Below are 72089 nucleotides of genomic sequence, written 5' to 3'. Positions count from 1 at the left end.
ATATATATATATATATATATATATATATATATATATATATATATATATATATATATATATATATATAAAAATCCCCCCAAATGCTTGCATAACATAACGCACAATGTTGCATGCCTTTCCCAAAGAAGTATGCACCCAACCAATGTTTTGTCCCAGCCGTGTGATGCAAGTCATTGGTCGGAACTGTAAGCACTCATTTCCAGAGTAATAACATCACTACAAACTGATGGAACACTTTTTCATAATCAACTCATTTCACTGATAAATTCATTGTTGATATATACGCTGTTGACTGCATTCATTCTCACATTCACTAGTCTGTAATGGATATCCATTCATATATTAATTGACGATATATATATATATATATATATATATATATATATATATATATATATATATATATATATATATATATATATATATATATATTATTTTTTCATATTGATTCTCTGTATATTTTTTATTTCCTTGAGCTTCCAGGTAGTGGGTATTGTTTTTTACGGATGCTAAATGTCATTGTTATTGTCCTGTATTTGTTGTTAATGGTTGAGCTGTCATTTATTGCCTCTTCTCTTGACCAGTTCACACTCGTAAAAGAGACTCTAGTCTCAATGTGGTTTTTACTGGTTAAATAAAAGTTATATATATATATATATATATATATATATATATATATATATATATATATATATATATATATATATATAGTTGTTTGGGTACCTGTACTAATCTTGCGCTTGCTTATTAACAAAATGAGAACAGGTATAGCCTAGATTTATTGTTCCCTCTCCAAACTTATGTTTTCAAAATGTGCTGTGCGAGTAGCAGTCTGGCAGCCAGTAAACTGCCCGGCTTTGCACTACTGTGCTTATTGATTGGGACGTGTTTGTTCACTGCTGATGTACCTTCTAAATGTGCTGCGCTTGTGTTTTATAGACGGCAAAAAGAGGGGGCTTCCCCACTCTCACCTGGCGCCGTTGTGTTGCATAATGAAACAGATTTTTTTAAATCAGAGAATATATTATGTATTGATTCTACACATTGTACTGGTGACATTGCTTGTAATATCCAAATCCCAGCCAAATGCTTGCATAACATAACGCACAATGTTGCATGCCTTTCCCATAGAAGTATGCACCCAACCAATGTTTTTGTCCCAGCCGTGTTATGCAAGTCATTGGTCGGAACTGTAAGCACTCATTTCCAGAGTTCCTTTTTCATAATCAACTTATTTCACTCATAAATTAATTGTTGATATATACGCTGTTGATAGACTGCATTCATTCTCATATTCACTAGTTTGTAATGTATATCCATTCATATATTAATTGAAGATAGATGTATATCCATTCATATTCACTGGTGATAATGTACATTTCTAATGATAGACTGTACATGTTAACCCATTTATTCAGAGGTCCAGTGCAAATGTCTTGTCAGAAGCCTAACTGATTTATTTTATTTTATTTAATCTATTATAAAAAACATTATTGGCGCTTGACTGTTACCATGTTTCACTCTTACTGCTGTTGTTGCTATGATGCCTGAATTTCCCCTGGCTGGGGATCAATTAATTACTGTCTTTTTTTGTTCACATCATTATCATCAGAGAGTCACTTAACCCATTTAGACCTGAGGCCGATTCTAAAAACGCCTTCTATATCCTGACCTAAGTTTTGTGAACAACTTCAAATATTTATTAAAAAATTACAACAAATGTATGTTGCTATATACTGTACATAGCAACAAGAACCCCGAAAGGGGTTCCCGTCCTGAAAGGTATAGTTACAAATAAGGGTTCCCGCCCAAACTGTTGCTGGACTGGTGGTGCTTTAAAGGGTAAGACCACTTTGGTAGAGGTTTGGGTTGTGTAGTTACCTTGCCATGATGTAACTCCAAAAGTGGGCAAGAAATCAAAAATAATTGCTCCATTGATTAGAAATTGATAATTCAAAAATATGCTCCTCATTGACTTACATTGTATGGTAAAACAGCTCTCAAAGTCACTCTTTTAGCACATAAATGAACACAAACAAACCTGATTCAGACAATATAGAGCATCACCAAACCCAGTACTCTTTGTTTTTTTAATAAAAATGTCAACTTCCTGTTGATTTTACTATTTGAAGATCTGGATCCGGATCCGCGGATCCAGTCCAGGTTTTCTACTTATAAAAAATGGCAAAATCAACAGGAAGTTGACATTTTTATTAAAAAAAAAAAACAGTACTGGGTTTGGTGATGTTCTATATTGTCTGAATCAACTTTGTTTGCGTTCGTTTACGTGCTAAAATAGTGACTGAGAGCTGTTTTACCATACAATGTAAGTCAATGGGGAGCATATTTTGAATTATCAATTTCTAATCAATGGAGCAATTATTTTTTATTTCTTGCCCACCTTTGGAGTTACATCATGGCAAGGTAACTACACAACCCAAACCTCTACCAAAGTGGTCTTGCCCTTTAAGCTGTTACTACATTAAACGTCTGGTCTCTGTTAATTCAGAAACAACTAGAAAACAAGGCAAACGAATGACAAAATGGGAAAAGTGAAGTGTAATGAAGAAAATGGTTTCTACTCTTCCATTTGTGTTATATGCCTGAATTAATTTTGTTCCTTGTTTAGTCCTCAGTAGTTATTAAAAGGTGCTCTAAGTGATTTTCTTTTGTTAAAGTACGTGTTAAATAGCTCTATATTCTGATAGCATTCATTACTATAGAGGGTTTGATCTATATATATATATATATATATATATATATATATATATATATATATATATATATATATATATATATATATATATATATATATATATATATATATATATAAAGAAAAAGGGGACTCCTGCACATCCAAAAAAACCCGTTGGAGGTGCAAGTCTAGTCAGCAGGCATATAAATTGTAAAAAAGGGAATAGACCTTCAAGGAAGGGACTGCACACTCCAGGGAACAGATGGACAACTTACTACTACTGCATTATAGTATTTTATTAGCACGACGCGTTTTGCCGTGAGCTTCGTCAGGTGCTATACAAAAGTGTACCTGCACCTGACGAAGCTCACGGCGAAACGCGTCGTGCTAATAAAATACTATAATGCAGTAGTAAGTTGTCCATCTGTTCCCTGGAGTGTGCAGTCCCTTCCTTGAAGGTCTATTCCCTTTTTTACAATATATATATATACATACACATATATATATATATATATATATACATACACATATATATATATATATATATATATATATACATATATATATATATATATATATATATATATATATATATATATATATATATATATATATATATATATATATATATATATATATATATATATATATATATATGCTAAATAAAGCCTAAAAATGAAGCATTAACTGAGTCTTGAGTCCATCATCATTGGGAGTGTGCGGTTCCTTCCTAAGAGAAGCAGAGGGAAGGTTTATTTCTTTTCATATATATATATATGTATATGTATATGTATGTGTATGTATATATATATATATGTGTGTGTGTGTGTGTGTGTGTGTGTGTGTGTGTGTGTATATGTATAAAATGTACTGCCTGTCGGATAATGTCAATTGAAGTTTTACTGAATTGGTGTTGTGGGGACTGCTTTTGACAGCCCCCACCATTAGAGGGCAGTGTTGCTGTGGCTATGATGATGTCCTGCCTAAGTCAACAGAAGTGAATGAACATCCTAATAAAATGGTCTTGTTGCCAGGTGTCAATGTCTGCTTTCCCCACAATAACAGAAAACAGAAAAGACACTAGTATTGGGCCCTGAGGGACTCTGGTTACCCATATGGGGTTTAAGCGGTTAAGGCAGGGAAAGATGACTCACTTTCACTCTCTCCAGGAACTAATTGTGTTGTGAACTTGTTGTGTTGTGTCGTACAGTACTGAACAAAGCACAGGTTGAAACAAACAGTAAAACGCCTCCTTCTAAAACTGTCTTTTAACATTCTCAGTGTCTGTAGTAAAGTCAAATATCTTGGACATTTTATTACAGAACAGATGACCGATGATGATGATGATATTCACAGACAGTGCCACAGGATGTATGCACAGGCGAACATCCTCGCACGTAAGTTCAGCATGTGCTCAGAAGCAGTTAAGATCACTCTATTTGGAGCTTACTGTACACCACTCTACACTGCCCACTTGTGGTCAAGTTACAAAAAAGCAAGTTTTCAGAAACTTCAAGTAGCCTATAATGATGCTATGAACATTTTACTCAAAAGGCCTAGATGGTAGTGATGCGCGGGTTGACCCGTTACCCGCGGGTCGTGGGGTGAGGCGGGTTGAGGCGGGTTGGGTTCCGTGGCGGGGCGGGGCGGGTCATGAAAAAACCCGACCCGCGCATCACTACTAGATGGTGCAGTGCGAGGGAAATATTTGTGGCTGCAAGAGTCAATACTTTTCAAGCTGTTCTTTGGAACTTAATGCATAGATATACATAAGGTTCATGTGTCGCTTGGATGAGTCTGTAAATAACATAATTTGTCAGTATAAGTAACCCTGTGAAGAGCTGCACTAGATACTCTTCTAGCTTTAGGCGACATTGGCTTAAAAGCCTGTATTTATAACCGTCACAAACGCCCTGTATAACGTGTTCATTTGGACTGTTTTTAATTATGTTTATTGTTTATGTTTATTGTTGTTTTTTGTAATTGTGTTTTTCTATGGACCCTGAGTCTGCAATAAAGACATTCATTCATTCATTCATTAGTCACATCTGTGGCTGAGCTTTGAACCTTTTTTTTTTGCCAGGATTTGACCTCGGCGGCCAGGTGGCCATCGGCATTTCCCACTGGAAGAGCCCATTCCCTGCTAATGGCCAGGCTCTGTCCAGCCCAGACTGCGTTCACTCGGAGGCGTCAGCAGTGCCGGTCGTCGATGAGCACCCAGAGCCAGTGTCATGCCCGGCCTCTCTGTCGATCACCCCTCTGCCCTCCTACTGTGCAAGTCAGGAGACCATCAATGACAACAGCACGAGTATGTACAATTATATACTTCATTTTTGTCGAGCGAATGTGAAGCACAATGATATAGCTTTAACCACTTTAACCCGGGCATATCAATATAGGCAAAATTAAATAACATTTCTTTATTTTAAAAAGCTGACCTACAAGTTAGTTAAAGAGGTGGTGCCATGGTTTTGCACTTTTTCTGTTTTTCATGTGTATGAGGTTGATAGAACTTCATTAAGCCCCCTGGTGGTGTTTTTATGGTGTTTTATGTCTTCTCTGACTATTTTGAGTTTCTACCTGGAGGCTGAAACCTTGAGGGTCAAACGTGCCAATAGAGAAACAGCGCTTTAGTGACACAGTAAAAACATACCCTCCCCCTCATTATCATAACACAACAGGTGTGGGCATGAGGAGGAGGAGGGACTAGGACAGGTGGGTGGTGCTAAGGTGGTGGAGGAGGTGCTAAGGTGAGAACCAGGTATACTTAATGAACTGGAGGCGTGTCCACATAAAAACATAATTTTAACAATTTCTGTACACTTTTTTGAAAAAAATCTTCCTCCTAGTGTAACCATAATACCTGATGATTATGTTTTAGAGGGGTGGGGAATCACTGAAAATCACGGCACCCCGTCTTTAACTTGTCACATTGTAATGCGTCGTGACTGCTATTTAAATATATACTTGTATATATATTTGGGGGTGGGGGTCAATTTGTTTGTTTTTCATTAAAAAAAAAATACATAAAAATAAAAAAGGGTGGCTAAATTAAGCCGAAAAGGCCTGTCTTTGAAACTCAAGTGTCAAGTGTATTTTTGAGTTGAGAGATTTAATCAAGAATGCATAAATGAAAGTCTAACTACAAAAGTCCGTTCCTCAGAGCGCAGATTTCCGCCAGGCCGTGTTTGCTACCCAGGGCCTGCATATTTGGAAGTCAGTCATATAGCCAATTGGAATGGAATATGAAAAATGTGACAAATACATGTTGATCACATGAGTCCAGAGATAATTTGTACCAATTTGTGTGAGTGTTGGCCCAGTTGTCTTATCCAGGGCTGTGTTGCAACCTGTTATAGTGCCACCATGAGGCCAATTTGAACTATTAGGGGTGGCAGATCTTCCTTGTGCTACTGGGAGTGTGCGTGCAAATGTTTCATGCCAATCGGCAATCGACAAAATCTGTAGGAGTAGTAGAAAAAAAGTGCCGATATAACAGGCCGATAAGAAAAATCTGGATATAAAGTGTGTTTGGAAGAAAACACTAGTGTAGCACAAATGGGTGGGGTCCATATGGGGAATTGCATCATGATCCAATTTGTTTTTGACTGTACAACCTACAGTACGGTTCAAGAGTTATAGGCTGGATGGACAGCCTCAAATAGTTGGGTCATTTCCAGAACTTCCGTGACCGTGGAGAGAGGAGGTCCGTTTCTCAGTGGATTTGTCATCTATGAAGGTTAAATAACAAATTGAGCCCCCATGCCCCTCGCAAAAATGTGGGCAAAATGTTTTAGAGCCCCAAAAATATCACTTAAACATAATCTCTGGCCTTTGGACATCTGACAAATTATTTAATTTCATTTATTTATTTATTGAATTGGGACAGCGCACATTGATGAATTGATGTATGTGCCAGAAATTGCTCAATATTGTTTCATTTAATCCGTAGTTAATATTCAGTAGCATTCACAGTGGATATAAAATAACAGAAAGATGCATGGGTTGTATCCAGAGAAGGGCGAACAACTGATAAAGTAACAAAAAAAGGGTTGATCTAAAATCTGAGGCCAAAAAATATATATTGGCAAACACAGAAGGGAGATGCTGATCCCTGGAGGAGGATAGACTTCCCCAGAGTTATCTGAGCTGGACCAGCGCTTTATTGTAGAAACAGCACTCTCCGATGTGCCATCAGCTGAGCATTTGGACATAGACCTGGGCACCGTGTCAATGGTTTAATCTCAGTGTTGCGCTGATACAAATATTTTTACAGCAAAAAAAAAGAAAAAAGTTGATTTATATTGGTCAAATAGAACCGAATTAGACCCGAATTAGACCGAATTAGACCCGAAAAATTTCGTGCGAATTAGACCCGAAAATTTTTCTTTTTCGCAGGGAGGCCCCGCGATTCTGCGTTACGCCACTGCTCCTAGGCCATCTCCTTTCAGAATCAGAAGGTAGACTGGTTTTTCAGAATTCATACAATTTGATGGTACATTTTAGCTCAAAGCTGTACCTGTAACTTTGGAAGTTGGAACATGTGACACATTTACAACAGCAGAGTGATTTGTGCCATTGCCACACACCACCGTGTGTGTAAAATCATGGTGGCGATATAAAACTTAAAGGCAGGTGATTATTTTTGTGAATACTGTGTTTCTTCTTCAACATGTGTTTAAAAAGTGTCCCCTAGTTTGTATTCAACATTTCAACATTTGCTTTTGCAATATAGGCCAAACATTGCTTAATTAAACCCCCTAAAATAAAGGTCACTACAACAGTACAACGGTTTGATTTTCATCATTTATTTACTGATGAACAGCTTAAGGCCCATTTATTTTTGATGTAAGGCCCTTAAGTAAGCATTAGGAACGGAGGGGGAGACAAAACGGGGGTGGGGGGTTTATCCGTCGAATTTGTCATCGTATGTCCAGCAACAATACCCCTCAACTCTAGGGGCTTCCCTCTAGAGGATGAATAGGTATATAGCCTCTTGGCCCGAATATATCACACATAAGAAACGTGTCAAACTATAAATGCACTGACGTAAAGAACATATGCCAGTTCCTCACCTCCGACATACGTCAATCCCCATCTCCGTCTAGTATGTTCTGGCCAAAATAAAACTTTGATGTGAAATAATCATTTCCAGACAGTTTATACCTTTTTTTTAATAGACCATAATGCTTTGTTTGTAAAATAATTAAAACTATTTTACAAAATACTATAAATGATAGAAATATTATAATTTAAATCTATAATAGGGCATAGCAGTTTTGTGGCTCCACAGATAGAAAGCCATTTTTCCGATAGAGATTTCCGAAAATATTTATTTAAATTATTTTAAGCCTGGAACCAAGCCATCCAGGCTCCTGGTAAATCATGACCATAAAACATTTGATTCTGTGTAAAAAAAAAAGAAGTAGTTTTTAAGTGTAAACACATTTTCTGCAATATTGCAATAAATCATTTTAATTTATAATTGCTGAAAGGTTTTCAGCACATCTGCTGATGTGTGACAATGGTCAATTCAGTTGTCCGTTGCTCTGTCTATACTGTACTTTTCTTTCTTTTTTTGTGGGATTTGTACCCCTTTTTCCTCCCCAATTTAGTCGTTATGCCAATTGATTCCTCCCCGCACACACAGTTGTGGGTTGTCACCACTGTATCTTACTGACTCACCTGCCAGTGAGGAGCCCCCACCGGGAGGACGTAGAGCCTTCGTCCTACTCCTCCCGCCCAATAGTCCCTGGTGACAGGTGCCTCCCAGCCCGTAGGTGTGCATGCAGTGACAAATATCACCCTCCCCGCCCGGCTTCCCTCGCCGTAACCAGGCCAATCGCATAGACGCTCGACAAAGCCGGATGCACCACGGTGGATTTTAACCCACAAACCTCCACGGTGGCGGCCGGGCACCTTACCACTGTGCCACCCGAGCACCCCATACTGTACTTTTTTAAGTATGCAAAATCAATTAACACGTCTGGACACAGATATTGTCTACATGGTAGATATCAAGTGTTTCAGATGGTGTGATATTCAATATCTTGTAATGTGTACTGTATGCACAACATACCATTTTTTGCTCAGTGTTGGATCAAACAACCACAATATTTGTCAGTACTGCATACCCAAAAAATAATGCATACCCAAAAAATAAATTTTCCTCCCAAGCAGGCTGGTTTCAAACCATTCACTACATTAAAGCAATGTGACTATTTTGCAGATTTGTAAGGGCTTTGGAAGCCTGAAATAGTTTGGTTGTATTTGTTCTTTCAAGCCTTCTGTCAATTATAATTTAGTGGCAAAGATATTATTTGACATTTTAAGACCAACAAAGAGCTCCAAAATACACCAGCTTTACAAACCATACATTTGTTAATTCACATTTGTAATACGTTCTGCACATGCAGTGATGTTCCCTCACTACGTGTAGGGTTGCGAGATCAAATCTCACTGTGAACCAACAAATAATGTATATTTTTCCCATTTCTTCACCATCTTCATATTCTAAAAGTAATTTTCTTCATCACCTTCCTCTTTGTCATCTTCTCATAATCATCTTCTGAGCTTAGAAGCCGTAAATTGTTGTTTGTGACTATAGTTTAATTGTGTTTACGTTATTTATACTTGCATGCAAGCATGGCGTGTGTGTATGTTTTGTGGATTTACTGCATCAAAGGCATATGACTGTGATCACAACCAATTGTCATTTCTTTGGTCTACACTACAGCAACACCGATACAGCCAGCCCTTTTTCTCATTGGCCGTTGTAGGAGCTGCAAGACCTCTGATTGGCTGCCAGGGAAGACAGCCTGAGAATACTGATGACTATCATCATGCAGCGCTCCTCATTCCCCTCTCCCTCTCCCTCTCCCTCTCCCTCTCATCCTCCCTCTAACTCTAACTCTCTCTCTCGCTCTGCCTCCCTCTCTCTCGCTCTCCCTCCCTCTCTCTCTCTCCCTCCCTCTCTCTCACTCTCCCTCCCTCCCTCCTGCTCTCCCTCTCTCTCTCTCTGTCTCTCTCTCTCTCACTGTAAACATTCTGCTCGTGCTAGTGTTTCTGTTTTCGCTCTGACCAAGATCCTTGTCAGTGTTTGCATATTTTGAGCTCTCCTGTTACCCATAGTCTCAGCTTTTTGAATGTATCTTTATTTTTTCAAAAATCCAGCGGACGTAATGACAGCTGTAGCTTTGTCCGTGTTGAGTGTGTTGGGAGAAGGGTCGACGCGGTGATCTGGAGTAGAAAGGAGCGCAAAGTGGGCATGCGGGTCCCCTCCGCAGGAGGTCGTGCGTTCGTTTTTCCCGCAGCGAGGTGAAATTTTCCACGCTAGGGGGGAAGGTGTCCCGCCGACCTGGCTGTCCTGTCCTGGCATTGCCCCCCCTTCCCCCCCTCCAGCACCACTTACCCTAGTCCCCCCTACCACCTCCCCCCCACCTCTCTCTCTCTGGGTACTCGAGTTTCTGCCTCTGTCCCTTCTGCTGCTGCTGTCCTCTGGGGAGGAGGAGAGAGGGGGGGGGGGGGGGGCGGGTGGTGAAGTGATCTCTATCTCTCTCCACCTTCGCATGGTGAGTGTTGTCAAGTTGTCTTAAAGCACAGGCAGTTTCTGTACTCTGTCCGTAGCGGGTTTTGCTGCAGTGATCGCTCTCTCTCTCTCTCTCTCTCTCACTTTGTCTCTCTTTACGTTCATCCTCTTTTCTTGCTCTGTATCTCTCCTTTGCTCCATACTTTTTTTTTTACTCTGGCATAGTCTCGCCATCATCCATTCCTGCATTCTGCGCGTCCTCACCTACACCCCCCCCCCCTTCATCTTATCTCCTGACAGTGTTTTCATGACCATGCAAACATTTGACCTTCACGCAACCCATCCTGACCCCCAGCCCCATTCACTCCCTTCCTCTTGATTGTAAATGGGAATGTTATCGTATGGTATCGCGCTGTATGCGTGCATGGGTTCTGCAATAGAGGATGCCTCCGGAGGGCTATTACAGCCGGGTTGTCCAGCTACTGCTACATCCCGTCACACACACACACACACACACACACACACACACACACACACACACACACACACACACACACACACACACAGAAACCCTCACAAAGCCGAGTGCACCCAGCTGGAACCCTTTAAATGATGCCTTATAATGAGTGACACCCGATTCCCATATAGCAATAGTACGCACGCACGCACGCACACACACACCATTATTTTCATACAGTTTTTTCTTAGCAGTCTGTGTGAGCTGTCATTCTGAGGCTGTGTTGTGTTACGTGAGGAAGAATTGGCATTGTGGAATGTTTTTTGTGTATTATACATCGGTGACCAGCTGCAAGAGGACACCCGCAACACGTTTTCACTTAAAATCATTATATGTATCTTGCCATTGTGAAATTACTGTTGATGTTAGCAGCATTTGTGCAGCATAAAACAAAATAAGCTCACATGTCGCATCACAAACCATTGCGTTTAACTAATATTCTCAAATATTTTTTCAAAAAAAGTTAATCTACAAGCTTGATCTACGAGCTTATAGATCGGCCATTTTTGAAAATGTTTGAATAGGGCTTTAGAAACGTGAGAGAAAAACACCTGCCATGGATCAATGGAGTGGATTTTTTTTTTTTACTTTCTATACACGTTTGAACCATGGACCTTGGACCATGACAAAGACTTTTAATGTGTGGTAAAACTGAACGTCATGAAACCTTTAAGTGGTTAACCCACCAAAAACCTTCAAGACAGCTATTGACAGGCTTGTTCTACTGTGCCAAACTGGAAAGACATGAGTGTTTTCTTAGTGTTAGTGTTATTTAGGTGAATTATTGTTCACGCACTGAATTTATTGTCAGTGTTTGCATAAACTTGCACCCATGCATTGTATTATTCCCATCCCCATATTCATCTGACACTTATGTAAATAGGGTAAATCCCACCCATAAAAAGGTCTAACGCTGCGTTCACACTGGCAGCTCAACTTTTGTGTAGCTTTGTAGCGGTTGTAGCTTTTGTAGCAGCTACGAAAGTTGGATGTATCTTTGTGTCTTCATGACGCTGGCTTTCATTGAAAATGAATGGTAGCCTGTATCTTTGTAACTGCCAGTTTGAATGCAGCATAATACTATTTGACCAAGAGGAGCATATCCATTCTCGCTTCTCTCTAGTCTACTGTCTAAAAGTAGAGGTTACCTCAGAAGTGGCTGACAGATAATACTACAGGTTTTAGTTTCTCGGCACAGTTTCATGATGAGTAAAAATGATAGTACATACATGTATTTCTCCTCTTTTAGAGCTCCTGTTAGCAGATTTGGAGTGCTATTGGTGCCTAAATGGGGTGAGACAAAATCGTCAGATGGTATGCCACTAGCAGCTGGCTATGCTAACATATTCCCATAGATACTGTATTGAGGGTTATAGCGTAAGATGACAGAGCAATATCAATTATTCTATTAAATGTATGGTGACCGCATGACCTCTTTGAGTTTTACTTGATGTTAATAAACCATTCTTGTTGCCCTTCGCTCAGCCGGGGAAAGAAATTATTCATGCTCCATGAAAACATGCCATTTTTGTCGCTCTACAAAAACACAATTTAATTTGCACTGCAAAAATACGTAATTATTCACCTGACAGTATAAATTTGCCTTCTCGCTTTTCACTTTGTCCCTCTTTCTCAATACCAACAGTACAAGTTTACTTCCTGCTTCCTCCCCTTAATTGGAGCCCTCATTATTTTTGAAGAAGCTTCCCTCTCTACACAGTTTGACCTGCTTTGTTGTGCTTTTAATTATTAATGAGGCGATAAATCTTAAAAGAAAGTCCAACTGGGTCACAGGAGTGGCTTAGCAAATAATGTGGTGATCATTGAAAGCGCAAAGCTCTTTAAGTCCAACTCAAGGACATGTGTTACATTGACCATATTCACACAGTGTTCATTTTGTGCTTACGTCATACCCCGGGGAGTGGGAATCCCCCCCCCTCCGGCCCCACACCTGAGTATGATGCAAGCACAAAATGGCCACCATGTGAATATGGTCAATGTCAACCCTCTGCACTCTCTATCCTATCTAAGTAAAGCATTCTGTAACCTTTAAAAAGCCAAACAAAATCTATACGTCTCCTCTCCTGATTTTCAAGTTATTTTTGGCGAGCAACAAATTAGGCTCCAGTGTGGTATTTGAGAATGGGGTAATGTATGAACATTAATATGGGTTTCATATGTTTCCAGTGACTTCAGTTCCCTCTCAATTTCGTTTGTCTGACCTCATCATCCAATGTAGCACGTACTTGGGTAGTGAAACAACCCACCTCCACCAAAATAGTGTGGTATCAGTTATAGCCAAGGTCATATAAGGCAAAGGCTGAGCATCGATTTTTCCTGAGTACAGAACTCATCGTTGTTTTATTAGTGGTGGCGGCATGCTCCATTTGTACTAACGCTTCACTGGCTGATTTAGGGCCGAGACACTCTCCTATCTCTGTCTCCAGTAGTATGGCTCAGCAGAAAAAAATCAGCTGAGTCGCCTGAGCCTGTCACAAACGGAAATTCAGCATGCAGACCTGTGATACCCCCAACAGTTCTCTGCTGTCTCTCAGGACTGATGGAAGATGGAGTTATAGACCTGTTTGTGTGTAGTTGATTTAACACCTTCAGCTAAGCCTTGAATAATTTCCCTTGCCAGCAGACTAACTGTAGCTGCCAGATGTCTTTTGAAGGTCCTAAAAGGTTGGGCAGTATGAAAATGTACCGAAGTGTTGTCTCCCTCTGTCTGTCTCCCTGTGGCCTGGGGCCTCACGTTTAAATGTCTGTGTAGCATTTTGAAAGATAGCGTACACCAGGGCAGGAATTTCAGGGAGGCCACGAAGGCCATGGCCGTCGTTGCCCCTCAGTTTGGCCTTTTGCCCCTCAAATAAATTGCATGCCCTGAGGCCTCAGTGGCCTTAATGCCCCAGCTGACTGTACCACTTTCTCCTCTGTCTCTTTCTTGTCATGTAGACACCAGTGTCTCTTTCTTGTCAATATGTAGACACCAGTGTCTCTTTCCTGTCATATAGACACCAGTGTCTCTTTCTTGTCAATATGTAGACACCAGTGTCTCTTTCTTGTCATGTAGACACCAGTGTCTGTTGTTGAGATTCTGAATTCTTAACTCCCCTGAGTCCCCATCTTTAAACCAATGCAACCAATTTAGTTTGGTGCAGGGCTGTGCATGGATCCCCCATAAATACCACCATTTATTTATTTCACTGCAGATAGTCTACATATTGCATTTAAAATCTTATCCCCCTTAAAGGAGGAGTTCACCCAAAAAATGACTTATTTTCTATCAATTGCACACCCCATGAAGCCTTCAATTCAGGGATTTATTTTTGTTTTTGTGGGATTCCTAAGCCAATAATTTGATGACCGGGTGTATTTCCGGTAGGAGACACAAAGAATCTACTTTGTGTCTCCTACCGGATACATTAGCCGGTAGGAGACGGGAATCAAATTATTAGCTTAGGAATGCGACAAAAACTAAAAGAAATCCATGGATTCAAGGCTTCATGGGGTGTGTAATTGATAGAAAATAAGTATTTTTTTGGGGTGAACTACTCCTTTAACCCTTAAATTCAATAATTTTTTTCAATGGACTAAAATCTTATTTGATGGCCTTCCTGCCCTGGCATTTGGCCTTTGTGCCCTCAAAAAATGGACAACACCAATGGCCAAGTGGTGGTGCCCCTAAAATGACGAAATTGCAGGCCTGGCGTACACACAACATTTGTCTCATAGAGACCCCTGTATGTCAAACTGTGCACCTTCCCATACACAGTACATTCCAATCAACGTGAAATTGAATGCACGTGCACGTGCCAATAGGCTCTGTAAGGTACTGTTATTATTATATACGTATTTTTCCGGTCCAAATCTGTTGCCGAGCCAATCAAACAAAGGTAAACCAGAACAGGAAATAGCAATATTACCTTCTAGTCCCGCATAAGCGCGCAATGTTTCCATTGAGATCCAAAAACATTACAAACAGAGACAGAATGGGAGAGCAAGCGAGAGAGAGAGATATACTGTTCATTTGTGAGGAGTTGCACAGCGCAAGCACACGTGTGTGTGTGTGTGTGTGTGTGTGTGTGTGTGTGTGTGTGTGTGTGTGTGTGTGTGTGTGTGTGTGTGTGTGTGTGTGTGTGTGTGTGTGTGTGTGTGTGTGTGTGTGTGTGTGTGTGTGTGTGTGTGTGTGTGTGTGTGTGTGTGTGTGTGGAGCTGAGCACAATGTACCATGCAAACACAGCTCCCACACAGAGAGAGAGAAAGAGATACACAGCCATTACAGCACCACAGAGACTCCATGCTGGCACTTACAGCGACACAGTGGGCTCGGCGGAACTTACTGCTTCACAGTAGGTTATTAAATAGATTCATTATACACATACATACGTTCTCCTCTGCATGTAGCCACGAGATTCATATCAAGATAACGTAAAGCACGACCACACATGGTTCTGGCACGCTATATCCAGTCAGTGTGGTATTTGGCCATTCCCGCTCTTGATGCAGGGCTCTACCCTGGGGGCCCCTGACAGTAAGCTGAGTTGTACAATGTGTCCCCTGGTGTGACTATTCCCATGGCAGACCCATGAACAGTGTTTGTGCCAAGTTTGGTGCAGACTGGAGCAACGGTGAACCTTAAAAATCCGGACGGACATCTACCGTCGGTCCACCGTCGGGCCACCCACCCTCTAGGCAATTGTAATATAGGATGTTTTTATTCTGCTTTATATTTGTATTGTACAGTTTTTTTCCTCTTACACCAATCCAAAGTCATGTTCATGTTCTTTTATAGGCCACACATAATTGCCTACACCTTGTTGACTTAATTACATACCCACAGGATTAACTCATTAAGACCGGGAACGAATCTGTGTAATATTTTGATTTGAGCTAAAAAAAAACATTATTTTACACTTTGGCTATTCAAAAATAGCAGATATACAAGCTCATTGCACGGCACCGAGTGCCGCGCTACGAGCTTGTAGATCTGCCATTTTTGATTTTTTTTAAAAATGTGTGCAAATCTGTGACTATATATATTATTTTAATTTGTTAAAACATTTTTAACTCAAATCTTTGCTTCTGGGCGGTCCCTGGAAACTAATATTTTGAGATGGGGGGTCCGTGGCCAAGTACATATATTTTTGGGGGGTCCTTGACAATTATGAAACAGTTTGAGAACCACTATATAGCAAGATACGTTTAAAAAAATAAACTGTTGGGATTTCGAAGACATTGGTAGAATCAGCTTCAGGTCTGAATGGGTTAATTATGTATCACACTTATTCAGAGTGTGTTTTCCCACCCTGAGAGATGGACCTGTGTGCCTCGGCAACTATGGGGCACAATAAATTGGAAATTATGCTGCCAGTTGGGATTTGGCCATTTGATGTAAAACGTTATCCACATAAATCAGTGTTTTTTTCAAAAGGAATTTCATGAATAAAATAATATTAGTCAAAGAATTTCCATAAATATATATATATTAAAGAAGTAGTGAAAATAGCCAATCACAAGCTCAAAACACGTGACGTCGCAATGCAGCGCATTTTGAGCTTGTAGATCGGATATTTTCCCTTGTTTGGCCATCAAATTTCTCTTTTGGGCCTCAAGCTAAAATGTTTGGGAACCACTGAGTAAATGATCAAACGATTAGGACATAATTGTGTTTTTTTTCATGGACTACCTCATAGACTTAGTCGTGTAAATGGAGCAGAAAGTAGGGGCTAAGAACAAAATGGCTGGCATGTGAATATGGTCAATGTAAACCCTCTTTGTGCAATCGAAATAGCATAAAACACACATACCATTTTAAAAACCAAACCAAGTGTCTGTGCCTCCTCTACAGGTGTGAGTTTATCTCTACATGGGTCTGAGCTCCAGTGGCATAGCCCTCGCCGACGTAGAGTTCCATTGCAGCCCTCGGCCTCCGGCTACCAGGCGGCAGAAATAGCTGTTAACTTCCCTTCCCGTGGGACGGCAGACATCATGGTGGAGTCCTCCGAAGGACCTCCAAACTCCACCAGCACTCAGGATAACACTCCTCCCCTCGGTGAGACCCAACCTGGGCTCGAACATATTATGTTATTATGTTATTATATATTATGTGTTTGCCAATAATGAAGTATGGCTAATCTTTCCACTTGTTGAGAGACCTACTGTAGCTGAGAGATAAAGCAGGAACCAACCCCCACTACAAATCGTATAAAATTATGTTGCAGATTAAACCTTTTCATAGATTTCATAGATAGCTTCATAGACTTGTTTGACAGCACTATCATCAGTGTATGTTGGACTCATGTTAATGTGTATTTTCAGATATTTGACCACTTAAACTGTCAAAACTTGACCTTTGGCTCTGTTCTTGGTTTGCTTTTATTTCCCTCTACAAACCTCTTTGCCGAAAATAGGTGATGTACAAGCTCACAACGCCTCGCCTCGCGAGACTTTGTGAGCTTGTACATCTACTGTTTTTGGCTAAAGTTTTCCTCAGAATAGGAATGCTAGGCTTCAAGTGGTTGATGTAAAAACAATTATCCTATCAGACAAAGATTTGGCTGCTCCACTGTACTCTGAGGACCCCCTGGGGGTCCCGGACCCCCTGTTGAAGACCCCTGGCCTAAAGGTTATATTAAAGCCATCAGAAAGTTTTGCAAATAGCCTGCTTCTGATAATCTGGGTTTAATCCTTAGATTGGACTAGAATCAAATTAAATTGAATGGTTCCCTTCATCCCCTGAAAGATGTCCCCATCCTTAGCTGAAATTATAGACTAGATCCAAAATTGAAAATTCTGCATGGTGTATTTAAATGTTTAGCTGTAATGCAGCGTAGAGGCATTTACTCATAGACTACTGCAGAGATTTTCTCATACAATGTACACATTTATAAAATGTCTTCTCTGATCCCCTAATGGTATGAGGGATTTCCTCAAGTTTCACGTAAGACATAATTTGAATCCAGTGAGAGTGTGAGGATGGGGCAGCATCTTTCCATTTGAGCAGAATAGCTCGCAGAGCCAGTATAGAGAGGGAAGGAACGGCTAGCACGTCCTGCTTTGTTTTAGGTAAATGTAATTCATCTTGGACAGCACCAAAGGTAGGCAGATAAAGATAGTTTGAAATAGTTTGAAAGATCAATTTCCTAGAATCAACCAAGGAGGCACACAACCAGTATGTAGGAGTGAACAGCAACGCCTCTGATTGGTGGAGCTTGCTGTTACCATGGAAATGTTTACCCACCTCTGCAAATGTCACTGTAGGCTTGTGAGTTACTGCTACCACTAGATCCCATTGTCCGGAGGGATGTGCATACGATCAATTATTTTACAGATGAGACTGTCCAAAGGAGTGAAAATCTGTACAAGTCAACTACATTATGTTACAACACTGTTATTAACAATAATAATATTTTAATTAATTCAACAAGGTCAGGACCTTCATTTTCAATGACGCAGAGATTACAAAAGGCCTGAATCATGAATCACGATATAGGAATACAAATTTGATAACAACAAAACCCTAACCCTTGTGTACTATAAAACCAATGATAGCAAAGAACAGAGTATAAAAAAAACAATAGGACACTTTAATTAAAACGAGATTAATGAGCAGATTCCTAATTTGTCCCAATGAAATCAACATGCGTTGTAACTCATGCATTGTGTATGGAGCACTAAAACTGCAGGCTGTCCTACCTAATTCAGTATTGACCGTGGGGACAAGTAAGGAGAAAGGTAATCATTGAAGCGGGTTTGACATATATTCAGACTTACTGTGGTGCGTCCGGCTTTGTCGGGCGTCTACGCGAACACAATTGGCCCGTGTTCGTGGGAGGGAATCCGGGCGGGGAGGATAGTGATATCCTGCATGTAATCCTACAGGCTGGGACGGCACCTGTCAGCGGGGAGCGTTGGGCGGGAGGAGTAGGACGAAGGCTGTACGTCCTCCCGGTGGGGGCTCCTCACTGGCAGGTGGGCCAGTAAGATACAACAGCAGTGACAACACAGAAATGTGTGTGGGGAGGAATCAATTGACATAAGGACTAAAATCGTGGAGAATAAGGGGTAAAAAATTACATAAATAATTGAAAGTGATGAAATATATGGTGGTAAATTATTTAAATCCCATAACCCGGTTTGAACTCATTGAGTGCCATTAAGTGCCATTAAGTGTTTCACGTGTTTTTACCGCTAAGGCGCTGGGTGCCAATGACGTTTTTTTTAAAAAACATGTTCAGAACCCAAGATATCATCATCTGAAGATTTGCAGCTCCATCCACTCCTTGTTTAACGTATAACTGAAAAAGGCTGTATCTCGAATTCCTAAGCACTTTTTTTTTACTTTGAAAAAAACTCTGGCACTGGGACAACATATTTCTATATAATTCTGGCAATTCTGGCACTCAATGAGTTAATATAGGAAGAAGATGCGAATGTTGGTCTCGTCTCATAGAGCCAACTTAAGTGTGTTAAGTGCAATGAGTGCAAACAGTGGGTATTGTATGGGTCACCTGTGAGCAGAGTGGTAAATGGGCAATGGTGATACTGTAGCAGCAGTGTGTCTGTATATTTGCTATCCCCATTCCCCATAGTCAACAGCCTCATCAATTATTTTTCTACTAAACAAGGGAAAACGAGATCTGTTTCTATAAATGAGCCAAGTTTTGCTCGAAACCCTCTGATCATGTTCTCAATATGATAATTGAATGAGAATTTGTCATCAACCCATATGGCCGAATATTTGTATTGTTGGACTTTTTCAATAGGTGTACCAGATATAATAAAGTGTTAATTTGGACGTTTTGTAATCAATCAACTTTGCTCTGATGAAAACAATGCACTTTGTTTCCTCTAGATTTATACAAGTTTGAGTTTAAAAAGTGCTTCTTGTAAAACCTTAAAAGCAAGTTGTAAATGATCAAAAGCCAGTTGCATAGAGTGAGCCTCTGTTAATCTTTAACAATGACATTAATATAAATAATAAAAAGGACCGGACCTAAAACGGAACCTTGCAGAACCCTTGTTATAGGTAAAAGTGCAAGTTCCAGCTCTTACACATTGCTGTCTATCAGAGGGATAGCTGTAAAACCATTTAAGACTACTAGAGCCACAGACAATATTTAGCAAAATGTGTAAGAGCAGGGAACGATCTAGTGTCAAAGGCTTTTGATAAATCGATCAAAAAAGCTGCACAACGCATCTTCTTATCCACTGCTGAGTGCCGACACAATGTAATTTAAAACCAAGGATGCTGCAGAGGTAGTACTGTGATTAGCCCTAAACCCAGATTGATGGGGGCTCAACACTGAATGCCTGGATAAATACATTTTGCGTTGATCACATACCAAGGATTCAAATGTTTTTGACAGACATGATATTATATAAATAGGGCAATATTTGTTAATTATCTCCTTTGTACAAAGGAATATCATGAGCTACCTTCTACATTTTTGGAATAGTACCTGATCAAATCGATTAGCTAAAAATATGTGCACTAGGTCCAGAAATGAATGGGACGGATAGCTGGAGAAATCAAGGATCCCAAGATGAGACCAGAAGCTTGGTGGACATGTTTTTTCCCCCATTTATTTTCTTTATGACAAAGTACTGTCCTAGTGATATTAGTGATGTGATTTATAATTACGATCTGCTGCCTCTATAACACCTAGACTAGAGAGACCAAATCAGAATTGAGTATTCAACAAAAGCAGTTTAATTCTGTATTAATAATAATAATAATAAACAACTTTTTATGCTGCCCACTGTAGCTGTGAAGGATGTCAAGGTGCTTATGGAAAATGGGAGGTCCGAGGGAATGAGCAGCCCTGACCAGGACGATGACACCTTGCTGCACCTGGGGACCCACAGTAGCATCCTGGATGACAACACCCGAACCGACTCGGCACTCCCTGAGGTGAGTGACGACAGTAGTTTCCTGGACGGCAACACCCCCAGTAAGGCGAGAAAAGCGCCAAACCTAAACAACATTTGGGCAAAGATGACTCAGCTGGCAGGACTCCAAACAAGGCAATGATTGCGGAGGGACAATGGGAACAGAGGTGATTTTAGATAAAGTGTCAAACTCATATTTCCTGAAGGACAGTTCCAGAACAAAGGAAAGGCCTGCAAGTCGGCCGTCATAAAAATACATATAACGCTCTATATTATAGAGACATTTGGAAAAATGTTTGCTATCTCACATCTTGACCTGAATCCTGTGGGAAAAGGGTTTTTAAAGCGGTCGTAGATTAGTGAATAGAGAGGCCGTCTAGTAATCAGAAAGTTACTGGCTCCGGCCTGCGTGTAAGTGTCCCTGAGCAAGACACTCAACCCCTAACAGCTTTCCTCCGGCTCAGATGGCTGCTCATCATGACCATCTGAGCAGCCATCAGCTGGGTGAAACTGAAACTGAATTTCCCGCGCTGGATTAACAAAGTTCTCCCCTTCCTTCCCTTTTCCAGCCTTCCACCACTTGCTTTAGAGGCACAGAACACTTTGATAAACTGGTTTCACATGCTGTATAATATTCCACATGGTAATAAACAGCTTCTGATGCTTAAATAAGCCAGAAGTTCCCCTTAACACATCAACTGCCAGGTATTAATTAATTAATTCATCCGCCACCCGCAGCGTTTTTACCTTATTTTGACGACCCACAGAACCCACGATGTCGACACGATGTAAACAAAAGCTGTCTGGGGGAGGACGAGGGTCTCTTCTATCTACTGGATAGTAAGATCGATTATAACTGCGATCTTCCGTTCTTTAGTTATCGGCAGTTGAATATAGCTTGTTTTCACCAAAAACGCAATCTGGGAGAATAAAATAAATGGAAATACATGTATTATTATAAATCTGATAACATTGCAGCGGACCGGGTGAATTTATTTTAAATTGTCGTTTCCGGGTCTATTCTTCTCTGGAAGTCAAAGCAGCATTCATACTGTAGGTTGGCGAAGTGTGCCCTCTTGCGTAATCACTGAAAGCACCAGATGACGTAGATTTTCATCCATGGCAGTCAAGCGTTGGATTTGAGACGATGTAGATCTACGTCAGTAGCAGTCAATGTGTTAATAAGCTGGATAAACTGCATCTTGGCAACGTACTTTTAAACTCAAAGTATAACTGTTTATCATAGGAACTATATACTGTATAAAAAATGCATCTTAGATGAGCGTGCATGTTCCATGTGTTTACCTTAATCCTCATCTACTCCCTTGGCTCTCAGGTAAGGAGTAAATCCAGTGGCTTGTGCTTCAGCGATGGCAAGTGTCGCATAGATTACATCCTGGTTTACAGGAAGTCCAACACCCAGACGGAGAAGAGGGAGGTGTTTGAGAGGAACATCCGTGCTGAGGGCTTGCACTTGGAAAAGAAGGCAAGGAGAACATAACTGGTTGTTTCATTATGACTTGCAGTGGTGGACAAAGTACTCAACTCCAGTACTTTAGTCAATGTATAGTTGTTCAAATATTAGTCAACTACACGTGAAAGTTGCTCTGTGCTTGAGTTAAAGTACTGGAGTACTTGCTTTAAAAAATCCATCCAATCCATTAATATCAATGCATTGCTTAACATTTTGACGCAAAAAAAAAAGTATGATTTTCCAGGTTAAAAGATATATATAAATAATAGTGAGAATCTACAAGCTCATAACGCGTCACATTGTAAACTCGTAACAATACGAATACTCAAATTAAGTACAGATACTATTTTTGTTATGTACTGTACCCCAGTAAATGTACTTCATTACTGTCCACCACTGATTATTTGTTTACTGTATGTGCTCCATTTGCTCAGATCATTTGTACACTTACTTTTCAGGTTGACATTGTTTAAACTGAGATTGTATTCACTTTGAAAATTTGTGACAAAAATATACTATCTCATAATTATTTATTTAGTCTACTTATCTGTTTATTTATCTAAGTCTTCCAATTAGTTTAGGATTAGCGTTAAGGGTTGAGATTATGGTCGATCAACAACTTCCATCTTTTGCATCTTGGTATGAAACAATTGGCTTAATTCTGCTCACTTTGTTCTATTTCCCAACCTATTCATATAGTGTGTACAGATGACACATCAAGCTTGTAGTTTTGTTATCCCTTCTGGCTTTTGGAGAGGCTGTTGTAAGTCTATTGCAGGCTGTTGTATGAAATTACAGTAATAATCAGCTTTGCCGTGTGAGCCTTTTGGATAACTGGCAATGCTAAGGCTAATTTATATGCAAGCATAATATTTCAGGGTTTAGTACTGTGACACATGAATATTACACTGCAGCTAAGCTTCAGTTGTAGTTTAGCAAGTTCTGAGAACTTAATTTGTTGTACTGTGCAGTAGCTCCGACTGGAGTGCTGTCATTCATAAAACCAATTGTCATGCGCCATGCTCTTACTCTATCTGCCAAAGAGCTACCGGAAATATGGGAGCAAGCAGTTCAGAGCACTTGTACTCTTTGTGTGTGTGTGTGTGTGTGTGTGTGTGTGTGTGTGTGTGTGTGTGTGTGTGTGTGTGTGTGTGTGTGTGTGTGTGTGTGTGTGTGTGTGTGTGTGTGTGTGTGTGTGTGTGTGTGTGTGTGTGTGTGCTTCCTGCTGATGCAGTAACATCAAGGTTATCATTATCTAGAACGTTCAAAGGGAAGCCGATGATCCTTGTCTCCTTGAATAGCCCAGTTGTACCTGGGTTGCTTGCATGGAGTTACATAGTTATTTTTAGGCTCTTTCTGGGATTGCAGCTTCTTTTCCATGTGCCGTTAGACCGCCTCTTACTCCACAAGGCTGTTAAAAATGGGTCAGGAGGAGAGGAAGAAGTTCACTCTAAGAAGTAACTACTTAAACCCTCTAGACTTAGTAAACCGGACACGAGTTGGCTCTGTAAATTTTGACCCGTCTGCACCAAATCGCGTCCCCAAAAATAGCTCTGACGTGTCATGAGCTTGTAAATCTGCTAGTTTTTGGCTAATGTTCCACCCTGGATATGGGTGCTTGGGTTCAAGTGTTATTAAGCATTGTGTGTGTGTGTGTGTGTGTGTGTGTGTGTGTGTGTGTGTGTGTGTGTGTGTGTGTGTGTGTGTGTGTGTGTGTGTGTGTGTGTGTGTGTGTGTGTGTGTGTGTGTGTGTGTGTGTGTGTGTGTGTGTGTGTGTGTGTGTGTTGCACATGAATTATGATTAGTTGCGTACGTAGTTCACTTACATTAGAGAAATATTTTGCAGAGCTATGAGAGCCAGTAGCACTGTATCCCACTAGGTAAACCCCCCACTAATAATTAGCGTAATTGGCTGTAATTTAAGATATAACACATAAGAGTTAGTGCAATATCTTGGTTACTTGCATGGCTGTGCATAGGCATGACGCAAAGCGGCGTGCTGTCACCCTGCACAGCTGTGCCAATTAACCCAATAAAGCACTCCCTCTTACGTGGTTACCAAATATGACAGACATATTCCAATACAAAACTGTTTTAATAACAATTTAATTAAGAATAATTTCTACTAGAAAGTATCCTGACTACCTGCACAAACAAGGTGTGTTTGCTATACCCTAAATAAATGATTTGACCAACCTGTTTTATAATATAGAATGTCAATGACCCCTCCTCACCAGGTAAAGATAAGATGTCTAGATAGGAATGTACGGCATGGTGCACCACGGCCGCTGTACAGTGCTGTTATTTCACAACAGTACGAATGTACGTAATTCGCCATGGTGCACCACGGCCGTACAGTGCTGTTATTTCACAACCGTATTGCAGCAGAGTTTTGAACTGTTGTTCTACAGACTAGTGCAACCCTGTATGGCCCTACAGTAGGTTAGTGGTTAACCCTAACCCAGGCTGTGGAATTCCACCTCCACTTTGTGGACATTGTTTTAAACCCCACCGCAAACAATATTAATTAAGTCTACTTTTTTCAGGTGAAACAAGACATAGTAGTAAAGAGTGAGTAAAATAGTGAGTAAAGAGTCAAATCTTTAGCTATTGATAGTAAGTTAATTATCTGTGCAGTTTGTGAACAAATCACAATGTGTTGTTTAGTGGCAAAGCTGCACTGTACAGACTGGCTGCGTGTGTGTATTAGAGACAGAATTATACTGGATTTTTGGGTCTGAAATTTATATTACGGACAAAAAAATATATTGGCTGATAGTGCGCTTACAGTAAGCTTCTCTGAAAGTTGAATAATTATTCAAAAAGAACACAAATAGAACAATTTCAAAATGACCCCAAGCATAATTTTTCGCATTTACCGTTGTGTTTGTGTCTGTTGTGTGTAAAAACGTTTCCGTTTCATATCGGACATACAGTACATGGGTCAGGCTCTAGTGTGCATGTCCTAGTATGGTGACGTCTTCTTTGGTCAAATGGAAATAGAATAATTCACCAATAAGTACAAAAGTTCTTCACATGAACAATGTTGGTGTAACTAAGAGATTCAATAAAATAAATAGGTCTTGCATAGATAATTAACTGTGATACAACTTTAACACTTCATGAATTTCAAATGTTCACAGGCATTGTAGAGTGTTTGGTTCTTTGTCAAGCTGTCATACATGTAGCAGCATGAGCTGTGATTGGTCTACTTTTGAAGGGACACAGTATAGAAATTAGGGATGGGACAGTTAAACTGTTAAACGGTTAACCGTTTAACCTAAAGTGTTTAGGACTTAATAATCAGAATTAACAGAATATCAATGCAATAGATCACTTAAATATAATCTATAATTGTTCCTCATACCATATTTTACAATACCTAATAAATAAATAAAACTTGAACAGAAGAAAACAACCTTACAGAATGAGATATAGCTCTATGTTACAATACATGTTTTAGGCCCTATTTGAACTGCCCACACATAGGACTACAACTTTATTTATTGATGTGACATCATAGACGGTTAAATTAAAGTTTAATGTGTGTGTGTGTGTGTGTGTGTGTGTGTGTGTTGTGTGTGTGTGCCTCTCCATAGTCCTCCATAACAAATAGTGACGTGATCTTCCTGAAGCTCCATGCTCCTTGGGATGTGCTGTGTCGCTATGCAGAGCTCATGAATATCCGCATGCCATTTAGGTGAGTGGACCCAACGCTCCCTCAGTTACAGTACTATTATTATTATTGCTGCTGGAAAACACTTTGGCCTTGTCTAGACTGCAGTGCAGTCATATCCGTTTCTCTTCCTTTTCTTTAGGACTGACTGTCCACGGTTATTTAAAAGTGATCAGATCAGATTTATGTAGACATCGGCGACCCACATTGTATTCATCGGTTGCTGTGGTAACGATATGACGCTATGGGTGTGAGAAATTCTTAATTTGTACTCCATTCGTGCGACTCTGTTGCTCACCGAAAATAGCCGATCTACAAGCTCGCACCACGTTGCATTGTGAGCTCTATTTTGTTGATCTATTTTTGGCGTGTGACACCTTCGTATGACCAAGTATAACATCTTTAAACTTTTTTTAAGAAAATCTTTCTTGTTCCTGCAGTCTGGATTTGACTGCATTATTTGTTGCGTTGTGAGTGCAGTAAATGACAGATTGATATCCGATTTGAGTAGTTAGTGTCCAGACTGAAACACATCTTTAGAAATCTGCAATTTGAATTGCATGTCAAGCCGCCTATGAATGTGGTTCAAATCTGATTAGCAAAGATCAGGGCTGATCTGGGTTGCCAGTTTGATTATAGCCTTTGTGCTCCAGGTGCTGTAGGCTCAAGTCATGGGGGCACCTGAAAATCAACCAATAGCAATGCCAATGTCAATGTTTTGCACAATTATACAAGCATAATCTAGCTGTGCTCAAAACCTAAACGCTGTAGGTTTAGAACCCAGAGCATAGACACAAACATAATGTATGGTTAAGTCTATTTATTCAGTGCTCAGAGTACAAATCCAGGGAAAGACAACCATTAATTTCTAGTAAAGTTGAGACTGACAAGCCATAGCAGCAGGAGACAGGCAGATAGATCCAGTTTGGTGAGGCAGACTCCTGAGACAGTTAACACATCGAGTGCCAGAGGTTTTTTAAAACAGGGTACGTCCAGGGCCAGCGTTTCTTACCGTTTACGCCGATCGTTTTAGAGCTGCAGGAGCCTCCACAAGGACCCAGATGTAAACAAAGGGTGTCTGGGCGATGGCCGAGGGTCCCGTCTAATGACTGGAAGAATAATATTTCTAACACGATCCGCCATTGCAGAGTGATCGCCCGTCGAAAATGGCTTGTTTTCACCACTGTAAAAAAATGTGGACCTTTTTCTCCAAATCATTGGAGCGGACGGAAGTGAGGTTTTTTGTCATCCGTCCATTTCATTTTAAAGGAACCTAGGATCATGCCTAAATTGCGTTGAAGCGCCCCTTGTAAAAAAATATATATATTCTCGTTTTTGACACTCAATGTGTTAAGAGCAGAAGAGCACCGCAAACACAAGAGAAATTTGTAACTACAGTATACAGATTAAACCGAGTGCACAAAACCTCCAACGTGACTATGTGGACTGTGATTGACTTGCTGCAGAGTATTATGATCTGGTAGAGTGGTGGAGGTTGAACTGGTGTTTTATAGGGAGCTGATTGCAATGAGCAGCACCTCTGCCTCGCACACCTGTCTCCACTCCTGCAATCAGAACATAAAGAGAGAGAGAAGCCAAAAACCAAAACTCTAATTTCTGCCTCCACCGTCCTCCGCCTTCCAGCGTGATCCAGAAATCATTCGTGCTCCAAATCTTAAAGTGCTTTTTGGAGGAGCCGAGAGCTAGGTCTCCTTTGTGGAAATGTTTTAATCGGAATGAAATTCTCCTCCTTAACATGACAACCCTCCCAGACTCCGGAGTGGCACAGCGATCCAGCTGTGTGACATGTCATAAGTAATTGCTGTCGCTTCAAAATGATGCTGACTGAGTGAGGAGTGTTCCCATTCCATAAAGCTTACCCGATCGTTTCCTCCCTCTTTGTCTCTCCTCCTTGCCTCGAGGCGGGGCTAAGGTACGAGGAAACAATGCGAGTGGAGGACGTGAGGATGGAGGTTCGGGTAATAGGATCTGGTTATAGAGAGAGAACTAGAAAGTGTACATAGATCCGAGAGTGGGTGTTGCAGTCGTAACAAAAGCAGCCTGACTCACTCAGCCCGTTGTCACTGTTAAAAATCTCCTCATAGCTACATCGATTGTTGCGTTGTGATCGTCCTGAAATCTCTTGTCCTTCTCTAAAGTTGCACTACAGTAACTGTGGTTTCCTCTGTTGCAACCATGCATGTGTGAATGTCATAGCAAAATGATGTAAAATCAGTCATAAACACCCTTTCAATAACCTTTATAATTCATATTACAGTTATAGCATATGTTTACTGTCTAGAAATACTTAAATTATAATGTAGAGGTTGTATTCAAATATATATATATATAATTGCCTGTCCTTGCTCCAAGCTGGGAAAGTGGTTTATGAATCAAGTTAACCAAGCCCACCTCCAGTATTTTGTCAGCGGTTTAATGTTTTCCAGTGACAACCTGTCCGGCAGTGCTTTACTGAACATTGATTCCAGAGGCACCAAAGGCTCTGCCATTTTATTATTTGGGATTTTATGTGGTCTTGTAGGTGAGAGCTGAGGAGAGTAGGCCTAAACACTACTGTAATGCTGAATTCACACCAAGAGCTGCATCCATTTCTATCGCTCCATTTTATCAAAATGTCCAAGATTGGCGGTGGCCCTCGTAAATAAGCGAGTTGTGGTCCAGTGAGAGCCCTGCTGCTACGAGCGCCTCAATGTAGCACAGCTGCCTCAGCAGGCGAGCTCACAGGCAGGGAAGAGCAGTACGACACTCACCACACTTTTTAGGTTAGAAAATAGGCCATGCAGTTGCATTATCTTGATTAATTTTGTGTACAACTGCTAGTTTAAAACTTTGTTAACATTATTAATAGTAGTCCATGCCTTTTAAGAATAGTAGTCCATGCCTACTTCAGAGCAGTGCACTCTTCTAGTTGGCTGCTGCTCTTGCCACACAGCGGCAGTGGCAAAGTTGAACTTTTCTCAACTTTGCCGCTCCGCTTTTTGCTAGCTCTGCCTGCTGCAGTGGGGAAAGCGGCAGTCGCTCTTCACCATAGACGGTGCATTGAACCTCACTGCTTTCTCAGAGCACAGCAGCGCTTAACTGCCTCTGGTATGAATTTAGTGTAAGACTTCCACTTTCACTTTACATCCTTTGTGAGAATCGACCCAGTCCACCTGGTTGCCATACTGTAGCATACTATAGGGCATAGCAGTGGTGGCTATTTTGTGGTGCCAAAACATATTTGAAAACTGCAAAAAAAAGGGTATTTATTGAATATAGTATATAATATAATTAAACATTCAAATATATTTTGACACAGAATCAAATCTTTTATGGTCATGATTCACCAGGACCGGGATGGCTTGGTTCCAGGCTTAAAATAATTCATATAAATATTTTCGGAAATCACTATGGGAAATGAATGGGGTGAAATGAAATGGAAATGAAATGGCCGCCATAAAAAACACAACCATACGTGGCTTGGTGAGACAAGTATAGGGAAAAACAAGACGAACATGTGGCTGGATGGGGGCTGTAAATGAAGTTATTATTGACTTAATACATATCAATTGTATTATTATTATTAGTAGTAGTAGTAGTAGTAATAGTAGTGGTGGTGTTTTCATTACCATTATTATCTTTACTAGACTATTATAGCTGAATACTGTGCATTTATTATTTATGACCTGCTCAATACTATTTATGACCTGCTCAATATTTCAGGAGGAAAATCTATTATATGCACCGAAGGCACCGGTTTATGAGTCGGTGAGTGGCAAACTCATAATTTAGTTTGATTGATTTTCCTGAAACAGAAAATGCGTGTATAATGTATTAAAACTGCCAACTATGCATGCATTCTAAACTTTGCTTTTAGGATGGAGAAACGGATCAACAAGTTCCGTGGCTGGCTTCCCCGTAAGCCTATGAAGTTTGATGACACCTTGCCTGACCTGGAGGAGAATGAGAGCTTTACCGCTCCGTTCAGTCGATCCAGAATACATCAGTGAGTTTATAGGAACACTTATCTCTATATATGGGTCCTCACTAATGCTCGCTATAGGACGGAGCCATTTTTGTCTTCTTGCACTGTTTTTCAGAGGCGAGCTGTGGATAGATAAATTCACAGGTGATGTCATTGGCAGGGACGTCAAATCTGAATCAGTCGCTCTAGAGAGGCACAGAATTGTTTGCTCATCATGTGGAGTATAACCGCATGTGAAAAACGTTTTTAAACATCAGAATCCGTTTACTCGTCATGTGGAGTATAACTGCATGTGACTTTCTTGTAAAGGCGTCTCTGTCTCTAGCGTGAACTAGTCAAATTACACCATTGACACTTTAGAGACATAAAACACTTTTTTTGTTTGTTTACTTTTTCCACATGCTGTTATAGTCCACATGACGTGTAAACAGATTCTGATGTCTGAAACGTGCAAAGTGTCCCTTTAAATAATAACCCCATTAGACAGTGCCCACATACTGTATCCTATGTGTACACTGCTGCTTTTTATTTTAGAGTTATTTTCTTTCTAAATCTTTGGCAAAGTCTCTCTCTCCTGCACACACACACACACACACACACACATACATACACACTTTCTCACTCTCTCTCACACACACACACACACACACACACACACACACACACACACACACACACACACACACACACACACAGCATCAGTATTCATTCCTCATTCATTCCTGTACATAACGTGATGTTTTTTTTGTGTGCTACAGTTTCATTATTCACAACAAAGACACATTTTTCAACAACGCCACCAGGAGTCGCATAGTCCACCACATCTTGCAACGGGTTAAATATGAGGAGGGTAAAAATAAGATCGGTGAGTTATTTTGTTTTATATCACTTTATTAGGGTTAGGTACAAGTGCAAATATACAGGAACCATACACACTAGCATAATGAACAGAGGATGTATTTACTGTAGCTAAATGAGACACGAGAGAACACACACCTAGAAACAACAAATGGGAGGTGTGTGTGTGTGTGTGTGTGTGTGTGTGTGTGTGTGTGTGTGTGTGTGTGTGTGTGTGTGTGTGTGTGTGTGTGTGTGTGTGTGTGTGTGTGTGCGCGCATACATGGGTGAGTAAGGGCGACACAGTGCCGCCACTACGCACACGCGCACCACGCACTGTGCCTAGGGCACCACGTTCCCGAGGGGGCATCCAAGCAGATCACCAAGGCGATCACCATAGGCGTAGGCGTATAATCATAAATGTGTTGATAATTAAGGGGGGTAAGCCCCCCCCCCCCCCCCCGCAACGCATGTGTATTCAGTAATTTGCACGCTCATGCGCAAGTCTATGTGTGTGTGCGTGCGTGCACGCACGTGTGTGTGTGTGTGTGTGTGCATGGGTGTGTAGAGAGATATTACGCTTGGGGCACCCAAATGGCCAGCAGCGGCAAACTTCACCCTTTTTGTAATCAGACTGTGTGATTGAAAAAACTACTTTGAAAGCTTGCAGAAAAGTGTCTGAATATGCAGCGTTGGGACAAGATCACGGTCATTATTTAGTCATGGCAATGATAGCTGCGTTTGTGTCGTACTGGCAGTTCTTGATCTTGCTCCATCATTCACGCTTTTTGTTCTCAGGGCTTAATCGTCTGTTGAGCAATAATTCATATGAGGCAGCTTTTCCTCTCCATGAGGTAATGTGGTTTCATTGATTCACTTCTTGCACGTAACTACAGTATACACTAAACCACTGGTTCTCAACCTTGTTGACTTGCGACCCCTAAAAAACACTTGGCCAAGTCTTGTGACCCCCCCCTGAAGACTCACTGATCTAACAGCATACATGCACTGAACAAACATGCACCCACACACAAAGCACACACTGAACAAACACTAATTTGCATGCATACAGACAGCATATATAAAACAGCGAAACAAACTATATTAGTTATGGGTTACTCTGACTGTGTGTCCGAGAGGAAAATGTGCATCTCTTCCCGTAGCCCCTGAGTGGCTGATATTCCCTACTGTACATTGTATGTATTCCATAACACAGCCATTAGAGCCATAGAGCACTCAATGCATTTTTGTGGAGGGATTAATCTCAGTGGCATTCTAATTTGTAGCACTCTGCGTACTCACCCAATATTTCATTGCTGGCGGTCAGCTCTTCTCATCTAGTTATAAATCCATTTGAAAGTTGTGTTCGAAAATGTGTATTTAGTCAGATATCTCCACTCTTCCACAAGATTTTATTTGGTTTAGAAATACCTCTTAATTTTCAGTGGTGTTAAACTTTCGTGTGTCAGAACCTCAGAGCACAGTACACAGTGGGGCTGATCCCTTTCATAATGGCAGGTGATCGGTCTGTCTCAACAGGCGCGATCTCACACACACAAACTTACTCGCTCACTCTCTCTCTCTTCCTCCGAACAATTTTGCCTATACTAATTATATATTCTTGATTGTGCTTCTACTGAAATGTTAACAGAAAATAATTAAAGAAATAAATGAATAACACAGGAAAATGATGAACGTTCCCCCTCAGGGGGTCGCGACCCCCAGGTTGAGAACCACTGCACTAAATCACTAACACTATTTTGTAGTGACACATAATATTATAGTCATTGATCAGTAAGGCGATTATGTGGACATTGTTATTAATTTAGCATAATGTGTATGCGTGTGTGTGTGTGTGTGTGTGTTTGTGTGTGTGTGTGTGTGTGTGTGTGTGTGTGTGTGTGTGTGTGTGTGTGTGTGTGTGTGTGTGTGTGTGTGTGTGTGTGTGTGTGTGTGTGTGTGTGTGTGTGTGTGTGTGTGTGTGTGTGTGTGTGTGTGTGTGTGTGTGTGTGTTATGCGCATGTTTGGACAGGGGAGCCACCGAAGCAAAAACTCAGTAAGGACACATGGAGCCGATAACCATCGCCATCTGCTCTATGAGTGCTGGGCCTGGTGGGGAGTATGGTACAAGTATCAGCCACTGGACCTCATAAGGTACTTTATAGAGACAAAGAGAAAAACTGAGCCATGCATGCCATAGGCTAAATAGACAGACATTTTCAGCTGTATTTAACAATTATGATATAATCATCATAATAACTCAAAACATTACCGATCATCAAAAAAAATATTGAGAGTCTACTGTACCAAAGGCAAAGCACGCTTACTGAATTCAATCTTAATGTAAAAAAAATAAGCTGTCAAGAAATAATCTACATAACAATAATTTTGCAAAGTTAAAAAAGAGAGCACAAACATTTGCTTGTGCTCTTCCTGCTTTGTTGTTGTTTTGTGGCATCTATAATGAGCCCAATATTTTAAATAAAGGTTGAATGAAAGGATGTGACCGCATCCAAGATGTGATCTAATTTGAAGTTGATCTGTTCGTTTAGGAAGTACTTTGGGGAGAAGATTGGCCTGTATTTTGCCTGGCTGGGCTGGTACACTGGGATGCTGTTCCCTGCAGCGCTGGTGGGACTCCTGGTGTTCCTCTATGGTGTGTTCACGCTGGAACACTGCCAAGTCAGGTAATGGGAGCTCCACGGTTTGCTTGTTGTTGTAATTTGCACCAGGGCTTGACCCACATCCCAGGATCTCTACATCTTCTTATAACTATACTTAATCATCACTCTTAACCACATTATACCTGGCGTCTCTATATTGGGCAAATCTTCAAAAAGTGTCAAAAACATTTTTTAAGATTAAAATATTTTTTTCATAATCTTTCTATTTTGCCTTCTTTTCTTTAAAAATAGATAAATAAATAAAAAATATTGGTGATTCTTGCTATGTTGTACAACAAAATACTGTATACAGGGCTTAAATGGATAAGCTGCATTGGGGCTGTCAACGATTATTCCAAATTCGAACATGAAATTAAATTGTAAAAATATACAGCCGTATGATTGTGATAATAAAAATTTGACTGTGGGAAAGAACAAAAAGAAAGCAGCACTGCCGTAGCCGTCTACCTCGCGAGCTCTCACATGGCTCTAGGTTGCTATAACCTTGCACAGCAGCTGGCCTTGTGAGATCACAGTTCCGTTCTTCTCTGCCATAGGGCCTGCAATGAATCCACAGAGAGGAGTCACATAATGTCACTTCTATTGATTAAACATTTAAATGTAGGTCAAGCTGAAAGCGATCCATGTAACGACGGGTTGAGTTCACAACCCAACATGGCCGCAGAGAGAGTGATTTGGACTAGATTACACAATCTAAAAAGACCCGTTTGGAAATACTTAATATTCTTGTCAGTAAAGATACATGGTTTGATTATCATTGCCTGTTTCATGTCAAGGAAAAATTTACTTTTTGTTACGTTTTTGTTACGTCACAGCATGCTCGAAATGTTGAATATTCACTGTGTATACACCTTGAAACTTCCAATTAATAGGCCGGGCTTTTATTTAAACTAGTATGAATATTACCTCTTATATTACCGCTGTCGAATAACATTAAGTACAAATCATGCATTTGATCTCTCTCTGAGAGAGCACATCCTCAGTAGAGTAAAAAAATGTACGGCAATGTTTCGTGAATAAAAAGTTTTTCGACCGATCTGTATGGTAGAGTATGTTAATACAACTAACAGGGTGCGGTTGGCTGAGTGTTAAGACATGTACTGTACCACACAGGCTCTCATGATGCCCAACAGCGACTTGTTTCGATTCCCGGGCTAGGCAGACCATTTGCTGCATGTCACTCCCCTACTCTCTCTCCTTGTTTACTGTATAATCTCCACTGTACTATCAATAAATGCAGAGAAGCCAGAATAATTGTTTTTAATAATAATAATGCAAGGACATGTTGTGTGAGACTGCCGTGATGTCATCTTGTTCTCCGAGCTCACGCTGGCTTACAGAAGGGTAATTAAATCGAATGGCCAGTCACCACCTCGGACTAGAGGAGAGCGGTCAGGATCACAACAGAGAATTTTAAATCACAACATGCGTTTAGCAGTATTTGCGCTAAAAGCATTTTAAAGGGCATATTTTCTCTTACCTGAATTCCATTTTGAGGAGGACTTGTAGAAGTCTGACGCAACACTTCCCAATGCATTAAATTATGTGCATTTGATTAATTGTGGTGAATTAATTCAATGTCTCTATAACGGCAGATTTATTCTCCGTCACGCGATGGTGTTGTACGCCGAGAACGGCCCAGAATAGCAGACCTACAAGCTCGGTAGGTCAGCTTTTCTCTGAGCGAGACACCATCGCGCGACCAAGTATGAATCAGGCTCTATGGAAGGTAACTGTTGGGGTCAGTTCACTTTCAAATTGACCATTTCAGAAGGTAAAGTGAATTGACACAAACTTTACATTCTCAACTTTACATTACAAACATACACTCTATTATTTCATAATTTCAAAATTCTTACAAAAGTTTGTATTCAGTTTTACTGAAAGTGAACTAATTCCAGCAGTAGTGTGTGTATTAATTGACCCATGGATAATGTATACATCATTGCACAACCTCGCCAAAGAGAACCTATTTTCAATCTGTGTTTCTCCAGTAAAGAAATCTGCCAATCCACAGAGATTATAATGTGTCCCATTTGTGATGAATACTGCCCCTACCTGAGACTGTCAGACAGCTGCATCTATGCCAAGGTAATACTGTATATAATACTATTAATATTAAGGTAAACATAAATTATAAAGACTAGAGCCCGACCGATATATATCGTTTTGGCTGACAATATTTGACTTTTTTGAAGATATCTGTACCTGAAATTATGCATGTGTCCTTATTTTACAAAATATCGGTCAAAACATCAGTAATTGGTGGTCTACGACTCTTAATAAAGACAGCTGCATATACACCAAAACACAAAAAATGTAGAGGATTTCATACAGTTATAAGCAACAGTTAACTCTTAAGAGTGACAGTTTGCTTTGTGCATCTTCTAATTTTGCATTGTGAAAATACATGAGCGTGTCTGTTTTGCATTACCCCAGTGTCATCTGATCGTGTAGCTGATTCTGTCATATTTTCCTTATTTATTTTACCTTGTACTGTGTTTTGGACTAAATGAAGAAATGTAGACTACCCACAGAAAAGGCTGGCCAACTATGATACCAGAGTGTGTCATTCAAAACTCCATTGGAATTTCCTATAAACACACAGTTGCCAAGTTATCTGATATGAAGTGCGTAAGGCTTGGTTAGGAAATCCTTGAATTTATTGGACAGATCTTAGAGTAAAGTATTTTTTATAAACTTGTGTTGTTTACATTACTTTTTCCACAAAGATTTCTTACAGTATTGAATTGTAACGCTTCAATTGTTGTTTTTGTTTTTATTCTGTTTTTAGCTCACTCATTTGTTTGACAATGGAGCTACTGTGTTCTTTGCTGTATTCATGGCTGTCTGGGGTAAGTTTGATATGGTTTCTAAGTCCATCAAACATTGCACTCTGAATTGTGATGCCTGTTCAATATTGATTGAATACATAGGACCACAATGGAAACAAGCCATCAAGGTTTATTGTCTCCGCCAGGCCGAAAGGCATGGCGAGAGAGTACGTTTTGCACCCTGTCCGTCCGTGTGTCCATATGTCTGAACAGCTAATCTCCGGCACCGTTGGCCCGCTCGCTGCGAAACTGTGCACACACTTTTTTCACATGGGCCTGTTATAGGGCCACCAGGAGGCTGATTTGTGCAAAACATTGTTTTAATATTACTCCTACAGATTTTATCCAAACATCACGCAAATTGGTACACAGTATCTCTATAGTCATGTGATCAAGATGGAAGTGAATATTTCATATTCCATCCTAATGGGCCAACGTTGGCTTCCAGAGTTTGCTGGATAGGTCTGTTTGAACAAAATTGGGGGTTAGTCCCTGTGACATACTGGCATCATGTCCAGGAGGTGTACTTCTACATGAAGCTGCCTCATGTTACGGGAAGAGGATTGTCATGTGGCCCATGGTGCTGTTATAGACGGCTGACCCTATGGTGCCACGCTGTAAAAAAAGTATTTCAGAATATAGGTACTGTAGGTAGGTACTTTATTCATCCAGAGGGGAAATTAAGGTGTTACAGCAGCTCTCATAGAGACATCAATAAAACACATCATAAAAACATCTAAAATAGGCATCAAAGCATAGTCAACCTACAATATTAAAAAACGACAGACCAAACACTACTAAGAACACTCACTGAAGCATAAATCAGGCTTTATATTTGCTAAAATAGTGTCCAGTGGAGCAGGATCCTGTCAGCGTATTAAAAGGTCCCAGTATTCCCTGTTATTATAGCAACTGTATTCTCCAGAAATTGATTGCAAAGATTTCACAGTTATAGATTGCGCAGCCTCGTCTTCCCAATGCAGACAGTCTGGTTGTTTGTCTGTGAGTTCGTACAGGTGAATGCCTGAAGGGACTGAAAGACACAAACGATTTGGTAACACCAAGCATTATAGCTCAAATAAAGTAGCATGGCTAGTTAATTAGTTTTGCTTTATGCCTGCCAATAAGGATAGAAAACACATTTTGGCAGCGTTGATTGAAACATCGATTTGCCCTAGAATAGGGTTCATGTGGTTAATTGAATCTTATTAAAAGGTACAAATTGACAGGGGACACTGACGAAGGTAGAGGGCTGGTGAGGCCAAGATGCAGTTTGTGTGCACCATGATCTTAACAATAAACTTCTACGATATGCATTCACCTTTATATGGACGTTTATTTTTTCCATAACAGTTATCATACTCAAACCAAAAGTATACATGTAATTCATTCATGGTTTAATACAGCACATTGTTTGATACAATAAAATCTAACTTCTCTAAATATATGTCAAAACACAAAAAGTTTATTTAAATACACTAATAACAAACTAAGAACAATAAAGACAATTTTACTAATCAAGAGACGGTCATAAAATGCTGTAAATGCTCACCTTTGCAAAGCTCTGTGGTTGCTTGCTGTTTTTGTTTGTCATAACTCCAACATTTCTGCAAGAAGTAGAGTGCTAGGCCCAGCTGGAGAGCAAAGGTCAACACTCCTATCAGGATGATGGCGCTGTTAACTGTTTATGGTGATGAGGAAAGGACATAAAGGAAACTACATGTTTACAAATATAACAGTGGTTAAGATGTTCCTGATGATTTAAAGCTTTGTCTACCAGTCCCTGTATGCATCGTTTGTTTTTTACAAAATTGTTAGCAATACATTTTCAGATGTTAGAATGATTCTACATCTAGAATATACTGTACTACTTGTTACACAAGTTAACTTAGCCATGACACATTTTAAAATACAGTCTATAATGCCAACACAAAGTTTTCAGCTGAAAAATAAATGTAATAGTAATTAGAGAGGCTGACAGTGTTTGGGGATGGTTCTGGAAAAAGTTAGTTGAGGGGTGTGTACATTGAATTGTATGTCACTAAATGATAACTGTTTTACTCTGATAGGCTGCTATAAATTTGCCATAAATTTGCCAGGATATGTACATTATTATCAAGCAATGCCCCAGATCCCCCAACAGGGGTTTGATTTTGTAGCTTGTCGCCTTTTTCGTCTGGTACATTTTCATGTTCAAGAGAGAGGAAAAATATGCCAAAAAGGCATAAAATATCCAGGTCCAGGCACTCAAGGTGTCTTCTAAAATCCACCTTGTATATAAAAATATGTATACGTACATACAATTAATTCATTTGGTTAATATATTTACAATAGTATTCATAATAATAATCATAGTGTCAATCATAACAATAGTCCAAGTTCTTGAAAAAGGGTTTGGGAGAAGCGTTAAGCTTGTCAAGCCCACCCCCTAGTAATGTTTTTCAACTAAACGAAAAACTTCCATGAGCACCGATGGTCTGAGAGATACCTGTAACGCTCCTGTAACTTATTTTTTCTACATTTTTATGTTATTTATGGATGAAGAAGAAGACATTAAGCCAGGCAAATAAACTTGAACCTCACTGGAACACCTTCATACTGAACTCAAAACTATCCTCAACCTGAATACCTCTCTTTGTTATTGATATTGATTTAAATTCTGAATGCATCCACGGTGGAAAATATTCTGGATGTGTTCTGGCACCAAGGCTGTGCTTGTTATTGAAATAGTTAGTTGCCATCACTGTTGCTGTAGGTTATGACTAATTGATAGCATGGCATATTCAGACATTGTCACGCCGTGGCTGTGGAAACCTGATCTGCTTCACTCTTGTAAATGTTTTATTGTGGTGATTTTGCACTTATGGAGTGCTGTGCAAAACATTAACATTTTGATTACACTTGATAACATGACATAATACTGTATGTATGTGTGGGTTCATTCATTACTGTCTGATAAATCATAATTGGACCTGGTAGATATTAATCCATTATCATTATCATTTGTGTGCTTTCACAGTTAAGAGTCTTTGCATAATTCATTGATCCCCAAGGCCATTGCCATCTGATACAAAACATGAGACATGAGAAATGAGACCAAACGACAAAGAGGCTGCAGGCTTTCCACACAACGGAAGGCCTGGTTTTTGTTCCGAACTGACTAGTGTGATCCAGTCTAGGCCACGAATTCCCCTACTAATATCGGTATCCGGTTGGGCGGCGCAATGTTATTGTTCCCCCACATGAATGCTGAATCAGGTATCCGGGTGTAGCCAGTCACGATGAGTTAGAATAACATATGGACATACCAAATTACTGTAATTAAGAACCTAATCATATTCATAAGTTTCGCAGGTTTATAGGTAGGCCCTACCACTATGATGCCCCTGGTTTCCGAGGGAATTCTTTTTAGGAGCATAGCTTTACCTGCATCAGCCAGTTCTCTCTAGACCCGATTAGAAAACTGCAAAACGAGTTGATCCCAGTCGAAACTGTGTGCTACTCACCAGCGGATGATATTTCTGCTGTTGGGTCCCACTCTGTCACCTCTGGCCCAGAGGAACCCAGGGAAAGGCTTTGGTTCAGGGGAAGACTCATCACTCCCCTCCCCTTCACTGCTGCTGGAGACCTGCTGTGCAACACATGCCTCTACTTTAACTCTTGTTGAACCATGCATGCAAATTAACCATTTTGTGGTGGGTGCGGGTGTTGGAGGATTGCACATTATTCACACATTGGAGGTGTGTTAAGAAGTTTGTGTAATGGTATTCTGCAAGCTGAGAAATAGTAAGAATATATGAATAAAATATGTGTTTTTTTTAACAAGCTTGGATCATCCATTGTTGACAACACATGCTCAACAGAGAATGACAAAATGGTGGACAGTGTGCTACTCTTGTTATATTGTCCAGTTGAACTCTTTCCTCGTTCCGTCAGACAAAGAACTCTCTCCTGAGATTGCTGACCATGTCTGAATGTTATTAAACTTCTTTGACAACTTATTTGGCAGCAGCTGAATGGGTAGATGGGTGTCTGTCTGTATATCTGTGTGTTAAATTATGGCACTAACTACCAGTCGGTGTCAAACAAAACCAAGGAGGTCTCGCCACCAATTTTTCAAATCGGACTCATTACCAGGCCCCTTTTATGTTTTGGCTTATAACTATTGAACATACAATCAAAAAGAGAAAATAACTTCCCCTGGATTCCTGGAATCATGATGCAACTCCCCATAGACCATTTTGGCATTTTCTTCATAACCCAGATTTTTTCTAGTACTCCTAAACATTTTGTCCAAAATTGCACAAATTGTTACACACTATTTATAGAGTCATGTGATAAACGCGTCATTCAGATGTTTTCAAATCCATTCCGATTGGCTATGATTGCCTTCCAAAGTTTGCTAGCTCATTGCTTGGCCTATTTTACAAAAATCATGAACTATCTGCCCCAATTATGAATAATACATTGAGGGGCCTCTAAACAGCACAGAGCCCAATCAAATTTACTTGAGCACCAAAAATACTACAAATGCTTTTCACTCAAATTAGGTACAAATGAGCTTGTGACATGTATGTGATCACTGTCTGTGACAATGAGCATCAAACTTTTTTTTGCCTGAATTAGTGGGAGAGTGGCCTATTACTTACCAAAAACACCATGTCACGGGGCAACCCGTCACCTGTGCCCTATATACACATACACACATCTGATCTGACTGCTTTCCAAGTTATGCAAGGACTAATGGTTTAAACTGGTGTATTGAAACTGTATATTAACTGATTGTTTGCTAGTTGTCTCTCCTGCACTGCTGGTGGCAATTCCCTTGATGAGGAAGGTGCCAAGTGCTGTGGAGGAGAGGGGTGTTCCTATGTTTTAGGAGTATTGTGTTTATTTAAACTATCATTGAGTCTTCACCCCAAGTTATATTTGTTTAATTGAAACGCATCGTTAGGATTTTTTAGGTAACTTTTGTACTGTGGCAGTGGGGAATCTATGGGAGTATTTATGGAAGTATTTAGAAGAATTGTTGCTAATTGGTTCTGTGTCCAATAGACCATATTCACACGGCGGCCATGTTTCTATGAAGTCGAAAGTAGCCACCCCGGGTGGCAGCACTTTCAATGTTAAATTCCAATATGGCCGCCGTGTGAATATGGTCTATGGTAGGATCCACTCCCTCTTTAAGGGAGGCTGCAGAGGCAGATTAGTTAGATAGGCAGAGGCAGTTAGATATGGGCAGAAACACAGGTAACAGACGAGTTACAGGGCCTTGTGTGATCAAGGTATAGCCTGAAGCGAGTTCTTAACCAGTTGGGTTTTGTTTGTTAGTGTTTGCCTTAAAGGTAGGGTAAGTGATTTTCTTTGGTTAAAATAAGTGTTACAAAATGAAATAGCTCTATATTCTGATAGTACTCATTGCTATAGAGTGTTTGTTCAGTAAGAGGAGTCTCCTTGTCTCTCCAGCTCTTTATAAAACAGAAAATGCACTTTCATTTCATTTCCAATTTTATCCAATCAGGATAGAGAACTCAATCAGGATATAGATTAAACAAGTGAAATTGGAAGTGATGACACTAAGAAATGAGAAGGCAAAATTGGAACTGGAACACTATAAAAAATGAAGCTTAAAAATTGGTACTTTCTCCTGATTGGCTGAGATTTTGACACCTACCGGAAAGTGTATTTTCTGTTTATTAAAGAGCTGGAGAGACGGGGAGACTCCTGTTACTGAACAAACACTCTATAGCAATGATTACTATCAGAATGTAGTGCTTTAACCTTTTAACAAAATACTTTTTGTTTTAACCAAAAAATATCACTTACCCTACCTAAGTGCTAATTTATTTTTTCTCATTGCTCTATTTTTGACTTTTAGGCCAGGATTATTGTTGCTATTTGTATATATTTTTGCACTGGAGTTCAGTGGAGCAGTTGGGCAAAATTTTAAAAAACAAATTGCATCTCTGACTGTCTTTGGAGCCTTGGCCGTTGGAGCCTTTTCACATACCATATATGTTGTCATGAACGCAACATCCAGTCAACCCAAATAGTAATCGCATGTTGAGGGGCCTCTATAGAGCACACCTCAAAAAGCGCTTTTGACTTCTGCCCATATGGGCCGCCACAAATCCGATGCCATCATTGCCATGTTTCTGTTAAAATCTACTTTAAACATGTGTACCATCACCATGTGATCAGATGCATCAATTCCCAACCAAACAGTGTAAATGATAGTGAGTAATGATTTAATTATGCTGTGATTATAGTAATACTGGAGTCATTGTATGGTAATTGAACGATAAGGAGGTAAAAAGACAAAGGCTGAAAGTTGTATATGGTATGCAGAGTCTCAAATCTTCCTCATCAACTCTCTTCTATCAGTATGGCAATGGCATTTTAATATCAACAATCCTCTCAGTATGTGGTAAAACATGTGTGTATGTGTAGAATTCGCGTAGCAACCTATTATGCAACCTATTAAAACTAAACACTAATGTGTTCTTTTCTATTCGCAATGGTGATTACTGATATAATAAAGTACTGACAAGTTGAAACACATGAGTGTAAGTAATACGTGACACTTTGAACTCACAATAAACAACATTTTTCTGTGAAGTTTACTGTATAACAGAAAGGTAACGTGTGTTGCTTTTACAGCTGCAGATGCCGAGCAGCCTAGCCTACACTGCTCGGGCAGCCTATGCTCCTATTTCTTTATGCAGCTTAAAATAAGGTTAAAAAACAACTGACAACTGACCTTGCTTGTTGGCTCTAGAAATGATCATATTGTCCAAATGAGTACAGGTTGGAGTTCAACTGCAGTGAGATATCCACTGAAGTCACTTCATTAACATTCCACTCAAGCGTGCTCCCCTGCTCGCTTGACAAAATAAAACATTCCCTTCCAAGAATGTGACACAGCAAGGGCAGATGTATAAGGAGTTATGCTCTGCTTCAAGGAGTCAAGTTAAGAACTAACTCCAGAATGAAAAGGCTAACCCAGAACCCTCGCTTAATTATGGAAGCTCCATTGGAAGAGACAGACTACCAATGGAGAAATACTGATAAACATGCAATAAGTAAACTATCCACAGGACTTTGCTCAGCAACACCAAGCCTCTGTTACTACCCAGAAGGCAGAAACAGCATGCGTATTGCCATTTGTAGTAAAAAAGCTAAAATGGAACTTTTACTAAACAATATTGTGCCAGGCTTTACAAATGTAGATATCTTATTAACTACCAAAATGGCAGATCTACGAGCTCAAAACGCATCATGCAATGTCTTGTGAATTTTGTAGGTCTGCTATTTTCACAGAATGGTCACCCCAGAATAGTGACACTAGGGTTCATATGATTAAGTAAAGTAAGTGGGTATTCATAAAACCTTACTTAGATGCATGAAGAATGAAGCAAATATACATACCACAAATATGTTTTCAGTAAAAAACACGATGAGAAATTGTGCTGCAAATTTGCAAACATTAACTGAACATGGCTGTTCTTGTGTACTTGGAAGACTTAATGGTGCGTTTCAAAGAGAATGTGTTTCCAGAGATCTTTTTGTTTTGTTTATTTTTTTGTCTTTCCGTGCAGAAACAAAATGCTGTCTCCTTCAGCGTATTTAAAAACAATTGGCTCCTTAAAGAGTAAAGTACATAAACAAACAAAAACGTAGCAATTACTCGATGCAGTGTTTAAAAGTGAACATTATTTACTAAAGATATATTTTTTTAATGCTGCTGTACCCAAACTTTGTGCAACCACTGCCCTAAGATCCTCTTATTCATCTGTTTCAGCTACTGTTTTCTTGGAGTTTTGGAAAAGACGACGTGCTGTCCTTGCCTACGACTGGGACCTAATTGACTGGGAAGAAGAGGAGGTAAAGATCCATCGAGTTCATTTAGGTGTTTGTGTGCCAGCATGAAGTTAACTGTACAGCACCTTTCAGTGCTGGCACACAGTAACACCTACGTACATTAAACACACCTACATAGAATTACCATTATTACCTTCAGCTGTGTTTATATGACAAAATGTCTGCGGTGAAAAGGGCCTATGTATTCTTCGTCATACGGTTGTGACACTTGATGAATATAATTGACTGTAATTTTTGGTGAGGGACAGGGTCACGTCACGGAAGTACAGTATAGGATATTCAGTATAGTATATAGTATATACGTATACACAGGCAATCCACATAACTGGGAGAGGGGGATTCAGCCAATGTTTGCAAGAGTTGCTTGCACTCTAAAATGTTAATTCAATGTTAAGCAATTCATAGCTTAGAGACTGGGGTGACAGACTTATTTACTTTTATTTTACATCTTTCTTGACAAAACGCAGTAAAGCTAAAGGCTTTAAAATGTGTATGTGCCCGGTGTGTGTGTGTGTGTGTGTGTGTGTGTGTGTGTGTGTGTGTGTGTGTGCGCGCACGCTGCCCGTGTGTGTGTGTGTGTGTGTGTGAGGGCACGCATGTTTTAGTCTCTGTGGGTGCATGTGTGGGTGTGCCTGCCACGCGGGTGGGGGGGATGCATAGGGTATACACGAATCCACGGAGCGCTGCCCTGCGCGCAGCCATTGCTGTGGTGTCAACGCTACACACCGCAGCAATGGCCGCCTACAGGCAGCGCGTCTGTGGATTCGTCTATAGGAATATACAATGAACAGCAAATAAATACACAACATAAACCCCAACATATAAATACATATTTTGATAAGAGAGGGAAGGGAGCTAAAACTGTACTAACTAATATTAAAATAAAATAAATGACCAGCTGTAAATAAATAATTGCCAAATTAAAAGCAAACAAACATACCAAATGTATTTTTTTATGTTTACAACAGTAAGAGTTTGACTTTTAGTGCAATGAAAATGTACCATATTTTAAACGACGACTCCCACACAGTGTCAGTATGTGGTTCTACTGTAGCTGCACTAGGGTTGCGTTTTTATAGTTCGTACCTTCTTTGTTTGTTGACCTCCCCTCTTCCCCCTCGTCAATCACTCCTCCAGTTGGTAAAAAAGTAGTTCATTGTCAAGGAGCTCCTCGTTGTGGGTGTTAGAGTGACTCAGAAATAACTACTTTAGTAGTCCAGTAGTCAACACAGTGAGATAATGATGTTGCCACTTTTTTGTCCCTGCCTACCCAATCATTATACCTGTAGTAGGTTATAGAGCACAATACACAAAAGGCATCATTTGCATTCAAAATAGCCATAAAACTAAAGCAAATAAAACCAAGGAGATAAATGCCCTGAATAACCTGTTTTTAAACAATGCATAACTGCTATTCCTTACAGAGCATGGCAAAAACAATTGAACTTTTAATTAGTATAGTAACCCTATGGGAACATTTTAATTCCTGCAGGGTACATAGACAAACAAAAAACTAAACTAAATTGTATTTATTTAAATATATTCAATGTTTTCTGTACATCTGTGTTTGCTGTACATCTCTGTGTGTATCTGTCGGTCGGTCGGTCTGTCTGTCTCTCCCTCCCTCTCTCCCTCTCTCTCTCTCTCTCTCTCTCTGTCTCTCTCTCTCTCTCTCTCTCTCTCTCTCTCTCTCTCTCTCTCTCTCTCTCTCTCTCTCTCTCTCTCTCTCTCTCTCTCTTTCAACCCAACCGGTCAAGGCAGATGGCTGCCCTCCTAGAGCCAGGTTCTGCTCGAGGTTTCTTCCCGTTAAAGGGGAGTTTTTCCTTGCCGCCGTCGCCAAGTGCTTGCTCATGGGGGAATTGTTGGGTCTCTGTAAATTAGAGTATGGTTTTGACCTGCTCTACAGTATATGTAAAGTGTCATGAGATAACTTTTGTTTGTATCGCCTCAATTGTAGGAAACAGCAGGCTTTCCAACGTCTTTATTTCCGGTGCAACAAGATAACTAAAACTCAGTTGCTTGCCATGCCTAAGGAATGTCAAAGTAGTTATCACCACACGGTTATGTATCTGTTCACAAGATGTAGCAATAAAGAACACATTGAACCTTGAACAGTGCTATATAAATACAATGAATTGAATAGGCTTTTTCCACAGAAGCCATTTTGACTTGAAATAGTAGGGTAAACTTGCAGTATGTGTTACCAACTACATTAAGGTTGTGTTCCATTCAGGTCAAACAGAGTCTGTGTGCTTGTGCACGTGGCTCTGCTACACTAAATGGAATGGAACCTTAGTATCTTTGATAACACCTGTGTTTACCCTACTATTAAATGTCAATATGGCTACCGTGAAGGTCTATTGAAAGTCACCTGGGACAAAAGTCTTGTCATCAACTTTATATGCGTATATGGTTTGATGATACAAAAATAAAATGTACAGCTCTATTACATATACGTATAATGGAGACATGGTTTGATTTAATTAACTTTAATAATCCTCGGAGAGGGAACTTCATTAGCTACCGCATGCTAACAACATCATACAATCCTTCACTAACATATTCATGTTCAGACTCTAATACATTCAACAAACATGCTAATATTTGTCCCACACTGCCTGTAATAAAACGTAACAGGATTTGTTTACAATGTTTTCCGTTTTTTCCTCTTTTCTTTTTTCCAATGTCCCTGCATTTTCCTTCCTTTGGCTGAACTATGTGTCATCTTGTGTCTCATCTTGCGCCTTGCAGGAGGAAATCCGTCCCCAGTTTGAGGCCAAGTACTCCCAGAAGGAGAGAATGAACCCCATAACTGGAAAGGCAGAACCTTACCAGGCCTTCACAGACAAATACAGTCGCCTCATCGTCTCAGCATCTGGGATCTTCTTCATGGTAATCTATTAATGAACAGACTTAGTCATGGCCAGACTAATATCACTCTGCGTAGATATTAGTCTGTAATTTCGGTGTGGATTCAAACGTCACTCTGGGGGGATCGAAATGTAATTCAAACCAAGGAGCGCCAGACCAATCTGCCCAGGGCTATTTATTTTTAGCTGTGGCAGATTTGTCTGGTTTCCAGGCTGTGTGTGTGTGTGTGTGTGTGTCTGTTTGTCTGTCTGTCTGTCTGTCTGTCTGTCTGTCTGTCTGTCTGTCTGTCTGTCTGTCTGTCTGTCTGTCTGTCTGTCCTGTCTGTCTGAACTTGAGCACCGTCTGACCGATCGACTTCAAACCTGGCGTGTTTATTGCAGAGGACCCTGTGTATATATTTAATGTCCATATGGAGATCTCTGTCTGTCTGTCTGTTGTGTGTCCCTTCTATGCCCATGTATGGAGATCCCTTATGTCACCAATTATGAGGTCATAGTAATGACATCATAGGCTGGCCTCCAAGTACCATGATAATGGGTATTTCACTAAGTAAGCTGACAACGGGTACAACAGTTATTGCATAAGCAGAAGGGCATGTGCTAACAGTCATCGTTCCCACCTGGGTGATGCACAGCAGCCATTTTGGACCAGAATGCTGGCCACACATCAGCTTGAGGTGGAGAGAGAGAGAGAGGGGGGGGGGGTCACTGAGCAAATTACACACACTGGGAGATTATTAGTTGGCCAGCGGGAGAGAGCCAGGTTCGCAATTTTACATTGCACCAGGACACCAGGGAACCCTCTTCCACAGGATCTTTAATATGAGTCAGGACCTCAGTGTAACATCTCATCCGAAAGATGGCATCTCCTACATTACAGTGTCCCCATAACTACACCGGATCACTGGGATAGATGTTATTAGGATGAGAGGGAAGACTGCTTGGAAGGAACTCAACTTTATTGTGACATGACATCATAAGTTTACAGGTCTAAAAGTGTCATTTGCAGTTTCAAGAAAAGGGTAAAGAATAGTGTGAGAAAGAAAGAAACAAGTCAGATCTGTCAAATATTCCTAATACGAGTAACGTCGGTATACGAAAGGCGCAAGTATAAACATACGCTGCACGGTTAAATATAGCAGTAAAATGAGGCAGTTAAAAATAGCAGCAGATATAGTATTTGCAGGTGAGACATCAGTTAGCAGCACAGCAGATATCAAACGTGTCAGTGTATACACAAGTGACAGTAGCAGCAGAGCGGATCTGCAGTCATATACAGTACACGAAAAAGTATGTATATATATAACCAAATGTACAAAAGTAACCATTACATTTGTACACTCTCAGAGTTAAAGCTGCAATCCATCAGTTTTATGTCCTACCCGGGATTCGAGCCACGGTCTCCCACATGAAAGACCATTATATTGGAACAACCTTTATGTGTGCTACCTGTGTGCAGATCCTGGTGGTGATTGCTGCAGTGTTCGGCATCGTCATCTACCGTGTGATCACAGTCAGCACCTTCGCTGCCTTCGGCTGGGCTCTCATCAGGAATAACTCTCAGGTGGCGACCACAGGCACGGCCGTGTGCATCAACTTCTGCATGATCATGCTCCTCAACGTGGTGAGGCCACATTCTTTTTTCATAGTTATGATTTTGAATTTCTTAGCCTAGTAAGGGGTGATTTGGATGTAGTGTAGTTATCGTGGTAATATCAAGCAGATGACTCCATGGAGATAATTCGCTGTAATCCCTCAGGTAGCCTAGATCAGTGTTTCTGAACCTTTTAACTACAAGTACCCGTAGTTTGATATGAATTAGACGACAGACCCCCATTTGATCTCTGGGACACCATTCTACACTGTACAATACTCAGTGTTAGAGTGGAAACGAATGGAACCAAATGGGCCTGTAAGGGCCCTTACAGGCCCATTTGGTTGAACTATGGGTCATATTTCAAAACCGACTGAGAAACATAGACTTGTCCTCAGCTGGCAAGATGACAAATACCTCAGTAGTGTCATCTTAGATATGTTTGGACTATCAATAAAAACAACTTGTATCATCTTGGGCACACAATGTGGACTTGGAGGAAAATGTTAGGTACGATTGTGTGCGATTTGCGTGATTTCTTATAATGATCACAATTCTGTACATACCTGTAGTTGAGCCGTGTAGCTCATCGCCGGCCTTGAGCTTTGACCACCAAATTGCCCCATACTGTGTGTCAGATACTGAGTTAGAAATGTGATGATGGTTCTGTGTATTGAGTCATTGCGGACAGTGACACATGCTTGCAGGCAGACAGGCACCCACGCAATAGTTTTGCAAAAGCCTTGCGGCTCGACTAATAAATGGATGTTCGCTCTGCTGTGGTACAGGAGTTTACCACTACAAGTGCTGCAGTCATATTAACTGGAGTTTACCTTCCTCCCCTGAACGTAACCTCTAACCCTGTCTCTTTTCTAGCTCTATGAAAGAGTTGCTTTTCTACTTACCAATTTAGGTAAGTTGGATGGATATCTGTTGCCTTAATGGCATGGTGGGATTTCTTTCTTCTTTTTTATTGAACAGATGAAAACTGACGCATTTTGCTTTGACATCCAATGCTTAATTCATGCTCCAACGTACGACGGTGTCATGTGCCAAAAATAACTGATCTACAAGCTTTCAATGCATCACGAATGTGACGCATTGTGAGGTTGTATCAGCTATTTTCGGCACGGGACATTGTCGTATGTAAGTATAAATATGGCTTACGTTTAGCTTATTCAGACCTCATCGCCCTCTAGTTTGAGAGTAGTAAACTGCCGCACTCTGCTGATAATTACCCAGCAAAGTGTTTTCTCCGAGTTCCGCGAGGGTGCTAACGAAATCCCAGGCAGAGAGACAAAGATTCACAAGTATTGTGAGACGAAACTGTCACCATGAATGTGGCGTTAATAATGTTGTTGTGTCGGACAGTTCACAATTTAGACATTTGGCAAATGCTCGTATCCAGAGTGAGATCAGAGTTAATGGCATGAACCCTAAACAACAACTACAGAGTAATGGTCAAATAGAGTGCAAAGAAAGCAGTTAAGTGCCACTAAGTAACTATATTCCAGGTACTGTAAACATCAAACCTACAGTAGCATCTGTCTAAACAACATGCTATCGAAATTACATACTTAGCATTTATAGTCAAGCAAACAGTACACTGTATGTCTAAATAACAGACATTACATATGCGAACAAGTAACCAAAATACAGTACATGTGCATAGTATGACTAGCATCTATCGAAATAGGCAACAAGAAGTGAAACAAAGAATGAGGAGTGCTAGGGGGTGAGGTAGGTAGAGTATGAACAGGTTAATTTTCAGACTGCAGCGGAAAATGGAGAGTGCTGCGAGTCCGCAGTGCTGACTGAGGGGGGAGGTTGTTCCACAGTCTCTAGGACATCTAGGACGCTTGGAGCATTGGCTAAGGTGTCATATCGAAAGGAGGGACAGACGTCCTGTGCTGATCTAAGTGTGCAGGAACTATGAAGCACGCCTCCACTGACAAATTATTCCACTGACAATGTTGACTAATGTCTGATATATAAATATATAAATGTCCCTCTTTCCCTGTATTTGGAGCACTATGTAGACTGGTTGTGGATATGTTGCACAGACAGATGGCCATAAAAAATACAATAAAAGCCAGTGTTGTTGGTGGGGGGTTGTCCCTTTCTAGTAGGACCACTTTTTCAGTAGTAGCCCCAGCTGCAAACATACAAAGCATCTACAAGCTCACAATGTGTCACAGATGTCATTTGCTGTGCGTTTGTAGATCTGCCATTTATGCTATTTTTAGAATAAAACCTAAAAAAAAGTAAAAATAAAAAACTTTCAACTGAAAGAATTTGCCCAACATCGGGACACCAGGGTTAATGTGGTTAACACCCTCAAACTAGAGGCTGTTTTAATGAGTGCAATGGCATCTGATTAAGATTTGTTGCTGTGCATGTATTGTGTTGTAGTCGAACAACTATCGAAAAGTAAAATGAAGGAATTCATTTTACCATTAATTTGAACGACAACACTACGGCTTCTTTCTGTTCTTACTTTCTTCGTTAATTCTCATTTCCACTTTCACCCCCCGACCCCCACCCCCCCCCACCCACACTACCACAGAGCAGCCAAGAACAGAGGCGGAGTGGGAGAACAGTTTCACCCTCAAGATGTTCCTCTTTCAGTTTGTCAACCTCAACAGTTCCACATTCTACATTGCTTTCTTCTTAGGAAGGTGATGTACCACATAATATTTTATGAGATTACCTTTCAGTAATATGATGATATTTTTGGGGGAATTTCAAACATGAACTTGTAACAGGAGGTGCATGCCGCTGTATGTTTACCTCGGTCCCACACTTGTTCCTGCTACAGTACTAAAATGCCTGTTTAAAATAGGGTAGCACTATACAATAATGACCCGTTATAAAGCATTTATAAACGTTTATAAGAAGTTTGTAGACTATTAACATATCATTAACAACCTGTTTGTTGACATTTGTAAATAATTACTAAAACCTTTATAACTACGGTTACAAATCATTTATAAGGTATTAGTAAGTAGGGAACTATTCATAAATAAGCCATTTATATACAGTACATCTGTAAATGATTATGAAATCATTTGTAACTGATGTTATATAACATATACAAGCTTCTTTTGGGCTTGTTTTCATAGACCTGGCCGCTTGTTTCTTTTGCAAAATCTGTCAACACACTGATTACCTGCATTACACCTGCAGTAGCCTACTAGGGAGGAAGTGAACAGTGATGCAGTTGCAGACTGGACAGAAATATGTCTAATTCATGTTTTATGTGTTTTAACTGTCTTGTTGCAGGTGATCAAGGTAACATAAAATGGCTAATCTTACACACATGAAGTAGCATTATGACCATGGGGTATTTTGATGGTGGCCGTTTGGCTCCACAATGTTTGTTTTGATGTGTAGGCTAGTAATGTCCTCCATGCTTAGCAGTTTAGCTTTGCAGCTAAAGCTAACTTGCACTGGGAGGTGTCCAAGCTGCTACTCTGTGATTCTGTTGTGATGAATTTATTTGTTTAAATGTTAGTGTGTGTGCTGTGTCCAAGAGTTGTTACATTTTATATCTTAATAAATTGTTTTATACTTTTATACTCTATAACGGTACTTCTGCCACTTTTTGATGTCACATGTTTTACTAATCATTGTTAAACATGAAATAATAATGCATAGTCTTCACTTTACAACAAGGCACATGACGTCACCTAAATATTTTTTTTAGGTGACGTCAAAAGACGTCATTGGCACTAATGGCACACTGAAAACGGCCGTCAAAAGACGTCATTGGCACTCAATGAGTTAACAGACAGTTGTAAATGATGAACGGCCTTCACTTTACTATAGGGCACATAATAACATGTACTAAGGATTTATAGATATTTTACGAATGTTTTGCAAAGCATATGTTAAACATGAACAAACACATTAACAGACAGTTGTAAATGATGAACTGTCTTCACTTTACTATAGGGCACATAATAACATGTACTAAGGATTTATAGATATTTTAGGAATGTTTTACAAAGCATATGTTAAACATGAACAAACACATTAACAGACAGTTGTAAATGATGAACTGTCTTCACTTTACTATAGGGCACATAATAGCATGTACTAAGGATATATAGATATTTTAGGAATGTTTTACAAAGCATATGTTAAACATGAACAAACACATTTCCCAAATTACCCACAAGTAAAATTGATCATGTGGAAATAATGATCTGCAGATAATTTTTAAATATGTAATAATTGCTTAGAAATGGTTTGTTGTTCATGCCTTGGGCTAGAACAAAGATTTAACACATGATTTATGAAGTCTTAATACATGTTTAAAGAGATGTCCGATAACCACGAAAAAACTCAATTTATACCACTTTATAAATCATTTACAAATTATTTCCTACAATTTAAATGACATTATTTAATGATGAACAAACTCAAGTATAAATAATGTCTTAATGTGCTTTAAATAATGACTAAATGATTCTTAAATATTCTAAAATGTTATTATTAATGATTTAATAATCCTTAACCAATGTATATAAATAGTTTGTCTATGATTAGTTCTTTATCTACAAATAGCTTGTATATACTATATAACATCAGTTACAAATGAATTAATAATCATTTACAGATGTATTATACATGGCTTATTCATGAATAGTTTTACTACTTACTAATACCTTATAAATGATTTGTAACCGTAGTTACACAGGTTTTAGTAATCATTTACAAATGTCAACAAACAGGTTGTTAATGATTTGTTACTAGTCTACAAACTGCTTATAAATGTTTATAAATGCTTTGTAATGAGTCATTACAAATTATGTAATAATCATTTACAGATGTATATAAATGGCTTATTAATGAATAGTTTACTACTTACTAATACCTTATAAATGATTTGTAACCATAGTTATAAAGGTTATAGTAATCATTTACGATAGTCTACAAACTGCTTATAAACGTTTATAAATGCTTTATAACGGGTCATTATTGTAAAGTGCTACCTAATGGCATGTTTACACATTAAAGCTGCAATCATTAACTTTCATGGCCTACCTGAGATTTTAACACACACACACACACACACACACACACACACACACACACACATGCACACACACACCTCACGTGAGTGCCGAAATGTCTACCACTTGTCTACCTGAAATGTCTACCTGCTTGATCAGGGGAATTGTTTTTACTTTGATCTTCAGGCAGTACCACTTGTCAACCAGTAGTGGTCCTACCCGACCACAGAATCTCATTTTCTCAATAGAAGAACAGGTAGACCAAATATAACCACCACAGTTGTGTTAGTTGTACTGTATTAACATACTCCACCATACAGATTGGTCAAAATAATGTTTTAATCGCTAAAGAAAAGTTATGGATTGCAGTTTTAAGCATTTCAGGTGTAATTACAGTGTGAAGCCTGCTGCTATTGAGAGATGTTAAAAAGATATTAGTTTAACATCATTGTGCTTGTTTTCTATGGAAAAAAAAGATTTACAGGGCGACCTGGTGCATATATACGCCTCATCAACCGTTGGAAACTTGAAGAAGTGAGTAAACACTTGACTTTCCCATGTGGGAATAACAGCAAAGCATTAGGGATCCTGGTAATTCTAAATGGTAAATTATTCTGTTAGTGTATAACCTGCAGCCAAGCATTTTTACCAACATCATGATTAAGCATTTTTGCCAGCAGTACTTGTGGGAACATAGAATAAATGTAATGTGTAGTCTAAGGGTTGAAGGGGGCAGTATTCAGTGAGCTAGCCTCTTCAGGGGCTGAGGTAATTACCTCAGCGGTTGAGCATTGAAATGCAGAAAAGGAAAACTCTGTGTAATGTGAAATGCACAAAACAAGCACAGGCACAGTCAGTCGGGTGACCATGCAGACTCATGCTTCTCTTAGCAATGTTTACAGCTTTGGAGCACTATTTCAGATGTACAAAATTGCAGAGATGCATGTTTCTAGTGTTTTTGCTAGGTGCCAAAAGCCTCAGAAATCTTTCTGTATGTAGTGAAGTGCAGTGAGCTGGGATTGAACCCGAGGCTCCCACTCGCCAGTCCGACGTGTTACCAGTCATGCCAATAGGGCTGAGCCCGATTGGCAGGTCTTTTGCACGCCGGTACTGGCTACTATGACTGTGGGGGCTACAATCACCCCCCTGATCTTTGGAGCGCGTCCTCGTGCTTCGCACTTCACGCCGCGAACCACCGTACACGACGTCCCTCATGTTCCTCATGCAAGGATATTACGCTCCTCGTCCTGCCGACTATGCCAGATTGTAGTGAAGTGCAGTGAGCTGGGATTGAACCCGAGGCTCCCACTCGCCAGTCCGACGTGTTACCAGTCATGCCAATAGGGCTGAGCCCTATCTGAGACCTGATTGGCAGGTCTTTTGCACGCCGGTACTGGCTACTATGACTGTGGGGGCTACATGTACATAAAATCCTACAGTGTATGTTGATGGCATTATAAATCCTGTGTATAGTATTCATTGCAAATTTGCGTGCTTTCAAAAGTGCCCCTCTGAAGTACTTCTGTTGTGCATGTGGAAGTCATCTTGCATCAGTAAAATGAAATGTGCTGAAGACATTGGCATGCACCAACACTGTTGAATGTAAACATATTGTGGACGTATCTGTTTAAGGAAATAGGTAGCTGATATAATGCACTTTTACCTTAGCGCTAGGTATACTCTTGGTTGCTTGTTTTTGCAGAAAATGCACTTAAGACTTCTGGTGATTAGTAGTTTTCGTTCCCTACCTATGTTGAATGCACTTATTGTAAGTCGCTTTGGATAAAAGCGTCTGCTAAATGACTGTAATGTAATGTAATGTAATGTATCTGAGCTTTAATTTATTAATTGATTGATGAAGCTACTAAGCAGCAGAATGAGAGTAATACATTTTGTTGTTACACAATACACAACACAACACGACACAACACAACGCACACGCACACACAGTATTATTCTTATCAGTGTTTCATATTGTGCACATATACCCAATGCGACATTGTGGTTTAAGTGTCCCTTGTGTGTGTTTCCAGTGCCACCCCAGTGGTTGTCTCATAGATCTGTGCCTGCAGATGGGGATCATCATGGTACTGAAACAAACCTGGAACAACTTCATGGAGCTGGGCTATCCGTAAGTTCGGCCTTCTTGTCTGCATTGTACTGAAGTTGATCATGTATATTTCTCACCTGCATTTAGGGCTCTAACTAATAATTTGTTTCTCAACAATTATTGTATGGATTACTTTTTATATTAATCGAATGATCAAATGTTTTTATTTTTTATTTTATACATCAACGACTCAACGCGAAAACGTTTATTATGAAAATATTTAGCTGTTCAGTATTACTATTACTATTTACAGTATTAACTGTTAGGTATTACTTGAGCTGTTTGATATTGCTTTCTGTTGTACGCTAGGCTGATCCAGAACTGGTGGACACGCCGGAAGCTGCGACAAGAGCATGGACAGACGGCTAAGGACAGCTTCCCACAGTGGGAGAAGGACTACAACCTGCAACCCATGAATGTCTACGGACTCTTTGATGAGTACTTGGAGATGAGTACGTTGTTTTGTAAAGCAGAGCCACAGTAGAGCCACAGATCTATGAGACTAACAGTACGCAACACATTAAAACAAAACTTTACCTTGAACTGATATGAAAGTGTAACTGAACATATGACTAGACACTAGATACTCTGCAGAGGATGTACACATTTATACCCCCACTTTTAGCCATTATGCCAATTAATTCCTCCCCCCACACTACTGTGTGTTGTCACTGCTGTTGTACTCCACTGGCCCACCTGCCAGTGAGGAGCTCCCCCCTGTGTGTGTGTGTGTGTGCGTGTGCGTGTGCGTGTGTGTGTGTGTGTGTGTGTGTGTGTGTGTGTGTGTGTGTGTGTGTGTGTGTGTGTGTGTGTGTGTGTGTGTGTGTGTGTGTGTGTGTGTGTGTGTGTGTGTGTGTGTGCGTGCGTGCGTGCGTGCGTGCGTGCGTGCGTGCGTGCGTGCGTGCGTGCGACGCCGATTAGCTATTGCTTCTGAAACACGTTTGATCTTTCACGCAAAAACTCTGAAAGTCACTTTACGTTTTCAGCAGTATTTTGTCATTATAGGCTAGGTACTGTACCTGTCCATGTTCAGTTGTTGTAGCCTAATTATTCCATGAAGAATGCACAGTCAGCAAAGAGAGAACTCACATTGCTCTGGCTGCCTGGGACCAACATTGTCACTGTTTTTTTTGGAGAGACAGGGTGTTGAGGTGGTAAGTGTTAACTGCAAAGCTGCATGCTAGGATTCTACAGCGTATGCAAATCGTGCAGGCATTCGCAGCCACACTGTTTGATTCGATGTAGCGGGCACGCAGTCTCGAAGGCACGCGCATGCACTCCAGTGTATCTGCAGGCGTGCGTGTTGGTCACAAAAGGTGGTTTTAATTTATTTTAATTAATCGTGCCGTGGCACCGCATTGTGACTGAAGTGCACACAGAATAACTTACTATTGATGGACAGAGACATAGTTTTTTAGACCCTATATCTGTGTAAATTGGCCTTCAGACTGAATGCTGCTTGTGCTTTTGTGGTGTCTTTCAGTTTTACAGTTTGGGTTCACGACTATATTTGTGGCAGCGTTCCCCCTGGCACCTCTTCTGGCCCTGATCAACAACGTCATCGAGATACGCTTGGACGCCTACAAGTTTGTCACACAATGGCGCCGGCCATTGCCGTCTCAAGCCAAAGACATAGGTAGTTATTTGATTACTGTATGTGCTGTACGTAATACTACCATCATACCATATATCTGTACATTAATACATGCATATTATGTACAACACAATATGCATAACATATTAAGGCAAATGAAATAAAGTATGACTGAGTGTGTTTGATCACAGGGATCTGGTATGGCATTCTGGAGGGCATTGGGATCCTCTCTGTCATCACTAATGCCTTTGTCATTGCCGTCACGTCAGACTTCATCCCTCGCCTCGTGTACGCCTACAAGTATGGCCCCTGTGCGGGGCAGGGCCGTGCAGGCGAGAGGTGAGGTGATTTTTTTTTTACTGTGCTGTATTTATTGGCACTTATACTGGTAACTATTCCTCTTTTGACATTGTGTCTCTTTACCCCTCCTAAACATCCCCAAAAAATGGTGTCATGTAATTGCAGTTTATTGGTTTTCCTGGACTCTGTGCCTGACAAAGCTACAATATGACTGCTGTTCTGTCATCACCAACACCACTGCTTTTGTTCTGTCTCCTGCTCAGGTGCATGATGGGTTACGTGAACGCCAGTCTGTCAATATTCCGGGTGTCTGACTTTGAGGAGAAATCGGAGCCCAGGACAAATGGATCTGAGTTGTTTGGGGAAGCTGTGAAATACTGCAGGTAAACAGTAGTTCTTGCCAGATGCAAATATCAAGGACTTTCCCTCAGCTACTGTAACAGCCATCTCAGGAGTCGTTTGACCCACAGAGCAATGATTTTTCATCATATCTAACATCATCTAATGTAAAATATATTTCTGAAAATGTATTTTGTAGTTTTAAAATGACGCTTTTGGCCAATTTTCCTATCATTACAAATGTATGTGTGAAATATACAGCATATATTTATAGATTTCTTTTTTAAAGAATTTCATTATGCTGACAGTACATTGTCTATTGAGCATCTATTCGTTGCCAATATCTATGGTTCTTTTGGCTCCTCATGAGTAATGATCTTGGTACAAATTTGATTGTCCAGGTACCGTGACTACAGGCTGCCCCCGGACTCACCCGAGCCGTATGCATACCCCCTGCAGTTCTGGCACGTGTTGGCAGCTCGACTGGCCTTCATCATTGTGTTTGAGGTCAGTTTGGCATCAGTTCACAAGGAACTATTAGCTTCAGCGATGTAACGATGCATTCGCAAGACAGCTAATTATCGATACAATTATGTGCCGATTAAAATTGTAGATTCGAAAAGTAATCTTTTCAAAGAGCAGAGAGACATTTATTTACCCAGGCTTTTGGCAATTAATTTGTTATTTTGTGTACTGTAAAGCGTCCGCTATATAAATCCAAGTTATTATTATTATTATTATAATCTATTTTGTTGTACCTTCTTGTTTTTTTTTATGTGAAACCGTCATACTGCGGAGTATACATTTGGCTCTAGCCGTAAAGTAGTGAAGGCAGCAGTGTGTACTGTTTTGATTATTTGTTACTGTTAGAGATATTTCTGATCTGGTGGAATGACATGTCTGCTGGTGGAGTACCGTAACCAGCTCATACCATGCTGTATTTGTTTTGGGGTGGTGCTTCCAACAAGACAAAGTCTTGTTTCGAACAGACTTCTGGGAATCACAGTTGTATCAGATCGCTGTAATGACCAGATAGCTACCACTGTTGTCATTAAACAGTCTAGTAAATTATATTTACACAGTATGACTTGACCGTGTGACCTAAATTGAAACTTAATGCCTGAAAATACCAGATCTACAAGCTCACAACGCGATGTGTTGTGAATACATTAACCATAACGGAATCATTCTTCATTTTGACATGGAAAAACATAGTAATCTCTAGGTGTTGTCTGAGAAATAATTAAAACAATCTTTTTCAGGCGTAATTTGTCTGGAATCTCAATTTGTAAAAGGCAAATGATGAGAAAACCATCTTGTGAACCCATTATCGTGAATCGTGTCAAATCGATGAGTTGAGGGAATCTTTAAATCCCTCATTAGTTTCACTACTTCCTTACTTGATGTTGACACTTTCGTTCTGTATCAAAACATTTAAATTCAATACTGTGGAAGGAACGAGGCCCTCTGACAACCAGTCTACACCCCGCAGCACACAACTCCGGGGAATCCCAAGCGTCAGTGGGAGCCCACACGCTTTGGCTCGTTCAGGGGCCGGAGGGTTAACAAGATAATTATGAACAGCCCGAGGACATGGAGGACAGAGTAGACAAGAGGACCTGGAGGGAAAGAGGGGGGAGACAAGCTAAAAAAAGGAGTGGAAAAGGAAGCAGGCTCAGGCTGAGGCTGAGGACAACAATGGGGGTTTTGTAACAAAACATGCAGGCTACTTTCATAGTAATATGATCATGCTAAAGGAAGTGAGTGGCATGCAATAGAGGAAGATTTAGGTTTTGACTTTGATAACTTTGAGCTGGATAGACCACCACGTTGCCTCCCCATACTCAGATGACATCCTGTCAGTAACTAGTGATGGTCTGTGTTTGAAATGTTGTAAAATAATCATCATAAGGTGATCAAACAATGTATGCAAAAGTGACTGAGTTAACTGCTGCATGCTTGTAAATACTAGTAAAGAGAAGCTTGACATGTAACCAGTATTAAGTGCCTAAATATGTAGCCTTGATCAAACACATAATGAATAATCTGTATTATGACAATATTCAACTTTGACTTTAACTATGATCTGTTTGGTCTAAGGTTATAATCTGGTTTGATTTTAGGATTGTTTTTAGTATATGGCCACAGTATATTCAACTTTGATTGACTAATCTGTTTGTAATGTTCTAATCTGGTCACATTGGGGTGAGAGTGTAAATTGATATTATTACGTCAAATGGTTTTGAAGCATCTAACGGTCCAGTGTGAAGGGCAAGTTGCATTTACGCATCTTATGGTGCAGGGTATTTGAGGCCTCTAAATGAACTGTGTGTACGCTGTCAGTATGATTTATGTTCCAACTAAACATGAGACCTGGTCTTTGGAAAGTACTTCCTTCCCCTAGTACTACTTAGTATTGAGAACACTCATATGGGCAACTTTATTTCAACAATTGTTTTAGTTGGCCGAGAAGTATAAACTCAGACTTTTTAAAGCATTTTATTTCTGGCACAACATTTCTATATCCATGCACTGTTTTCACAGCACTTGGTTTTCGCCATCAAGAACCTGATAGCATACCTAATCCCTGACCTTCCCAAGGACCTGCGGGACCGCATGCGCAGGGAAAAGTACCTGATCCAGGAGATGATGTATGAGGCCGAGCTAGAGAGACTGCAGAAGGAGAAGAAGGAAAAGATTGAGAAAAAAAAGAGGCAACGGGTCCATCACAACAACAAGGAGTGGCCCTGAGCAAACAAAGCTGTTTGGTTCGTTGGTTGCTTTCTTTTTTATTGTCATTTTGCACAACCATATATGCATAGCTGACGAGACATAATAATAATACCATCATCTGACATAGCAATATGCGGCAGTGGCTCAGGAGATAGAGTGGCCGCCTGGGAACCGGTAGGTCCCCAGTTCGATCCCTGTTTTTGTCTCAAAGTGTCCTTGAGCAAGGCACTGAACCCCTAACTGCTCACTGAGCGCCCCTAGGTGGGAATATCCAGGCGCACTCTGGCCTGGATATTACGTACATAACACCTACATTCAGTCCAGCAAAAACTGCATTGCTGTAATCAAGTCTACTGGAAATAGAAGCATGAACCAGCTTTTCAGAATCTGTCTGACTGTGACAAAGATGTTGCAGATATTATATAGGTGCATTCTGTCTCATTGCTTTACAGGCGCACACAACACTCAGCGGGGCAGAAAAAAAGAGCCAGGTCCATGCATGATGTTGGGCCTCCATAACTTTCTCGTTATTTTTCTGTGCTGGACCACAGCACCTCCAAGAGGACAGTTGAGAGAACTTCATCCAGCATGCATCTTCTGCTGGGCTTTACAGTAACTGTAAATATCCGGATGAAGTCAGTCCCAGCATCTGGATATAAACATGGACATTCAGCAAAGAGTAATTTGCTATTTCTTTTATTTTTTAATTATTGTGCGCAAGATTGTTCCTTCAACTCTGGACTATCAAGCAGTGAATTCCTTCAGATCTTGAATGTAGATTTAAAATGAGAGAAAATGGCAACTTTTACAGGTTTGTTGTTATAAAAGAGAGGAATCTCTCGTGTGCTTACTGAATGACAAACCCTGTTTACACTTCTTTGTTTGTTCAAGGAAAATTTACATGCGACAGCATAATATTTGCTTTATTGTAAATACAGAGATATTTAAGCGAATGTCTAATAGGCCACACGCTCTGCTGTAGTGTAGTGCAATAAATGAATAAAACTTATTTAGAATTATGTTCCATCAAATCTGTGGCCCGAGGTCATAGTTTGGTCAAATTGGAATTGCTTTCCATAAAAATCTAGATTGATAATTGCGTAATAAATATTATTTATTGCAAATAAATGTGATTATTTCTTTGTCTGTTTTCTTTATTTCACTTTTTTCTTCAGATAAGAGAGTGTAGAAACAGGACAACTAAGGGCAGAGAGAAGAGAGACATGACATAAGTTGGGAGCTGGGTTCAGACTCTGGTAGGGCTTTGATTGATTGATTAAATATTTATTACAATATTATTTATTATTATAACAGTTTGCAAGAAAAGCACAGAGGTACACAGTTCAATACAGAATGATAAAAGGATAACCCAAGAAATCCTATGGCTTGTTTCCATTGGGCTGCAACTAATTAAACTAATCGTTTTATTCAATTAATCAGTGCAAAAGAAACACATTATAAAAAGGACAATTATAGTGCAGAAAAAAAGAAAAGAAAACTCAGTTAAAGGTCTTCAGCTTTGATTTAAAAGACCTTAGAGTTGTAGCAGACCTGTAGTTTTCTGGGAGTTGGTTCCAGTATTTGGTGCATAAAACTGAATGCTGCTTCTCTACATTTAGTTGACTGACTCTGGGTTCAGAAAGAGACCTATCCCTGACGTCAAAGAAGTCTGGATGGCTCATGATGTACAGTAACACAAGATCAGAAAAATATTTAGGCCCTAAACCATTCATATTTAGGCCCTAAACCAAGAAATGTTGATGTTGCTGCGACAGTTGCTTGGTCATCTTTTTTTCTCTTTCGCTTTCTTTTTAACCAAAGGATTCCCAGGTTAGTTCTGACATACATCGATACTTCCAGTCTCTAGACAGGGGTTTTGTGCCTGACTTTTAGTGAAACATTGGTCTTCATCTTCATATATATATATATATATATATATATATATATATATATATATATATATATATATATATATATATATGACAGTCCTATTATTATTTCTAAGCAAGTGATATTTACAGAAAACGTTCAATTGTATCTACACACACACACACACACACACATACACACAATACACAGACATAAAATACATCCTATATCTTTGTACATCATAACATGTCAGATCTAGTGCCATTATTTGGGTAATTGTTCTGTTTTTAATTACTCTAGTCTAGACCACCTGATGTGGTTAAAATGTGCGAGGATGTCTTGCCTGTGTATTTTTACTTTATCATTGTAAGGATTAAAAACAGACTGGACTCCAGCATATGGAACTCACTTGTAGTGGAGTAAATTTGACCAGGAGTATCTGTACTCTTACTCAAGTACTGGGGTCGAGAACTTCGTCCACCTCTGCGCTTGAGGCATAACAGAACAATAGGGGTAGATGGGTTTCACAACACAGCTCGTTGGTAGCTCATCCATCACATTCACACTTTGTGTGACATAATGTAGGGAAAAGGTCAAGTACACACTGTAACTGTAAGGTACAAAGTAGCCCCTCCAGCGACTGTGAGGCCTCCTAAACCAAGGAAACATGTAGAATAGATGCTAGGTTTCGTTGGAAAAGAAACATCGCAGCAGGTGAACAATCAATTGCATTGTATCTGATCACAACACCCCTTTTTACCCCCATAGTAGTCTGTTGATTCCTCTCCTCTCACATTTCTGTATGTTGTCACTATGTTGTATCCTACTGGCTCATATGCCAGTGAGGAGCCCCCACCGGGAGGACGTAGAGCCTGCGTCCTACTCCTCCCGTCCAACGCTCCCCGCTGACAGGTGCTGCCCCAGCCCGTAGGTAGGAGTACATGCAGTGACAAATAGCACCTTCCTCACCCGAATACGAGGAAAAAGGACTGTTACACAAATGGACCCTAAAGTCCAATAGGGCTGCAACGCTTAATTGAGCAAATAAATAATCTATTATATTTGTTTATACGTCAATTAATTGATCTAAAACTTCTTTTTTTTTAAACAAGTTGCTTGATTATTTGATTTATTGAGGAAGGAATTGATAGAATAATCGCTAAGAAAATAATTGATTGTTGCAGCTCTTGTCCCGATGGACCCTCACAGATGTGTCAGGGTAAAGACTGATGCAGCCAATACAAACAGTGAGCCGGATTACCCAGCAGTAACACCTGATGAAGATTTTGACAGTTTTGAAGATGCAAAAGATGCTGTTGAGAGATTTTGACCCTGTAGGTTCTACAATGTGACCTCCTTCATGTAACCCTCCTTCATCTCTCTCTCTCTCTCTCTCTCTCTCTCTCTCTCTGGCGCTCTCTCTCTGGCTCTCTCTGGTTAAAGACTGACCTGTTGTACAATGTGTACAATTGTTTCTTCTTCTTTTGCTGTATTTGCATTTTTGTATTTGCATATTGTCACTTGTAATGTTTTTTCTTACCCTCCTAGGGACTACAGATGTACGTAAATTAACATTCTTAGGGTACAGGGGCTTGTTGTCGCTGCAATAGCGAAAAATAAAATAAAAAGGGTCTTCTCTGAGTAGAGGAACTTTAAGGGAGTGGATAACTTCTGTTGTGGGAGGCAGGGAGATTATTGGGGGCGGGGGGTCCGCTCATAATTCCGACATCCCATTATTCTGACCATTAGGTTAGGGTTAGGGTTAGGGATAGGGTTAGTTATAATGGGGCCAGTCATGGCACCAAGATTATGTGATCAGATTGTGACTTAGGTGTATTCACATAAGTTCCATTGTATCCATTGGAATCCATATGTAAATTGTAACCAAGCAAAGTCAAAGTACCCTCTTTCAGATGACAATTCCTTGAGATTCTACAAGAAGTGCATTGTCTTAACCACTGAAAATAGCAGATCGACATTGTGAGCTTGTCGCCTTGTGAGCTTGTCGGTCAGCTATTTTCAGCGAAAGCTTTCCCCACAATAACCCAAAACCGAAAACACACTATTATTGAGCCCTGAGGGACTCTGGTTACCCATATGGGGGTGGTCTAGCTTTTCTGATAAATGATGACCCACGCAATTTCCCATTCTTCCACCAAGGGGCGCCAGTGTCTTCTCTTTATTCATTTTCACTCTGCGTACTAGAAGAATTCACTCCAGCATCAACAGACATTACATGGCAGTACTTCTCAATGATTGCAATGATTTGGTTTCGGTCTCTGCATGCCTAATAGGCCTAAATGTGTATTTCAAAAATAATATATTGTATTTATTTATTTAAAATATATGAGACATGTTGTGGGGGAGGCGTAGGCTATTGGATAACTATGATAAAAGACAGAGCACTTGAGATGCTGTCATCTCAATGCCCAGTCTTTTGCATATCATAGAATAGGTATAGAATATTAGATTATTTCTTTTTTGAGAACTGGGCAATATTTGGGGGTGGGGGGGGCTGGGCACTGCTTGCTAGTGGGCACTATCGTATGTTTGTGAAAACGAATTTTTAGGAAAAAGTCATGAAAAGATTTTGATAAGGATTTGCACAAATTCAAAGTCAAATTAATTAATTAATTGATTAATTGATTAATTATCTATCAGAGAAAGATACAATACAAAACCATACAGTATATTACGGCAGTAGTTCTTTTTCAGGCCCAAAATAATCATATTTGAACTGGGGACCCCCCACCCTGACAAGCACTTGAAATGTAGCAGTTGAGGATGTATTTCGGTTCCACAGATAAATATTGTGAAAATAGCCGATCTACAAGCTCACAACGCCACGCTTTGCGAGGTGTGCCTCTTTCTTAAATTATTTGACAATTTGGCCAATGTTTGACCAGTTTTGTACTGTATTGCAGCATGAGAGAGGTTGGAGTGCAGTAGAACATTAACTGTCTCAAATCAGCTGGTGGCAGGGGGTTTGAGGGTGACTGACCAGGGCCAATGAACTCTGTTTTTCAATCGATTTGGTACAGCAGGGGAGATAACTCATAGGATACAAGAGAAGTGAAATTGGAAGTGATGAAACAGAAACAAAGCTGACAACATTGGAATTGGAACATTATAAAGGTGAAGCTGATAAATTGGATGAAATTGGTGACCCACTTGAAATTGTATTTTCTGTCCATTAGAGAACTGGAGAGAAGGGCAGACGCCTGTTGCCATTATCAGAATATAGATAGAGCTTTAACCTTTTAACCAAATATCACTTACAGTATAGCACCTTTACTGCCTCTTGTTGAATAGAGAAAGCCAGCCCCCCGATTCACACATCATTCTCTCTCTCTCTCCATTAGCCTAAAGTGGAATTCTCCCTTTTGACAATTTTAAGCTTTTGGTCATGAAAAACAACTAATTTGTCAGCCCCATAATTATGATGTGGTGGTACTGGTTTTTTTCTCTGAATAATATGCAACAATATCACGCTTTTGATGTTGTCACGTCACCCCTGTCTCGGTCATGTACATTTAATTTCATTTAAGTCATAGATATCCTAACTTTGTTTTCAATGTCCAGTGTGTCCCTCTTTGACAAATCAAACCCTTGTCAATTTGGCCCCAATCAGTGGTTGGCTACAGGTGTGTTTACTGGCAAACCTAATGACCTGTCCTGAACTCCATTTTGACTCTTTTATGTTCCAGAGCAGAGCAATGGTGAGAGAGATGACTGTGATTTGTTTGTTATTGTTTTCTTGAATAAATAACTTTCCCTTTGTGTCCATACACCACCCAGCAAGCGTGCACTCTTGATGGCCATGTACAGCACGATCAGTTGGCATTGTCGTTTTTTTGTGACAATGTGTGGTCACATTGCTACATTACCTTCCTCCTCTCCGGCAACCGAAAACTCAGGAACATCATGGCAGAAACTGAACAGCCTGGGCCCTTTCAAGGGACAGACAGGCCTGGTGCCCTGGATGTTGACAGTGGTAATAGATGAGATCCTTAACTGGACTCTTAGCGTGCACTCTTGATGGGCATGTACAGCAAAATCAGTTGGCATTGCCGTTTTTCGTGTTTCAGTTGGCAAATTATTGATTATTCAGTCTGTTAAAAACCTTATTTATGATATTGACAGAGAAAATTGTTTCAGTCATTCTCAGTGTTCCTACAACTCCCATGATGCATTTTGCAGGCAAACGTTCATCTGGCACACCCAAATGCTATATCGCCACCAATACATCAACGTGATTCATATTAGTTTAAGTCAAGATCGCTTAACTAGAAAAGTGTGCTCCTCTGAGTGCAGATCCCCACCAGGCCAGGTTGCGACCTGTTATAGTGCCATCATGAGGCCAATTTGAAACATTTGGAGTGGTGATTCTTCCTTGGCCTACTGGGAGTGGGCATGCAAAGTTTCACGCCAATCGGACACTGTTCATGATTTGAGCCATTTTTTGAAAACCTCCCACAAACTTTGAAGGCCAATTGTAGATTTGGGGCCGGCGTTCTTCCTTGGCCTACTGGGAGTGAGCGTGCAAAGCTTCTTGTATATCGGTCCAACGGGACCAAGATGAGCTCTTTACAGACGGATGGATGGACGGCGGGACAGACGGACAGGCTCACAGGACCAAAAAGATATTCCCTTCAGCCGTTCTGGCCTGGCGGGATAATCCTTCGCCTTCTTGCTCCGGCCTGGCGGGGATGAAAAAACAGAAGACAATGTATCACAAAATGTTTTTCCACAGTCAAATTGATTGATGAAGATTTTTTTACATGCAAAACAGTGTATATTTTAGAGGCTAGCAATGACATACTAGTACCAGTAGTGTCATGTCCTTCAGCATGGATTTGACAAGGCGAGTGACATGGAATTCTCACCACAAACTCTCCATTTGGATTATTAAAAGCAGATGCAGAGACACGTTTTTTTCTCCCTAAGAGGATTATGCTTTACACATGCTTGGTGTATCAGATGTGTCAGCGGATGACATTTGCTGATATCCTGCATTTTTACAGTTCGGCTCTCAGTTCTGGGAATAGGGTGGTGGCCTATAGCTGGTCTTCTTAGACATGGTGGGATGGCCACAGCACGTGTTAAAACGAATGTGGAATTGCTTTGTCACCAGCTGGCTTTTAAAAATGGTTTTGAGTAGGACCCCCCTGTGACCTTATATACCGTCTTCTTTAAATGTCAAGGCCCCAGATGTCTGGCCCCATATTTCAGATAAGGGGTTCTCCTTGTACAATGCCAAGCAGATTGTTTGCACACAGAGAGATTAGACCGTGAATCTCTGATGCCACATCCTTGGTTTTCCCTGCAGAATGGACGTCCCTAACACAATCCTGCTAGATTTTTGCTTTTGGTTGCCTGGGTGATGCAGCTTACATTTCCATCCCTATTCCAAACTTACCGGGGGTTTTTTTCAGTCCAGTGGCTCAAGGCCATTTTTTAACATTACCGTTACAAAGCGGATAAAAGCGCCACATTTTGCATGAGGCGCTTGCTGATGGATTCTAGCCTAGGGGCCCAAAAAAATTAATTAAAAAAATCTATTTAAAAAACAGGCCGATTAACTTTTTGGCCTATGACTTTTGAACCATACCATCAAATTTATGTTTTCCCTGGATTCCTTGGATCATGATGCAACTTCCCATAAATGGTCTTTAAGACCTTGAAATGGACGTAAACCGTGTCGGTTAAAAAAGGACATGTATACCCTGATTGGACCACGAGGGAAAGTTGAAAAGGGTGGAGCAGGTTAAAAGTAAATTATTGTTCCAAATAGGAGTCCTGTCATGGAATTTGATGGTAGAACGAAAATACTTTTCAGTTTGTCACCAATACAGTCAGTGTATTTAAGATGATGGAGCCCATTACACCTCAAAAAGGCAGGTCTTGTATTCTTATAGGGTGGCATAAAATTATGCACAGAAAGTCACATACACACTTATGATACAGGTGACAAATTAAAGTAAAACCTGAATAAATGAGCGGAGAAACATAACAAAAGCAGATGTTTTCATTCAGGTGTACTGCATGATACATGAACATTTACATGTCAAGGACCCCCAAATTGTGTAAATGTATTTGGCCGCAGACATCCATCTGAAAATATTTTGTGCCAGGTTCCCCTATATAAGATTTGTGTTTTTAAAATGTTTTTAAAATATTCCAATTTTTTTTGAAAATAGCAGATCTACAAGCTCCTGTTTTGATATTCCTACAGTACATACATTTGCATATAGTAAACATTGTATGGGTATAACGACGTCATGGCAGGACTGAGTTGATTAAAATGTGTTGATGTGCATTTAGATTTGGTGTTGTTGGATCGTACAGCTGTGGTCCAATGATAGCGGCATTGATTGTGCAGTGGAGCACAAGAGTTACAGAGTGGAGGAATAAATGCAATGTTAAAGCGGCTATGTAACTTTTTGTATTGAATAAAATGTAATTTTGTCCCATCTGTATGGTATGTTAATATAATATTAAAGGGATACTTCACTTTCGGAACGGGGAAAGATTTAAAAAATATATTAAAAATAAATGAAAAAAGTAATGGAAAATTCATGGCCCCCTCACGCATTAGAGTGTCCTACTAATGTGTGAGGGGGCCTTTATTTTGCCATAACTTCTTTAATTTTTTTTAAATATTTTTTTTTAATGTTGATTTTATTTGAAAGTGAAGTATCCCTTTAATTATACAATTGGTGTGGTTGCATTTCGTCTCCCTGCTCTTCTATTGACATTTCGTCGTGTCAAAGGTCATGACAAGCAGCAAGGCTGTATTAGCTCATGGTAAAATGCAGAACACTGGGTTCAAATCCTCGGTAGAAGAGGAAAGTTACAGTGCAGCTTTAAGTATACTCAACAAGTTATATTACTTACACGGTCTGATGCAGTAGCTCTTGGTGCGTATGCATGCTTACATTTACAAAGTGGCAATAGACAGATTTTCCCCTGAGTGGTGTGTGTTGCTTCTGCTACTGTGTGTTTATAATGGAACCAATATGTGGGTCTGGGTGGTTTTCAAGGAGGTATGATAGTTTGCTTTTGCCATTGTACTGTGTCAATGATTTGCAATGATACTAATATGGTGGGCAAGACACGTACTGTTTGTTACGGTGTCAGTTTTGAATTTGGGTTGTGCCAGGATATCCAGGTTGTTGCGCATCGATAATTTCTAGGCCACTACCTCTGTGGCGGCATCATGTCCCTTTTAAATAAATAATACAATTGTTCTCTTGTAATGATGGCAGACAGGGATGACATACAGGGTTGAGGGACAAGGGAAGGTAGGCCTGTGTAATTTGAATGCCACTCTATGTTTGCCCATGTATGTGTTATTATGTACTAGTAGTACATAATGTACTAGTAGTACATATTATAACACAAAGTTCAATTTGGGTTTGGTTTGCTATTCTGTTCTGGCCCCCCTCTGATCCAGTGACATCGCTCTAGACTTGCTCCTTGCTCCAATCCCTCTTGAACAACCACCATCTCAAGCCTCTGCCTCAGCCCCCAGCTACCTTTCCTCAATTTCCCAGCTGGGTCTGCAAATGACTGTGGTACAAAGGGCCATTTTATGACTGTCTGTGCCAATTGGGTTCACTTATTCCACATGACAGAAAAAGGTGATACAAGTCATCCTTCACCGCTCCACAAATGGGAGAGTGTATGTGTGGCGTACACCAAGAGAATGGTACAGGCCTGAATGCTTGACCTTGACAGTGAGGCTCTGTTATGCTGTGGGGGACCTTTTCCTGGCCGGGTTTGGGTCCACTTTTTCGCTTAAGGGAAAGGTCACTGCAAGTCAATACAAAGTTATTCTAAGTGATCACTTTTATCTATTGGAGATTTGGACCAATAGGTTAGACAGCGCTCTCTACCACCATCATCTAAACATCAAATAAGGAAATAATTATCTTTGAATGGGATTCAATCTCTCCAGTCGAGTTTTCACAGCTTGTGGTGGTGTCCCAAGTTGTGTATGTTGGTTTAATTTGTCCCCCGTCTGTATTTGCGCACTCACAATTGACATTTATGCAGAGTACACAGTGCACTGCCAAACACAGACACTCATGGCGTACAAATAATGAGGCCTAATGGCATGCTGAGAGTGTATGAATCTCTCATCCTATCCACATGTCAAGCTGACCCCTATGTGTCTGCTGGAAATGGTCAGACAGACTTGTTTTAAGGGCAAAGCTGTCATTGCCTGTTAAGGGGGAATGAGAAACAGCTCCTCAGGTGAGCCACTCGCCTCCCCATGCTCATTCATGGAATCTGGGTCAAAGTCACCAACATTTTAATGCCTTGTCCATGGGGGGGACCATTTCTTGTAGGTGTTCAGAACACTGCGGTGTTGGAAGTGAGTGACTGTGCCGAGCTCTACACACTGGGATGTGGTAAGCCTGGTTTATTCATTGTCACACGACGGTGTTACGCACAAAAGGATCTACAAGCTCATAGCATTTCAATAAAAGGAGAGATAAAGTTGTTGCAAACGAAAGTTTTATTGGATAAAAAAATTGGCAATTAGACTGTTAACGTATAAGATTAGCTTTTAATAGGGAGAACCCCCACTCCCCTCCCCTCCCCTCCCCGCAGTCTAGACACTGGTGGTGGCAGTGCAGATGAAACTCCTTCCTTCTCAACTCTAGATGATTGAGACAAGGTTGAGTTGGGGATGGGGGTGGGTTGCTTGCATGCTGAAAAGGGAATGTCAATTGTCAGAGGCAGTGATATTTAAAGGCGGAGTCCAATCACCTGATTGGCTGACTGCAGATTGGCAGATTGGCTAGAAGTGCTCACACTTCAAGCTGTGAATGACAGGATGTTTGTGAAACATCCCCAGCAATAAAGATGAAAGTGTGGGAGAGATATCTTCCTTATTGAACTTACGCTTAGAGCTACATTGAGGCATTGAAGACACTACCATGATCCGCCTGGGATCTGTTGCTGCATTTGAATTTCCTATTTCTGGTCTCAAATGTCAGAAACCATTTTAGTGTACTGTTCAACTTTAAAACAAGATCATTTGTTGATATTCAATGGAGTAGCACCGCCCTCTAGTATCTGGCATAGTGACAGGTGATTGTTATCATTTTATTGGTTAAAACTGGTTTGTATCTGCTGATGTAATCCCACTGGATGTTTGTGTTTGACAGGAAGTAACTTTTGCTAAAAGAAATACAGTATACAAAAATATTCGATTCTAACTATGTCCCCATTATGACCATGGATATGATCTATCATACCCTGCTGTTGAAATATGCTGCCCGTGTGGTGAATGAATTTGTCATTTAGCCTACATTACTTTTATTATTTGTTTTTATGACATGACGCACAATTTTGCAAACCACTGGACAGATGAGCTGCACATTCCTTGTGCACCCTGCCAGTAGGCAAAGGAAGTCAATCCCTGTATATGTTTCACATTTGTTTAATATATGTTTTGAGTGAATATTTCTTACATTTTGTGAATTCATAATCTCAGATGCACCATACAGCCAACCCTCCATATTTAGGCAAGAGTGACATCAGCAACATGATGCCACAGGGAAGCCACACGTGTTATTAGACCCTGTCTTGTCAATATTATTTATGATTTATTGCAAATGCTTTATGAGGTTCCCTAAATGTGAT

The 72089-nt window shown here is 40.2% G+C and overlaps 1 protein-coding gene and 1 long non-coding RNA gene across 2 annotated transcripts; one reads left to right on the top strand and one right to left on the bottom strand.

Annotated features, from left to right (window-relative positions):
* Positions 1-16716: 16716 nt before the first annotated feature.
* Positions 16717-60581, top strand: LOC308079775 (anoctamin-4-like; the record flags this gene model as incomplete). Its single annotated transcript, XM_080421369.1, has 25 exons — positions 16717-16795; positions 20511-20656; positions 21971-22120; positions 25708-25808; positions 29508-29552; positions 29662-29790; positions 30528-30634; positions 31405-31460; positions 32639-32760; positions 33159-33293; positions 35285-35381; positions 36085-36145; positions 43926-44008; positions 46757-46897; positions 48335-48499; positions 49346-49382; positions 51036-51147; positions 53964-54021; positions 55521-55618; positions 55907-56049; positions 57081-57233; positions 57383-57530; positions 57755-57874; positions 58232-58337; positions 60375-60581. Exons 1-25 carry the CDS (start codon positions 16732-16734, stop codon positions 60579-60581), a joined length of 2784 nt encoding a protein of 927 aa, XP_080277495.1. The 5' UTR covers positions 16717-16731.
* Positions 36805-41092, bottom strand: LOC308079776. The gene is made up of 3 exons (XR_013932632.1): positions 39631-41092; positions 37677-37805; positions 36805-37157 (listed from the first exon to the last, which is right to left on the bottom strand). It is a non-coding gene; the product is annotated as an uncharacterized lncRNA (long non-coding RNA).
* Positions 60582-72089: the final 11508 nt, after the last annotated feature.

This window comes from Gymnoscopelus braueri (assembly GCF_963280865.1).
Source record: "Gymnoscopelus braueri genome assembly, chromosome: 23".
In the NCBI taxonomy this organism is placed as follows: domain Eukaryota; kingdom Metazoa; phylum Chordata; class Actinopteri; order Myctophiformes; family Myctophidae; genus Gymnoscopelus; species Gymnoscopelus braueri.
This window is presented reverse-complemented; position numbering and strand designations above follow the sequence as displayed.